This window comes from Populus alba, chromosome 3 (assembly GCF_005239225.2).
Source record: "Populus alba chromosome 3, ASM523922v2, whole genome shotgun sequence".
NCBI classification, from domain to species: Eukaryota; Viridiplantae; Streptophyta; class Magnoliopsida; order Malpighiales; family Salicaceae; genus Populus; species Populus alba.
This window is the reverse complement of record NC_133286.1, coordinates 10401228-10462175: the sequence shown is the minus strand read 5'-3', so window position 1 is coordinate 10462175 and position 60948 is coordinate 10401228. Positions and strand designations below refer to the sequence as shown.

General features: G+C 31.5%; 6 protein-coding genes across 12 annotated transcripts; 2 read left to right on the top strand and 4 right to left on the bottom strand.

Moving 5' to 3' along the window:
• Positions 1-651: 651 nt before the first annotated feature.
• On the bottom strand, positions 652-2022 carry LOC118038029 (uncharacterized). The gene has a single exon (XM_035044286.2). It carries the CDS (start codon positions 1567-1569, stop codon positions 1057-1059), a length of 513 nt encoding a protein of 170 aa, XP_034900177.1. The 5' UTR covers positions 1570-2022; the 3' UTR covers positions 652-1056.
• Positions 2023-13929: 11907 nt separating this feature from the next.
• Positions 13930-17447, bottom strand: LOC118038028 (AP2-like ethylene-responsive transcription factor AIL1). The gene is given in 10 exon segments (XM_035044285.2): positions 13930-14569; positions 14572-14865; positions 14977-15053; positions 15279-15329; positions 15419-15492; positions 15613-15701; positions 15873-15881; positions 16028-16110; positions 16226-16886; positions 17017-17447. Coding segments are annotated over 10 exon segments (1575 nt in total). The 5' UTR covers positions 17177-17447; the 3' UTR covers positions 13930-14492.
• A 17580-nt stretch (positions 17448-35027) lies between these two features.
• Positions 35028-36874, top strand: LOC118037896 (transcription factor MYB114). The gene is made up of 4 exons (XM_073408359.1): positions 35028-35088; positions 35813-35935; positions 36066-36195; positions 36419-36874. Exons 1-4 carry the CDS (start codon positions 35028-35030, stop codon positions 36726-36728), a joined length of 624 nt encoding a protein of 207 aa, XP_073264460.1. The 3' UTR covers positions 36729-36874.
• A 2909-nt stretch (positions 36875-39783) lies between these two features.
• On the bottom strand, positions 39784-43970 carry LOC118038027 (ubiquitin-like protein ATG12). 6 transcript variants are annotated; one of them, XM_035044280.2, is made up of 6 exons: positions 43701-43970; positions 42559-42629; positions 42392-42450; positions 41252-41320; positions 41089-41151; positions 39784-40168 (listed from the first exon to the last, which is right to left on the bottom strand). In XM_035044280.2, the coding sequence occupies exons 2-6, from the start codon at positions 42590-42592 to the stop codon at positions 40109-40111; spliced, it is 285 nt and encodes a 94-aa protein (XP_034900171.1). In that variant the 5' UTR covers positions 42593-42629; positions 43701-43970; the 3' UTR covers positions 39784-40108. The 6 variants fall into 6 exon arrangements, with proteins under 6 accessions (XP_034900171.1, XP_034900169.1, XP_034900168.1 ...); XM_035044278.2 differs by having other exon boundaries at positions 42559-42932; positions 43701-43968; XM_035044277.2 differs by having other exon boundaries at positions 42559-42643; positions 43701-43968.
• Positions 43971-47456: 3486 nt separating this feature from the next.
• On the top strand, positions 47457-49448 carry LOC118038025 (uncharacterized). The gene has a single exon (XM_035044275.2). It carries the CDS (start codon positions 47457-47459, stop codon positions 49446-49448), a length of 1992 nt encoding a protein of 663 aa, XP_034900166.2.
• Positions 49449-50399: 951 nt separating this feature from the next.
• LOC118038026 (transcription initiation factor TFIID subunit 12b) lies at positions 50400-57766 on the bottom strand. 2 transcript variants are annotated; one of them, XR_004685704.2, is made up of 9 exons: positions 57017-57765; positions 55928-56140; positions 54690-55280; positions 54493-54567; positions 52951-53029; positions 52140-52204; positions 51703-51738; positions 51361-51609; positions 50400-50877 (listed from the first exon to the last, which is right to left on the bottom strand). XR_004685704.2 is itself a non-coding variant. In XM_035044276.2 (9 exons), the coding sequence occupies exons 1-9, from the start codon at positions 57638-57640 to the stop codon at positions 51199-51201; spliced, it is 1956 nt and encodes a 651-aa protein (XP_034900167.1). In that variant the 5' UTR covers positions 57641-57766; the 3' UTR covers positions 50400-51198. The 2 variants fall into 2 exon arrangements, 1 of the variants encoding a protein (XP_034900167.1); XM_035044276.2 differs by having other exon boundaries at positions 50400-51312; positions 51451-51609; positions 57017-57766.
• Positions 57767-60948: the final 3182 nt, after the last annotated feature.

The window sequence follows — 60948 nt, the reverse complement described above, 5'->3', positions numbered from 1 at the left end:
CACACAAATCAAAGGAGCCAAAGAAAAAGGCACCAGATTGATTGCAAGGGAACACCGGAGTACAGTCGACCTATGGAACAAACATGGGAGCTGACAAAGGTAGAAAAAACCCTCATGCTTAAAACGATATAATTAAGCAATTGATGAACAGAGCGAGCGGAAAAACAACCCATGTCATTAATTATGACAGGGCATTACACTGGAGGACTTAATTTGAATCTCCAAACATTCTAAAATATGATTAAAAGGATCTTATGCAACCAAGAAGATGGTGATAAACTCGTAATTTAGCAACCTTTCACTTGTTAAAGAAGGAAATAAAACAAGAGAGCAGACAAAACAATGCAATTGAAAAGGTACAGATACACCTCATTTTCCACTGACAAAGGAGAAAGAGAAATGTTTTAAGCAAAAGGGACCAACTACAATAGCACGTCAACTCTCCCCTTCAAGCTTCTGTTTAACAATTAAAATGGTCTACTTGAACAGTTCTTTTCAACCTCTTGTCTGTCCTCAATACAAATGATCAAAGAACCTCTTGCAGTGAAAAAGGATGAAAGGAACAGGTAAAGTTCACAGAAACAAGTGAATAATAATTTCACAGAGCTGAGAATTGGTAGATGCAACAAGAACTAAAACCAAACCATATCATGAACCAAAAAACCAAATTAGACATCATTCACAGATATAAAAGAATGTGCACTTCATAGATATTGTCACCGCAGTTCTCCCAGTTTCCGTACTTCCTAGCATTGTTTACAGTCATGCATGTTAGCTGAAAACCCGTGGCGAGAGGATTCACTCTAATTTGAATTATAAACCGTGTAGATAAAGTTACCACATGAGGGGGGGAAAAAAGTGAAGAAAATGCCAAATCATGAATTTACCCATTTACAGAGAAACCTCTAGGACCCGACCCAAATTGAGAAAACATTCCTCTAATCAACCTTGGATGCTGCTATCCATCAACCAATCTTTTGCATACACCAAAGAATCAATCCAATAAACCCCCTTCCAAAGAATCCATTGCGTAAACTTGAAACTGTTAGAAAGAAATTAAGAAGAGCAAGCTTCATATCTATCATTAATCTTCAAAAGCTGCTTTCTTTTGTAAGCCAAGAACCCAACAACACCAATCTGCAAGATTGCGGCAATGCCCACAAACAGTAACCCAATCTTTTTCCCACTATTCATCTGGTGATTCTTCGGTGGTGGTGGACGCATTCTCCTTCTCGTTACGTTTCCAGTAGACCTATCCCTTGGTGGCAGGGGTGGTGGCTGCGGTTTCTTTCTCAGCGGAGGTGGAGGTAATTTTGATGGAGGTGGAGGAGATGGTGGTGGAGGTAGAGGCGGAGGCGGAGGCGGAGGTGGAGGTGGTGATGCAGGTGGAGGTGTAGGAGGTGGTGATGGAGGAGGTGGTGATGGAGGCGGTGGAGAGGGCGGCGGAGGCGGCGGCGGCGAGGGTGATGAAGGACTCTTCTGTGGTTGTGATTCAGCAAGAAGCGCACAGAAGGTGAATATAAGCCCTAAAATCAGAGAGATGGAGGTGATTGATGATTTCGTGTCCATGAATCAAGAAACTCAAAAAGAAATTAAGGGAGGGTAGGAATAGACGATTGAAAGGGTTTCAGCATCTGGGTTTGGACCCAAATTCTCGAATCTCGTTAAAACTCAAGAATTTGGGCTGGTTCAAAATTTGGAATCAGAGGTTTAGGTTTCGATCATTTTGAATCTGAAGGGATTTGTTTCAAAGTAAATGCTTTGACGATAAAATCAAAGAAAAGGGCTGTCCTTGATTCCTTCTAGGGTAAATGCATTGGAGGGAATCATGGGTAAAATGTAAAAGAAGAGATAATTTGGGTGATTGATTGCTTAGAAAAAAGAATCCTAAAATAGAGGCTTTAGCTGTTACGTTAAAAAAACCAAGACAGGGGAGGAAGGGAGAGGGAGGAGTTTCCCATTCTGTGGGTGGGTGAGTGCATGACCTGTAAGGTCAAAGAGAAACCAACGAGTTTTTTTTCCACAGCGGGTAAAAAAAAAAAAAAAAAAAAACTAAAATAGCAAAGTTCAAAATTTAATTTCTAAAATAGCATTGTATGATGCGTTGGCAAGTCACATGTGCGACCCACACAGATGCGCAGGTCTAACTCCCGTGATCCCAAAATTGTAGTAACATGAATATGTTTTTTTTAAGAAAAAACACTTTCAGACTTCTCTGCCTCAATGACTGATGGACACCTCCCCAATCTTGTTAAGATAATGTTTAAAATTGTGTTTTTTTAAAAATTAAAAAATTATTTAAAATTATTTTTTATATATATTTTTTAGATTGTTTTGATATATTAATATTAAAAATATTTTTTAATATATTATTAAATAAAAAATATTTTTATTGTAATCATTACCTCACTCTCAAATATTTTTCAAATTCAAAACAATAAAATAAAAATAAGGTGAAAAAAAGTGGTGCACGACATCATAGGTTGCACGGGGTAAAATATTAAGCTAATAAATAACCAAAAAAAAAATTTCATCATGTAAAACATATAAATAAGATATTTATTAAATACTATAAAAATATAATTTATACCATTTTATTTTAAAATTAAACATATAATGTAAAATAACACAACAAAACTCAATGTGACTAATTTATAAATATCCAAGATTCATCAAATTATATAAGTTCAACAAAACTTTAATAAATGAAAACTAAACCAAAATATAATCAACAAAATTATATTTCCTACAAATTTATCCCTAAATAATGTTATTTATAATCTTAATTGGTGTAATTTTTAGCCAACTACAATTTATAATTAATTTAACCAAAATCAACATATCCCTAAACTTAAAAAAAAAAACCCTTAACCTCAACCCTAGCTTTAACCTAACATTATCCCAAGCTAGCACAAAAAAAAAACATTAAATTTATAGAAAACTAACGAGTTTTCTCCCAAACATGGGTAAAAGGAGTATTTTTTGTTTATTTGGAAGTGTAGTTGCAATTATTTTTCATGCTTAAATACATCAAAATGATATTTTATTTTATTTTATTTTATTTTATTAAAATTATTTTTGAGATTAGCGCATCAAAACAATTCAAAACATATAAAAAAATTATTTTTTAACAATTTTTTTAAAAAATTTTTAAAAACACGAGTTAACCCGCATTTCCAAACATGGTCATGTAACAAAGTTGAAAACTGTTTTTGTCATAAACTAGTATAGTTGGTTAAATTTTTTTCAAAATAACAAATTGAAAACTTAATTTCTAAAATAGCTTTAGTCTTTTTTTTTAATGTTTCAAATGTAGTTTTGAAAAAAAAATTAATTTATTTTTTTTATTTTTTAATTAATATGTTGATATAAAAAAATTAAAAATATATTATTTTAACATATTTTTAAATAAAAATATTTTTAAAAATATTTATAGGATGTCATGTGCAACCGCATATTAAATGACAAGATATTCAAGTCTAACACCCACCAGACCTTGTCAACTCATATCTAGTCAAGCCTAGATGGTCAAGTCATAGATGTTAATAGCTGCCGTTGGATTGTGCAGTTGATTCTGAGATGATATCTTGTGTCTTATATCCCGCTATAAGAACGGACCGATATATTTATTAACTTGTAATTACCTTACTTGAATACATGTTTTTAGTTTGATTTCATTTAAATTATTTTTTTATGATTTTTAATATATGAATGTTAAAAATATGTTAAAAAATACTTTAAAAAAATAACAATCACCACAATCTCATAATTTTCATATACAATATTGCCTGAAAAATTATTGCTTTATTTATCTCATAAGTGAAAGTTCAGAGTCTTATTATTGGAGGAAAGTTGCCCCTAAAGTCATCATAATTGGAATTTGCCTTTATTGGGTGCTTAAGAATATAGTAATGTTATTTTTAAAAGTATTTTTTATTTGAAAAATATTAAAATAATATTTTTTTTATTTTTAAAATTTTATTTTTATATTAATATATTAAAACAATTTAAAAACACATAAAAAAATTAATTTTTTAAAAACAGTTCCAAGTCGTTCGGTGCCAAACCTTTTGTTTTGATCATCAATGGAACAGGGTGTACTCTCTGGTTTTCTAAACAAGATATTGTTCTGAAAAGATTACATTCCGGAGAACCCAGAAATTTTCCAACTTTAGTTCGGGGTTGGCACAAGCTATTGTTTTTGAGGTAGAAGATAGAGAGTCAATTGGGGGTTCTGCCTATGGTGTTCAAAGAGCTGCCTGTCTGCTGCACAGCTGATCTTGCAAAGCTGGGTGTGTGTTCAGAAGGAGAAATCATTCATCGGCCGTCAACTAAAAATCCTGGCTGGCCTCAGGTCTTTGGTGTTGCATTCTATGCACACGAGCTAGTTGCAACATTGCCGTCAAAATCAATACAGATTTCCAGAACTGGGATGTATAATTTTACGGGTTCATGTCCCCTGCTTTTGTTATGCTTGGATTATTCTGGTTCTACTGAGATTCTGGAAAGAAGTTTTTCCATTGCAAAACTGCATAAAATTGGTGATAACTGAAGTGCTTGAATTAGTAGAAAATGTTGGTATTTTTGTGGCATCTGAAGTGCTTGAATTAGTAGAAAATGTTGGTGCTGTCAGTGACCTTTCTGGCAATGCCAAACTTTTTTTGGTTCTTCCCGTCGCATTCTTGGATGCTTTCATCTTTATTTGAATGTTTAAGTCACTTTCTGCCATTTAAGTAAGCTTCAGGTACCTGGTTTCTTTTTTTTTTCTTTTTAAAAAAAAATGCAGCCTGCTTGAAGTGTCTTGTCTTGTAGATGTTTCTGTGTGTCTATGTGACGATGTGCGAAGCTAGATCTGAGAGGGTCTGGCCAGGCCAGCCTCTCTCTCTCTCTCTCTCTCTCTCTCTCTCGCTCTCTCTCTCCTTCTTTCGTTCTTCTTTTCTGCTAGATTTTATGTGGATTCCTCTTCTGCGTCGAATCTGGCACTGCTCTGGTTTGTAGCAGGGGAGAATCGAATCTCAATGATTAATTAAAAGCAAATTGCTCACGTCATTATGTAATGAAATTAGGCACCGTCCAGGAAGACATAACCTTTATATCTTTTAAATTTATTTAATTAAATATTGTTCTCTAAATTTTCCCAATTAATCTAATAGCTAATTTCTTTTAAAGTAATAATAATCTAATAGCTGGGGAGAATCGAATCTCAATGATTAATTTCTTTTAAATAATTGGTCAAATTAAATTCACATATGTAGAAATGAATAATTAGGACAAATACAAGGATAAATTTAAGGTATTTGCCTAGATTTAAACTCCTTTTGTTTGTTAGGTTTGATATGTTTTAACTGTTCATATAATAATGATAATAATAATACATTATCAAAAAATTATCAAGTAGAAACATAATTATCAATGAAATATTTTCTATCGCTAATGTTTGATTATAGTAGTGATAGAATATTTTAATAAAAAATTTACAATATAATTATCGACGAAATATGTTTTATCAGTAATTATAGATGAAATCACTGACTTAATAAAAATAATTCAAAATGAAAAAATATTTCATTGTTAAAATGAAACATCATTATTGACCGATGATATTTTTTATTGTAAATTCCATCAACAAATTTAAAAGTGTTATAACCAATATTAGCTTCATTCTCCCCCTTTTCTTCCTCTTTTTTTTTTTGAATTGCAAATCAAAACAACAACCTCTCCAACCCATTTTGACACAATTCCAGGCCTCATTATCACAAATTCAACCACACAACATTATGTAGTGTTAACATTATTGTCTTGATACTATTTTCTCTAAATATTCCCCACATCACATAAGTAGATTTACTAATTTATGTTTTAAGCTAATGTATTGATATTTTTTTTAGTATTTGTAGTGTAGTTTGCTTGTATATTTAAATATTTCACAACCTTTTCATATATAATTAAAGCTTGATTTGTATGTTAGGGTTTCTTTGTAATTTGGAAAAAATTTGAATTGTTTGTAATTTAATGAAATTAATTTTGATTTTGTAACTTCGGTGTGTTATACTAAAAGAAACAATGGGTTATTTAATGGGTAACAACAATATTTTGTCAATTTTATTGTTATGTTGGAGATTTTGGGGAAATTGATTTTTCATGGAATTGATAACAATTAAATGATATTAATTTAGATTGAATAAGTTTGAATTGAACAAATGATAGACAATTAGTTGGGTACCGATTAATTTTTGCTAATTAGATTTATTTAGTTAATATTTTGACACATCATTATATTTTTGTACAAGCAATAATAATTGGTTATTAGATTGTAAATTCATTTTTAATTACCAAAGTTAAATTTTGAATGAATTGTTACATTATTAAAAAATGTTATCATTATTCTATATAGGTTTCCTAAGTTATGGATGATTGTTCTTAGATGTATTGATACTCACCAAAAGGATTATATAGGGAAGATTGTTGTAAAGGGGCTGAGGGTTTTATTTATTTTGCACTTTTAAATTCAAAGAATATTAGTGGAGACAAAATTAAATGTTCACATGATAAAATAAAAAAGTTATACCAATCATATACTATGATAATGTATCTTTTAAAAAAATAGGTTCGCTAAGAAATATTTGTATTAGTTTGTACATTGAGAAACTTATGCTTTTTACAAGACCATGTTAAAAAGGATTATTGGCTCAACATCTAGTTCTAGCGACATACACGAAGTTGTGATGATAAATCACAGTAAATTATCGGTCATTACATGACTGTTTACCATTAAGTATGATTATTATATGAGCGAGGTTGATTATAATGGCATAATTGAATGAGAAAAAAACATTTTACTTATAGGAAATAAGTTGAAAAGGAATTTCTATGCTGCAAAATCCATGATAAAAGCCTTTGACCCGAGATACCAAAAAATTAATATATGCCTAAATTTTTGCATGTTGTACTATTGTGAAGATGTAGATTTAACCGAGTGTAAAACCTCAGGGCATGCTTGATATAAACCCAATACATATCGAGGAAGGACACTTGCTATATAAAAAAAACTAAGATACTTCACAATCACTCTTAAGTTGCAAATGTTATTTATGTCTTCAAAGACATCTAAGCATATAACATGGCATCATTTACATGATCTAGAGGATGGATTCATGGTGCACCCTTTCGATAATGAAGCTTTGAAATAGTTTAATAGAGTACATCCTTAGTTTTTAATCGAACCACGAAACATGTGTTTTGTTGGCCTATTCATCAATGTTTAAATCAATGATAAAATTACTGGCTGATATGAAATCACCACAAGACACTAGTCAATTACATGGTTCTCTTGGTAAATCCATCAATGATATTTTTACTAATGAAAACACTGTTTTAACACCGACATATGCAGATAAATGGATCTCATTTGTTCTTTTTTTGTTCTCTATCTAGTTAGACATCTATATATCATTGGTCTCATATATTTTGGCCATAATAATGTGTTATATAAGGGTAAAAAAGGAAGTATATGTATTTTTATATATTTTATTAGGAAAGAAAGGGTTATCAAATTGGATGTGGTCAACATTTAATAAAGTGCAATGAGGTGTGAACATGGTTAATGGTATAATTTTTATTTACCACAACTACAACTTCCTTTATAAATATCAATCATTTTGTGTACCTCTCCTTAAATACCAGTTATTAGTGAACTTACAACCTAAAATAAACCCCTTACAAGATTAAATACAATTGCCATATGTGTTGTTGATCTTATCACATCAGCAAGTAACTAAATAAGTATAATTAGAGGTCATAATACCTAACACCTTAATAATATTTATTTGACCTATAAGAGGTCATTTACACTATAGTTGTTATAGGTAAGTTGTTATAGGTAAGCCACATACACCTTTTATATATATTTTTTTTTTCAATTTCAGTCCTTATTCTTTTGATTTTTTCTTTTGTTCTTATTCCTTTTATAAAAGTTTTTTTTTTCAATTTAGTCCTTCAATTACAATTTCTCATATGTTTTTTTTTTAATTTATTTCTCTGACTTTTTTGTTAAAGTTTTATTGGCTTTTAATTTCATTCTTCAATAAAAGTTTTTTTTTTTTTGCTTTTTCAATTTTCAATCCTTATCCTTTTGATTTCTTATTTCGTTCTTATTCTTTTTAAAAAAGTTTTGTTTGATTTCAATTTAGTCATTCAATTAAAATTTTTCATATGTTTTTTTTTTCATTTCAATCCTTATTCTTATTCTTTTTTTTTTTTAATTTATTTCCTTGGCCCTTTCTTTAAAGTTTTATTGGCTTTAAATTTTCATCATTCAATCAAAATTTATGTTGTTTTATTTCTTCAATTTGACCCTCATTCATTGGATTTGTTTTTTTTTTTTGAGGTTATTTTTCAATTCAATTTAACCTTTCAATTAAAAAAAAAATTTTTTCCCTCTATTTTTTATTTATTTTCACCCTTATTCTTTTAATTAAATTTTTTCTTAGATCCTTATGGGAAATTGATTTTTTTTTTCTTCTAATTTTATATTTTAATATTTGATTTGTTGGAGATTTAGCTTTTTTTTTTTTTTTTTCTATTTGTATCGCTTATGATCTAATGATCCGAGTCACGAGTTTGGAAAGGTAATGTCATTCAACATCTTTTTTTTTCTTCTCATTTTCTTTTATGATCTTATCATTTTATATTAAGTTATTTTTAATATTGGTTTTGTGATTATCTTTGATTTTTTTTCTATAGATTTATCCTAGTCTCATGATTTAAATCTCGGATTTTGCATGTCTTTTATGGATATATTTTTTTTTATTTATGTTTGATTTTTTAAGATATTTATAATTCTCCTATAATTGTTTTTTGTTTTATACAAATGAACTTTATTTTCAAAATAAAAAATACTCATTTTATAATAATATTTTTTTATATGTCCGGCCTTGCAAAACATTCAATTAATGTTATTTGTGTTTCTATTTTTATTATCTTTTATTGATATAAATAAATATATTTAGTAAAAACAATCATGCAAATATCTCAATTTGCGTGATTGAATATATTGATTTACATTCTCTTTTGGTTATTATTAATGATTTTTTTTATTTACTTTGATAGTTTTATCAATTTATTAATTAAATGTTTGCATAAACTTTTTAATTTATATTTTGTTTTTTTTATATAAAAAAACACATCAAGATAGCTTGCATACCTAATATTTTTTGGAAAAACAAATTATAATCCGCAACAGAACCCAAATTATATAACTAGCACTATAGAATAGATGTTGTAGATTTGCTGTGTTTATAGGATATTGTTGTCGTTATTTTTTTTTCTTTTCTCTTATCTCATTCTCTTTATCGTAAGAGTTTATGTCACTTCTCAATTGCTACATTTTAAGAAGTTTAGAAGTGGAAAGTGTGGGTTTTATCAAATTGTTGTTTTTTTTTTAAAAAAAATATGGTTTTTCAATATTAATTTTCCTAATTTTTTTAAAAATAATTTTCTAATTAAAAAAACTCAATATAATGTAGGGATACTTTTAAGTTTTAATCTTGTTTTATTATATAACTTGATTATTATTCATTAAAAAAGAGCATGTCGCAACCATATCGCCGTCTCTAATAACCAGCTATGATTATGTTTTTTACAATATTATTAACAACAAAATTGTCAAAATTTGTCTCATCTTTTATATAAAATACTTTGTGTAAAGTATTTACATAAAAAAAACTCGTATAGGAAAATATTAATTGGGATGCTACGCGCCATGAAGAGGAGTGGTCCTGGCACTGCATGAGAAGATCCAAGAATAACAGCAATAAGGCTAAGGGCACGCAATTTAAGGCACCTTTTCAACGGGTAGGCTTAGATTTTCTGTATCTCTCCCTCACGTTTTTTTTTTTTTTTTTTTTTATTATTATTAATGTAAATATTCAAATCAGTTAATGTATATATTTTAATAAATTCTATAAACTTTAAAATTAATAAATATATAAGTATTCTCTCAAAGTGTCAAACAAATGTTTATGCAAGCATGAATGATATATCATTTATTTTAAAAAAAATTATTTTTAATATTAACATATTAAAATATTTAAACATAAAAAAATAAATTTAAAATAAAAAAATAAATAAAATTTTAATTTTTTAAAAAATTCTTTTAAAATATAAAAAATAAATAAGGTATTAAATTTATTGAATGAAAGATCCAAAAGATTTTTTGCAACATATATTTTTCATCCAATAACATTAATTTCTAACTAGTTTCATGGTGGTAGGGGGATTGGATCGAAAAACCCAAAGAGTTGCATGTTTTTTTCTACCTTGTTGGGCTAACACAAATATTTACATTACAACAGTGCAAGTTAACGAAAATTAAACATAATCAATTTAAATTAAAAAAATAATCATTAGCGTTACAAATTTAAATATTCAAAAAATGCTTGAAAGATATTGTAATACCTATAATAATTTATAATTCTTTAAGTCCTGTTTATTTTTGTATTTTAAAAATACTTTAAAAATAATTTTATTTTATTTTTTTTATTCATTTCAAATTAATATATTTTAATATTTTTAGATTATTTTGATGTATTGATATTAAAAAATAATTCTAAAAAAAATAAAAAATATATATTATTTTAATATATTTTTAAATTCAAAACACTTTAAAATACAATTATAACTATAATCTTAAAACAAGCTTCCAATTATCTGATTGAGATCCAGGTCTTCAATTGAGAGTTTGCCCGAGTCTAACATTTTCATTTCAAATAAACTTAAAATAACATTATTTAGGTAAAAAGAAATAGTTTTTTTACTAACTTGACCTCCAGAAAATGGACTCACAAAGCCTCGCTCTCGCTAGGTCAGATTTGATATTGCTATGATCTAATTGACTCCAAACAAACCTGCCAGTGGAGGAAGATTACTGCTTCTCTGCATCCCCCAAAGTTCTTTGACTTTTTGCCTTATGGTGCCCATAATGCATACATATACTTAAAAAGAAGTAATTTAATTGATCAGATTTTGATGTTCCTCCCCACATATTACTAGTTAGAGTTCCATTAATCTTGAGGTTACTAGAAACTTACATAGTTGTTAACTTCAGAACCTCCCCACATATTACTAGTTCGAGCCCCATTAATCTTGAAATCACTAGAAATTTACATAGTTGTTAATTTCAGAACCTATATGATTAATCAAATACACATAAGCTGATCTCAATACTTATATTAATCTAAAAACAAAAAAAGCTAATGGTCTATAGCAAAATTAGTCGGCATTTTAACCATAGCCAAAAATTCCACATCATATAATAATAACTAGCTTTGATACCCGCGTGATGCCGCTGATCATTTTTTTTTTATAAAAAATATTAAAAAAATAAAAATTTAAAAATTTTGGGTTTTTCTGCAAAGTTATACCCAAGAATCTTGGGTTTGGACTGCAACGTCTGACCTAAGAGTAATATTTATAATATTAATAATAAAATTAAAACTTGCATGATCCAAGTTTAAGTAACCTGACTGTAACATCGGACCCAAGAATATTGGATGTGGGTCAGGCTATAAGGTCGTGTCATAAAAGTATGATAATTAAATAGATTAATTAAAAAAAACAAAGAAAAAAATCAACAAAAAAAAAACTAATGAAGAAAAAGAAAAAGAAATTGAATTAATTGGGTTAACCCTTTAAATCAGGTTATCCCGTAAGAACCTAGGATTTGCGTCATGAAAGTTTGATAACTAAATAGAAAAAAAAAAACGGATTTACCTAGAATTAACCAGGTTAACCCATCAAACCAAGTTAACCCATCAAGCCCAGGATACGTGTCATGAAAGTCTGGTAATTAAATAGAAAGAAAATTAACTTTAACAAACTAAACTAAATGAAAAAAATAAATTCATCAAATCAGGGTTAACCCATCAAACCCGAGATTCGTATCATGAAAATATGATAACTAAATAAAAAAAATTAACATTAACAAACTAAATCAAACAAAAAAAAATCATTAAAAAATCATTAAAAAGAAAAAACAAAAGAAAAAAACAGTCATATAATATAATACAATATAATAATAATTATAATGAAAAAAATATGGGGAAAGCTAAAGCTAAAGCTAAATTCTCAACCAACTCAATATTAAAAAAATAAATTTAACAAAGATAATTTAAAAAATAAACATGTGGGGGAAACACTGAAGCCAAACAAAAATCATGTAAAGGAAATACTGTAGTAATCCATAGTGTTTTTTTTTTTTTAAAAAAAAAAACCTACAAAGCTAAGTTCTCAACCAGCTTAATATATAAAAAAAAACCAAGATCCGTGTAATGAAAGTATGATAACTAAATTAATTTTTTTTTTTCACATTAACAAACTAAATTAAACAAAAAAATTCATTAAAAGAAAAAAAACACAAAAAAAAACCCATGGGGAAAACGAAAAAAAAAGGAAAAAAAAAAGTCAAGTGTTTCACTGTGTGCACAGTAATACATTATATGTAAAAAAAAGAAGAAACAAAAGCGAGGAAAAAAAAAAAAAAAGCTGCTACAGTAAAAAAATCCACGCGTTAAAAAAAAAAAAAGTAAAAAAAAACAAAAACAAAAAAAAAGAAGGAAAAACTGCTACAGAAAAAAAAAACCAAAAACAAAAAAAAATACGATAGAAGAAAAAACTGCAAAAAAAAAACTGCAAAAAAAAAAAAACAGACTATGGACTGCATTGTGCAGTCCACAGTAAAAAGCTTAAAAAGAAAAAGGAAAAATAAGAAAACAAAACAAAGGCATACGCCACCGGTTATTTTTTTTTTCCTTACATAAAAAATATCAAAAAATGCTAAGATCTAAGAGTGTTATGTCTTTCTGCAAAGATATACTTAAAAGCCTTTGGTTTAGCTGCAACGCTTGACCCACGAGTAATATTTATAATAATATTAAACTTATATGACTTAAGTTTAAGTGAGTTTGGTTGTAACACCAGACCCAAGAGCCTTGAATGTGGGTCTGGTTACAAGATCGTGTCATAAAAGTGTGATAATTAAAAAGAAAAAAAAACCACATGAAGAAAAAAACTAATGAAGAAAAAGAAAAAAAAATTGAATTAACTGGGTTAACCTTTCAAACCAGGATAACCCGTCAAATCTTAGATTCGCGTCATGAAAGTTTAATAACTAAATAGAAAAAAAAATTAACTGGTCAATCCATAATTAACGGGGTTAACCTGTCAAGCTTGGAATACGTGTCATGAAAGTCTGATAATTAAATAGAAAAAAATTTAACATTAACAAACTAAACTAAATTAAAAAAATTAATTAAAAAAAAAGAAAATATCTAGTTAACTCGTCAAACCAGAGATCAATTAACAAACTAAATTAAACAAAAAAAATTAAAAGGAAAAAAAACCCATAAAGGCATAAAAAACCAAAACAAATACAGAAAAAAAAACAAAAAATAATATTATATATATAATAATATAATTATAATTATAATAATTATTATTATATATAATAATAATAATATTTACAATTATAAATATACAAGGAGGAGCATTTCCTTGCAGGCCCCCCTCCATCTGCCACTGCAAGGAAATGCTCCTCCCTTGTATATTTATAATTGTAAATATTATTATTATTATATATAATAATAATTATTATAATTATAATTATAATAATTATTATTATATATAATAATAATAATCAGTGGCAGATGGAGGGGGGCTGGCCGGGGCCCCGACCCTGCAAGGAAATGCTCCTCCCTTGTATATTTATAATTATAAATATTTATAATATTTCTTGGCCTCTTTAATTTATAATTTAGCCCTCCAAAATTTTTTTTCTTGCTCTATCCTGATAATTATTATCATTATATATAAGTATAATTAAAAGGCATGGGAAAGCTACAGTGCTTTCCCTCGTCTTTTAGAGTTCTTTAATATTAATAATATATGTCTTGTGTATTGGTCTGTTGCAATAAGACCAAACAAGGTGGTCGTTTTGTTCTGTGTGTTTGTGGCCCCTAATGGCCTAGGTAGCTAGAGCCATTGCAAACAGGGCCTACTTCTTGCGCCATGTCTCCGGCGGTGCAAGTAAATACATGCAAAGCAATTGTTGCGGCCTTCAGTTTTACAGGAAGGGGGCAGAAACCAAGTTTACTGTGTGGTTTGAAACCTTGGATTGGATAGTTGAAAGAGTAACAAGTGCTTCAAAGTTGTTCTTGTGTCTTTTCTGTACTTCAAGAGAAACTGACGTGCCTTTCACCAGATTTGTTTTTCCTGTCTCTTGTCATAAAGGAAATGATCGAGCCCTCTTGAGTTCTTAATCTTTTTATAATGATAATTACTATATATTTGATATAGAGTTCTCAAATCTTGCTCATCTTCATCTACTATTTTTCAATCATTCCACAATGCAAACATAGGGAGTTCTTGGTGCTTTCCACCCTGCATTAATGGAAAGCAGCCCTGAGAAAAGCTTTCGCTGCCAAGGCCAAAATCACTAGCTAAGACAAAGTTACACCATTGGAGGGATTCCTGCTACTTGAAGCCACCAAAGTTACACCATTGTTGTTGTTGTTTGATGTTCCCCTGTATTTTCACTCCACATCATGTCAGCCACTTCATTGGAGGCTTCACTGCTTGCTATGGCAAGGTGGGGCTGAGAAGAAGTTGATGAAGCACAAGAATTGTAATCCTCGACGGCCGCCGGAGCCGAATCTTTTGATGAACGCTTAGCTAGGTCACTACCAATGAGTTTGGAGCTTGAGAAAATTCTCTTCACATCATACCTTCTTATACCGAAATTTGTAACAGCACTGGTACCCCTAAATTTAATTGCAGCAATGTCATAGGCCTCGGCAGCTTCTTCTTGTGTACCTATATCGTAAAGAGCGATTAGACTATTTGAGTTAAGTTTCTCAAGCTATAAATGAGAAAAAGAGAGGGAAAGATACGGTGGAAGAAAGAAAGTGACGAAGGCTTGCTTACTAAATGTTCCAAGGTACAAATCCTTGTTTCCTGCAACCCTTCCTATTCTAGCTTGCCATCTTCCATGTTGATGATGCCTGCCAGGATACAGGAAAGCAACTTAGCGAAAACGAGGGAGAGATACGGTGGAAGAATCATGTTTAGTATTATATACTAAAAATGCGCACTTGATATTATAGGCAAATGGGTAACAATGTTTGCCTATTATGGCCTACGATGATTGAAAAAAGCCTGCAATTGCAGTAAATAATGGGGAAAAAAAAGAAAAAAACTTCATCATTGAAGTCGCTTTCTGCCATTACCTTGTCACTCCTCTGTACACAGAAGCTCCTCTTGAAAACCCACTACTTCTCCTGTCATAATTTGAACAAAGCGATCATTTTTTCTCCCTTCTCTTCTACTTCTCTTTTTCTTTAATTAAGGACTGTAGAATGGTAATTACCTTCTCAAACTGGCTACAAATTCTTGCCTGGTCATGTGCTTCATCTCTTCAAGCTCTTTCTCATAAGTGTTCACCTAACATTTTTGTTTGTTTGTTTGAAAAAATAGTTAAGATATTACAGATACAGACACTACAGAACAAATGGTTGGTCTTTTTTGTACACACCAACTTAGGATGACTAACAACAGACTTACAGGGAAATTAATATGCGTTGTTGGACCCCAATACTTCAAGGCTGCTAAATCATATGCCCTTGCTGCTTTTTCTTCCTTATCATACCCACCTGATACACGATTTTAAAACAAAAGGAATGAAGGAGAAGAACAAGCACAATATCCAACGTATTTAAGACCAACAAAAATATGTTAATCAGCATTTAATAAATCCTATTCTTATGTATAATTAAGAATATAACATACAAATAATATTTTATATAATAAAGAAGTACACCTACCAAGGTAAACTGCATAAGATTTGAGTGACATTGAAAGGTGAATATACCCAAAAAGCATATGAAAAAGAAAAGCAACCGTTAGTATATTCTTTTGAAGAAAAAGAAAGAACTAGAGAGAAATACAGAAATTATTTAAAGCTTATTTTCTCTCACACCTTGCCTTCCTTTCCTCGTTTGTCCTTCTTTCCTGCAACTATTGTCCCATAAATGGGCCTCATATCTCCCAGTCCATCTATGCCTAACAATCATAGAACATATATAACAGATAATTGCAGACACATGTATATGTTGAAGCGAAGTTGAAAGGAAGGTATCGCCACGACTTGAAGAAGAGAAGAAAAGGAAGATAGTACCTTGTTACACCTCTATATTGTGAAGTTCTTTGTCCAAATGTGTCTATAGATTTATGAGAAACTGGTTCTTCAGCAAGTGATTTTACAACTGGCCTTTTACGGTTATCAAACACTTGCAATGGAGATATAGTAGCCAATCCATTCTGAGAACTGGGACTCATTGTGAGCAATAATGATTGAAAATTGCTATTGTTTGCTTCAATTGGAGACTTCCCACTAGAAGAAAATGTCGCCGTCTGCCTAAGCCAAGACTTGAACCCAGAAACTGAACTAGCACTCTCAAAAGGCACATGGTTTATGCCACTCTCATGGCTATGGCTATGGCTATGGCTATGGCTATGGCTATGGTTTAAATCATAGTGCTGAAGACAGTGACTAGGGATTGAGGTTTGTGGATTGTCATTGAAATGGTAACTTTGGATTGAAGAACGGCTTGTGAGACTATTCTCCCCAGTTCTTACATCTCCGTTGGTGTTGAAGCTTGGTGCTAGATCAACATTGATTCTATTAGCATGGTTTTGATGACTCTGGTGATCCTCTTGCTGACAATAAACTCTGGTCTCATTAGAAGGTGAGTTTGAGTAACACCCCAAGAAATCCTCAAGCTTTGGACCATCCTCACCTGTACTACCTCCATCCATAGTGTTTTCATATCTCCAATCTACCAATTACAATAAAATAGGATGAAATATTACAGCAAAATCATCACAAATCATGTTCAAGTTTTCATTTAAGAAAATAACACATGCACTGAGAAAGAAAGAAAGAAAGAAAAGGGGAGCATGCAGTACCTGGAGCGCCATTAGATGGACGTCTAAAGGGATCAAAAACACCAGGAGATCCATCAGAACGCAAAGGCCTGACAGAGAAACCAGGAGCTTGGTCTTCTCTACCAAACCCTTCATCAAATCTCAAGTGTGGAGTCAGAGAAAAGCCCAACCATTTACTCATGTTATCTTCGCACACAAAATCTACAAGCGATTTTCTCTCTCACTCCACTCAAACAATCTCAAAAACTGTGTTTTTTAATGCGTCTCCCTCCCTTGCATTTGTTTCTTTGATTCACTGTGACTTCAGGTTTTGGTTTTAAAGCTCAAACTTCAAAATTTTTTGGTGAACAGTGCTCTCTCTATCTCACTCTCTCGTCTTATATTCGCAGCCTTTACACCTCTGTATCTGCGGTTTTCGGGTTTCGTGCCCTCTCTTTCATTTCCTCTCAGTCCTTTTGCAGAGGTGTACATAAGTCCCATGACACGATATTTATTTATAATATTTATTTATAGGATGCAAGTGTGGACAGATTTAATGCTCATTTACAAAGTTAATTGTAATTTAGTTTTTATAGTTTATTAAAATAAACTAATTAATCTTTATATTATAAAAATAATTAAATAATTTTTTTTTATCAGCATTGATTATGCTTTGTTACTAGTATTTTGTTTTTTAAAAATGATTTTTTCTCCTTATTTTTTCATATTATCTACTCTTTTTTATATTTTTTTTTATAATAGGGAATCAAGATGAATTAAAAAAGAACATGACATGGGAAAAAATTAAGTTACACATGAATTTAAGAATATAGGAATTAAATATATAGTTTTTAAGACTACAAGGAATAATAAATTATTTTTACTAAACTAAAAGGATTAAGTTATAATTAACTCAACATTATTTAGAACAATTTAGCTCTTTTTCTTAGATTTTACTCTTATTTGAAGAATGGTTGATGTAAAAGTTGGAACATTGCACGTGTATTCTTGTTTTATGGTAAAAATAAATGGAAGAAAAATAGGCTCTTCACGTAAACAAAATAATTTTTCACATCTACATTTAAGGAGTTTTTTTCATCATTACCATCATCAATAAAGAGCTAAAAATCAAAGTAGGATATTAAGAGTTTAATATAAAAATACATTAAGAATTATAAGAATACATCAATAAAGAGCTAAATCAAAGTAGGATAATAAGAGTTTAATATAAAAATACATTAAGAATTATAAGAATTAAAGATGATTGAAAGTTCTAGAAAATGGGGACTGAATTGAACTTTCACAACTTCTTATAGGGGTGATCATTTTAGGTTCGGTTTGGTTTTTATAAAAAAAAAATAACAAAATCAATTTTTTTTTTAAAACCGAAACCGGTTCAAATCGACCGGTTTTGGTTTGGTTCGGTTTTTACGGTTTCAGGCTTATAAAACCGAAACCGAACCAAACCGATCGGTTTTTTCAAAATTTTAATTGATTTTATCATTTTTTTTTATGGTTTGATTTTTTCAGTTATTTTTTTCCGGTTTAGTCGGTTATTCAATTTCTTTGCTCAGCACAAACTTCTCCAACCCGATCTAGCCACTGATCTTCCACTTTCGCCACTCTCCAAAACCATCTTTTAGCCACAAATAGCCATATGAACACCACAAATTGTCTCTTATTTCTCTATCATTCTTTTACATTTTATTTTTATATTTTTTTTTATATATCAAAATTAAGTAAAACCTACGGTTTAAGTCAAGTGTACAAAATTGATGGTCTAATTAAAATAATGTGAAGTAATGCAATTTTTTCAAGTAAAAATCCTTTATTTTTGGATGAAAAAGTTAAAGTTAAAACAAATGTCTTTGATATTAAATGAGTTAAAATTCAAGCCTAAACAAAAAAGTAGTGGCTAAGTAGCCCCGTCATAACTGTTGATCTCGTTTGAACACTCCCTAGGCTGAACTTTTTATAGAAAACCGGGCTTGAAAGTTTTATAACTCAATCTTAACCATTGATTTTCGCCTCCTCTACTTATTTCTATTTCTAATTACTGTTAAAAAAAGGTTTGGGTTATAGTTTTGAAACCCGGCCCGACGGTTCGACCCGGGACCTAGTTGATCCAAGGTTGGAACCATGTCAAGTTGAAAAAAAAAAATAGGGGAAGAAAAAACCCGGTGTGACCCGGCAAGTTGACCCGGTCAAAAACTCGGTTGCAACACGTTAACTTTTGTTGTTTTTTTCTACTAAAATAAAATCATTTTTATTTAAAAAAAATTGACCCGGATATTCTAGTCAAAACCCGGAACTTGGACCTTAGACTAGACCAACCATCAAGCCGAGTTTGAAAAGTATAGTTTGGGTTATTTTATTGCTCATTGTAATGTTCACATAAACATTGCTTCTTCTTTTTTGTGTTTTTTTTTTTTTTTTTCATTCAACTCAACTTAATTTCTTTGTAATTATGTTCTTCCAAGTTATATTAGCATTGTGTTTTTTTTTCCATGCTTTTACATATATAAAGTGAAAAATCTAACAGGTCAATTTTATAAAATAAAATTTTAAACTATACTTAAAAAAAAAATTAGCATAAGAAGGATCAAAATAAATAAATAAACAATAGAGCTTACTATTCAGAAGGTTTAGGAAACTTCAATTTTGTCCTTAAAGTCTTAGTTGATGTGTTTATTTGGTCCTTAAAGCTTTAATATTTTATTTTTTGGTCCTAAAATTCATTTTGTTTTTCATTTCTTAATCCCTAAAAGTTGAGAGAGAATAGAGAAAACTATTGAAAAGTAGAAGGACAAAGAGAAAGGCCATTCACGCACATTTTAAATCTTTATTTTCAAGGACTTGTATGAAAGAAAGGAGTTCTATGGAGGTGGTTTGGATTTTTCATCTTGCTATAAAAACTAAATTAGGGCTTGGAAAAGTCATCCTGAAAAAATTATGCCAACCCATATAATCAAATATTGAACCATCTAGGTGGTGGCTCAGTGGTAAACGCTTGAGATCAAGAGGTTTGTTCTCTTTGTGGTCTCAGGTTCAAACCATAGGTTGCTCATATGATGGCCACTGGAGGCTTACATGGTCGTTAACTTCAGGGCCCGTTGGATTAGTCGAGGTGCGCGCAAGCTGGCCCGGACACCCACGTTAATAAAAAAAAAAAAATATTGTATCCATCTTGAAATTACTTAACATACTTATTAAACCTCTTTCAACTACAATAGATCGATTTGAAAATAAATTCATAAACTTCTCTACATTATCACTTTGATGAAAATTAGGATAATTTACCCGTTTTTTCATTGATTCCACATCTGTAATATGTTTCTTAAGTGTCATCTAGCTTGAATCTTCAAGAAATTAACTTCAATTGAGCTTGATTTAGTGGAATTTAAGTGATTTGAGGGTGGGGTTTTAGTTTAGGGTTAGGGTTCTTTATTTTAAGGATTCTGTCTCTACTGGAAAATAACAACGATATTTATAGCATTGATTTAGTTAAATGGACTAGCCAGTTTAACCTCAACCTTAAAATATTATAATTTTCTCTTTTGGTCTTTCTTATACACCTAAAAAATGCCTTTTCCATGTAAAAGTTAAGTCCAAAACTTAAGGAAATCGAGGGGTCAAAATCTAAAATCTTAGGTAGTAGACAAGCTACACGTGCTCTATCTCAATCGGTCGGCCAATTGTTTCGAAGGTATGAACCGGTCAACTGGCTCATATAAAGAACATAAATTTCTGGTTTTGACCATTTCAGATGTTTTATGAGAACAAAAAACACATTTATCCAACTTGTTGTCTAAAAAACTGAACCTAACTGAAATCTCAAAATGTTAATGTTAACGTAGTATCAAATACTTTGTTTCACTATTTCAACTGGTTGAATTAGTATAACGAACTGGTCAGCCAGTTTATTCAAGATCTACATTGTCGGAGAATTTTGTAGCAGGATAATTTTTTCATGCTAAAAAGGATATACATTTCATCACTAAAACATGTCCAACTTATTTTCAATAATACATACACATAAAGATAAAATCTCAAATGTCATTAGCATGAATAATGCCTAAATTCCTCTTTATCTCACAAAAGTGATCCTTACCTAAATGCTTTTTAAAATTATTTGTTAGTAAATGTTATGTTCTTACAAACTCAAGTATAATATCAGTCTTCATCATATGATCTTTTAAGAAGCGATGTCTCATTTCAATATGTTTTGTACATGAGTGTTGTATAGCATTCTTAGATAGACTTGTTGCAATAGTGTTATCACACTTAATAGGTATATGATTAAAATTAAGTCCAAAATCTTATAAGGTTTGTTTCATCCATAAGTTTTGTGCACAACAACTACCAACTGCTATATATTCTACTTCAGTTGTAGATAGGGCTACCAAGTTTCGTTTCTTACAAGCCCTAGTGATGATATTAAAAAGTGACATGTTCCACTAGTACTTTTTTCTATCAACTTTACACCTAGCAAAATCAATATATATAAATAGCTAATCAAACTCAACTCACTTCCTTTCAGATATCACAACCCTAAATTAATTGTACCATACAAACATCAAAAAATTAATTTTACAACACTAACATGGGATTGTTTAGAACATGCTTGAAAACATGCACATATGCAAACACTAAACATAATATCAAGTCTATTTACAGTTAAATATAACAAAACCAATCATAACTTAATATTATATGATGTCTACATTCTTACCATTTCCATCCATATTAAGCTTGGTTGATGTTCCCATGGGAGTTTTGGGTTTTTTGACAAGTTCCATCCCAAATCTCTTTAATAGATCCTTGTTGTATTTGCTTTGATTGATGAAGACGTCACCTCTTGTTTGATTGATTTGCTCATTTCAAACTATCTTACATGCATTTTGCAAATTCCTCACAAAGAGATTCATTATTATGAATATAATATCATCAACATATATTTGCACAATTAAGATACCATTACCTTTTCTTTTTGTGAATTTTTGTCATATGAAAATACGATATGATTTTTTAAGACTTGACCGTATGCATGAAAACAAGATATTTTTTTGTTTATCATTTTTGCAATGTTTTGACGAAAACCAGATTCATATCTTTACAGTATAAAAATATAAATCGATATTAATTACAATGGACAAAAAAATAGGCAAAAAAATCACAAATATTTTTGAAAATATTTGTTTTGAATTTTTTGCAATGGATCAGACCTGGCCCAAAAGAAATTGAGCTGCGATTGGCCCAAAACAAAAACCTTCTTTCTATAAGTCTAGACTTAGCCCAGCCTTATGGACTGGACTACTAAAGTCTAGCCTGAGAAGATAGTTGGTTATTGTGCTGATCATAAGAACCAATTAATTATAATTAGATGGTTAGTGTGCGTAGCACAGTAACCGTCTAATTATATTTCATTTGCTACAAAACGTGAATTGCTCATGTTCTGTGTGTAAATGAAATAAACTAGGAATACCGATAAGAGATGGATATAAGATTATAATAAGTGAAAGAGCATGTTTGATGTTGTTGGGGGTGGGTTGAGGTGGCAAAAAATCGATGGTGGCTGCTGTGGCGATGACTGTTCTTCTTCTTCCCCATGCAGAGGCTTAAGCCTATGTTTTTCCTTATCTTTTTCTGTTTTGATTGCTCTTCCCCATGTCATTGTCTTTGTTTTGTCCCCCTTGTCATCGTGTCTTCTCGTTCTAGTTTGTTTTGCATTTGTTTCTCTCCTCTTTCTCCTCTGTTCTCCCCTGTTTTCCTTTGCTTTTCTCTCTTTTTTTTTTTTTTCTTCAGTTTCTCTCTTCTAACCCTTTTATTCTCCCTCATTTCCTTCTTTTTTTCTTATATTTTCTATTTCTTTGTTCTGGTTGTTCCTTTTTTTGTTGTTCAATCTCCTTCGTTCTCTCTCTCTTTTTCTTTTTTTTCTCTCCTCTACATCTCAATCAATTCTTCCTTCAACCTATCATCCATCCCGCTCATTTTTATTCTCCTTTTACTCCCTTTGTTAGGCCTTTCCCCCCTCTTCTTTCTCTTTATTTCCGCCCCCTTTTTTCTTCTCTACCTCTTAGTATTTATAAGCAGAAGGAGAGAGACTCACCTTGTCTTCTCCAATCATGGGACAGGGTAGGGTGGCTGGGGTGGCCTCTGTGCAACCGCCCAAAGCTGCTCGCAGAGCATGACTCGCTTGTCCAATCTTCATAATGGTTGTATGTGAGGGGCGTGGGTTGTATCAGTTTTGTTGAAAGTAGGAGAGTAAGAGTGGTGTTGCAAGGGAGAGAAACTTCTTCTTCCCCTGCCTTTGTGTATCTAAGGGAAGAAGAAGACTCATGGTGCCATTCGAAACGACATCATATTGGCTTTTGTCCTTTTTAAAAAAAATGAATAATACATGAAACAATGTTGTTTTGACCAAAATGTGTTGTTTCATTTTAAAAAAAAAGGCGTCAAAACGTTAATTTTTCAAATCAGTCCAATTTGCGTGCTTTTTCTGTTTTGGTTATTAGTTTCAGATTTCTTCAAAAAAGTCTCTAATTGGCCATAAAACTTCAATATTTATACAATTAAGCCCCTGATTTGATCAAATTAACTCTCAAAGATTATAACTTGACCTCAAAACTTTAATTTCTTCCCATTAAAATCCAAATTGACTTAAAAATTATTTTTTCTTGCAAACAAACCCACTATAAACTCAATTAAACCTTTAATAAAATTTAATTGAGTCCATAAACATTTGAATTTGGGCTTTTCTTCCTCAAATTGATTTTTTTTTTTGTCAACAAGGCTCTCATCAATAAAAAATATACTGTTAAATTTCAATCTTTGTATTTTTGAATCTCCTTAACCAATTTCTGATTATTTTCTAGGTGCTCCGATATCCTCTTCTCACCGCTATCAATTTTTATTTCTTCCACACACACACACACACACACACACACACACACACACACATATATATATATATATATATATATATATATATTATTTTTTTATTTTCTCTTTCTTTGTGCAGGGACCTAAAAATAGGTTACAACAGGGAAAATGAAACTTTTCAAAGCCTTGAACTTGCTCAATGTACACCTCTTCCATGATAAAACCATTTAATCAATATCTAAAAGCATTCTTATTGATTATAGTTTAGCCACGGATGCAAAGATGTCTTCATAATCAATATCTTCTTCTTGATTATAACCTTTGGCAACTAGTTTGACTTGATTTCTAACTATGATCCCATACTCATCAACTTTGTTCTTGAAAACCCCATTTTGTTCCTACAATGGATTGATTGTTAGGTCTAAGGACTAGTTCCCACATATCATTCCTTTCAAATTGAATTGGCTCATCTTGTATGGTTAAAATCCAATTTGCATCATTTTTGGCTTCTAGAAATGATTTGGGTTTTATATGAGAAACAAAAACACAATGCTCACTAATATCTCTAAAAGATGTTATAGTTTTAGTATCTTTAAATACATTAACAATAATTACTCGGAAGGATGAGATCTTAGATACCTTAGCTTATTTGGTGGCACAAAGGAGTTATGATATGATCCAAGAAATGGTTGAACAAGAAAATTTAGATTTTAGCATAATTGTGCCTACTGTTCAGTTTTACAGCAGTAATTATAATTCTCAATCCGATGGTTAGATCAAACTAAATATTTACCTAGAGTTTCCTAGAATATTATTCTATGTTGGGGTACAATTTCAGGGCAATCAGAGTTTAGAAAGGCCTTACGATATAGGTTAGAACATGCTATGTGAATTTTATTGTTTACTTCCTTTTGGCTTGTGGTCTTTATATTTAGCAAGGATCTTTTTCCTACAAGGATATGACAACTTATTTTAGGCGTTTCCTAATCCTACAACAAAGGTTAAAGGAAGGCAAAAAGGGTGCTTGGAGAGAATTCTTTATAGCTAAAATTAATTATCCTATATAAACAAAGAAACTAAAAGGGAGGCAACTTCAACAATCAATTTCCTATTGAGAATTATAATTGTTGTCGTAAAACTGGATAGTAGACACAATTACGCTAGACTCAAATAATAGTATCAAAGTTCGATGCTCAATTTGAAGCAATTGCAGCTTTTAAGGGCTAAAGTGAAAATTCTAGAATTTTCTCTTTATTAACCAACAACTTTGATTGGCCTGTGGGATTTCTTTTTCTTTTTTTCATGAAAAAGAGTTATTGTGAGATAATGTTTTGAAAGTCTCATTGTTTTGAATTCAATAGCCCGATCCGTTAACAATTTCAACTAGTAATTGATAAGTCATGGCCAATGAAAGATTTTGATTTTTTTTTCCTCATACCTTGTCTGAATGCCTCCATTTGTTAATTCCCTTTCTTTTAAAAAAATCATAATGATTTAAAGCAAGGGCACTTCTATTCATTAGAAAGTGTTCCATGTTTACATATTAAAAGGTTTTCAAGTAGCCACACTTGTTTTTCTTTCTTCACTTATAGCTTGTTGGTTTTAGTTTCAAGTTAAAATCGGAAAATCTCAATGCATTAAAAACAATTTTGCACTTCCTTTCTTCCATTTCTTTCTTTAACGCATGGTTTTCTTTAAGTGAGAGAGTGAAAAAAAAAAATTAGTATTGGCTGCTGACTTTACTTCATATATTAGGAAAAACAAATTTTCTCAAACACATAAAAACCCATCAGGCTTCAGGGTGAAGTGTTATAATTATAAGATTTTTATTACATCAAAACATTAATACTAAATATTCATGGTCAATGTTCTATTAAGATTAAGTATTAATTAGAGCTGTTGAGATTAGTGCATATTATGTTATTTTATTTATGAAACAAGTAGTTACTCTCATAAACTGAGGTATGAGAGATACATGTAACTAATATGCAAGTGCTTGTTATATAACATGTACATTGAATTGACCCGCAAGAGAATTTCATATAGAGAAATCACTTAAGTCTATGTAAAGGCTTTCGTGATAGTTGTGTAAGTGATTCTTAAACTTGAGATCACTAAGTTATCATAGTAAATCATTTTGTTTTAATAGAATTTAAAAAATTTAAGAGATCTCTTCTTAAAAAACAATTTCGATGTAATTAAATAAAAATAATTTAAGGGCTCCTCGCTGTACGAGATCAAATATTTTAATATGCATTATCTCTCAACTTCTCGACTTGATCTTTAGCTATCATTAATAACAATTTTTAATCTTTACCAGTGGCTTTAATATTGGCTCATAAAAGTTTTAGTTCATAAAAAAATCTCTTGCTACTATAAAACACATTGGGAATGATTACCCTTTTTAAGTTGATTTTTTTTTATGCGATGGCAAAACATAGGGCGATTGACTAGTTATATTACTAAAAGAGTTACCTTCGATTGATGTTGGTGCAGGCCAAATTGCCATCCTTTAAAATTCTAATTATGCCTTTGAGTATGTTAGAAAACAGAAAGCAAGCAGCAGATTGTAGTATTTAGGAGTTTGGTAACTTTTGTTTTTGGGTGTGTTTCCCTTAAAAAAGTATAAAATTAAGGTTTTTTTATTTTTTTTTATGTGTTGATGTCAACAATAAAAAAATATATAAAAAAAATAATTTAAAGTATTTTCAAGTAAAAAGCATCCTGCACTACAATATCAAACACATAAAAGTCAGGCACCAATAAAAATATAATACATCATCTCGTTACATTACATCATTTTTTCATTATCTTACATCATATCAAAGATACAGTGACAGAAACATTATAACTTATACATGTACTCATTTCATGTATTAACATAACCTATTTCATGTGGCGAAAGTGTTGTTGCAAATGATTGATTCACTATGGATTGAAACAGTGAATTTATTTTTTTTCCCTTGTTAAAAAAAGAAGAAGAAGGAAGAGCTAGCCTTGAGTGGCAATATGGTATTTATGTAGCATATTTTTATCATTCTAGAATTTTTTTAACGGCAACTTGGTCTTTTCTCATTTTTTGCATAGTCAAATTACTTGAATACCCTTAAAAGCAAACAAACACTTAACTACATGGGCTTTTCTATAATTTCAAAAATAATTTTTCATAATTATTATTTAGGACTAGGGGTAATGTGTAATTTGATAAATAAAATAAAAAAACCAAACAATTGATGACTCATATGGTGCACGTGTCAGCCGCTTCACTGGCTTCAGGCAATACATGTAACTAACTACGATGGTAGAAACTGTTACTTTGCCATGTCATTCAATTCATCTCGGCTTCCTCTTACTCCTTAGGTGGCGCATTCATGGTGACTCTATTTGGTTTGGTGCGATTAAATCTTCTTATTTTCCTTTTCATTTCTGTCTCCTTCGGCTCAATTTGCGAACTACCTCTTAAAAAAAATTACACTAGCCTTTTAATTTCTTTTCCCTTCATATTTGGTCTATGTATTTTTATTGCAATTTGTTTTATAAAATTGTTTATTGAAATTATTTTCAATTTCATCATCCTTCAATTTTTTTTTCATATCTTAATTTTGATCTCTATTCTTTTGATTGTTATTTTCTTTATTTGAGACAATTTATAACATTGATTTTTTTTTTTCAATTTCATTCTCCTTCACTTTTTTTTTTTCTATCGGGTTTAATCCTCTTCAACATAAAATTGATTACGAATTGGTCATCTTGATTGAGCTCGTGTTTGAGATTTCATGAGTTATAATTTTAAAAGATTAACATGAGTTTAAGAGATTTACTCGAGTTTTTTTTTTTCATGTTATTAGATTAACCAAACTTATTAAAATCTAGTCGATTTAATGACCCAAGTCTTGAATTTCTTTTCCTTCTTTATAAATAATAGCATAGCCTTAACTTTATTCTTATTTATGTGTGGAGAAATTTATCTTGGCCCCTAACATCGCACCAGCCACTGATTTAGATTTACTTGGGTTATTTTTTCTAAAATTTAAATATTTTTTTCTTTTTTAGCGTTTGATATTTGGTACATTATAACTGGGCATTTTAATTTATTTTGATATGGGTTCCATGGTTTTGTCAAGGTCTACCCTAGATTATGAGTTTCATGGGTTAACAATTGTTGGCACAGGTCGATGTAATATGACGCCGTTTTAATATATTTTTTTTAAAAAATATGTCATCCAATATGTCATAATTTAAGTATTTTAAAAGTATTTCAGTCATTATGCATCAATATTTTGACTTATCAACGCCATTATATTTTTTTAAGGTAAATATTTTGGGGGGGGGTGGTGTTTGTTTTATGAAAAACAATTTATAGAAAAAAAATTTTCTACAATGTTTGACAAGTAATAATATAAACAATAGGATAGTACAATGATGATGATGTCTTATAATTATAAATGTGTGTTTGTGGAGATTATAAATTAGAGGGAATCTCTTCATCCTCTCCTAAACAAGAATGCTCTCTTTATAAATTTTACAAGCACTGGTTGTTTTACAGTACATAACAAAGAAAAATAACCACTAAAGATCGTTGGAATCAGTTCCAGCCATAGTCATTTTATAGCACACAACAAAGCAAAATATTCACAAAGAATCATTGGGCTCTTTTCTAGCCATGATTGTTTTGCAGCATACAACAAATAAAAATAACCACCAATTTTCTTTGGTCTTTAATACAAATTGATATGGACGAAAGTGAATGATATAAGAATATGTTACATATCAAAACCCTCAAAGACCAAAAACACCATAAATATAGGAAGACTCTGAAAATAATTAATTTTATTCATTCATATCTCAACTTACCAAAAAGCTATTACAACCCTTTGTATAGAAAAAAAAAACTAGAAAATATTAACAATATTGAATAGAAAAGAAATAAACTAGGAAGAACATTCCCTTCAAATAGGAAAAAAAAAACTAGAAAACAAATCACAATAAAAAAATATCTATTTTTCTAAAAAGCTCTTGCATCAATGGTGGTGGCGGAGTGATGAAGTGGCGGTGGCGGAGTGATAGTAGTTAAGATGGTGCTAGTTACACGATGGTGGTGGTTGAATTTGTTGAATAAAATTGCGAGTGAACTATCTGTAAAATATTTTATATATTTCTATTAGTTGAAAATGTTTATCAACAAATAAATCAAATTTAAAATTTAATTATAAAATATTTTATATTGATAATTTTTTTTATAAAATATTTTATGAAAAACAAATACATATAATCAGGAAAATATTTTCAAATAAAATATTTTGTACAAAAAAAACATTCTCTTAGTTTTGAAATATTTATCAAGATATATGTTTGGAGCAGATAAAGATATAGACATACTACTTATTCCAAAATTTTGTCGAGATTAAGCAAAAGGCTCATAACTACATGCAAGGAGCAATAGAGAAATCTAGCATAGTGTCAATGCACTATCGTTAGACACATTTTAAAATCTACTTTATTTAATTATATAAAAATTAAAATAAATATTCATAAGAAAGATAGTGATTAAAATTTCAGAATTGTATTTTTTCATTCATGTTTTTTATTTTTTTTTACAATAACATTTCTTTTTATTAAAAACATGGTTTATTGAATAAAACCTAATTGTAATTTAAAAGATATTCATAAAAATTCTAATGACTTAAATTAAAGAGAAAAAATGTATTGTCTTAAGAAAAAAAAACTCCATTTCCTTATTCATATATATTTTTTGTATGAAAATACATTTTTTTTTTTATTATGATCATTATTTTTAAATGTAAACTTATTATGATAATGAAAGAAAATTTAAAACAAATCATGAATGGATCATTTTCATGCATGAATAATAAGTCTGGAAAAATGATATAAATCATTTACAATAAAGATAACAAAATAGATATTATATTTTAATATTAGTTAGAAAGATTTTCAAAAATTACTGCGTGATAAGGTAATAAATAATTATTCATATAGTAATTGTTAAAATTACCATTAAAGTTCTAATCTTATTCAAAACCGAATAATTATGTAAATGTTATTTTATTAAATTTATTTTAAAAAAAATATTCTAAAATTTTAAAAATAAAAAAGGGTTAAGAGTTATTTGAAAAAAAGCTCGACACCCTTGAGCTCGGAAGAACATGCCCACACACTTGGCCCAAAAAATACTAAAGTACGCTTTGATTTGAGAGGTTAGGCTCAGGCACCTGGTTTCATTTTCTTTTTAATAGATAGATTATACATTGTCCAACATAATTTTTTTTAATATAACAAATGACACGTTGTTTGCTTGGACATATAATATGTTGTTTTCTAATTCAAGTTTTGAGCACCTCTAGTAGTTCAAAAGTTGAGATATGAGTTTGTGGACCCTATAGGCTCAAATTTTAACTTGTTTTAACTTAAAAACATATATATAATCATTTCCAAGCTTGAAATACCATTTAATTTGATTAAAAATCATAAATTAAATCGAGTTAAAATAAGATTCATGTGTCCCAATCTAATTTTTATTTTACATTTTTGTATGGAAAAATCATTTTCATTGAATTGTCCTCTTAAAAACAAAGTCATTGACACAAAAACAATTTTTTTTTTTTTGTGGCCGAAATATCATTGGTCAAAAACATCCTCTCTTCTTGATCTTTTTCAATGGCTTTCTCTTAATATCCATGACTGAAAGGAGAATAAAAATGAAGTTTTTAATTAAAACAACAAAGTGAAATAAATATAATTTGAAGCTCAATGGGGACAAATGATTTTTTCTATGCTTTTTGAATAGTAAAAAAAAGGATTCTTTTTTTATATATTAAATGAATCATTTTTATTTCAATTTATTTATTTTAATTATAACCTAACATTTTATATATTAAAATGAAAGTGCGATGCTACATTAAAAGACCTTAATAATTTAGTAACTTGAATGTCAAGAGGACATTGCGGTGTTGGATCAGCCTGCAAATTTCATGTGGGTTTGGTAATTTCAGCCCAACTCTCTTGAAAACTGGCCTGCCTACACACCTGCAAAGAAAGAGGAGGCCAGCTGGCAAATGTTGGCTAAAACAAGACACAAAAGATGTTCCGAGTTCCGACAAAACAAAACTTCTCCCAACTCTATGCTTGCTAGCTAGCACCAAAGCAAGTCTTCTTTTGAAAAGTCATTCTAACACGTGACCATAGCCCATAGGTTAGATACCGTTTAAGAACAAGATGCAAACCACGTTTTAAATTTTTTTTTTTAAAAAAAGTTAATATAATTTATATGGGTTAAATTATTTTGATGTGGTAATATTAAAAATAATTTTTAAAAATAAAAAAATATTATTAATATTCATTACAACACGAAAAGTTATTTAAAAAGTAATCAGCGATAATTTAAAACATACTAAACTTAAAAGCAATCGTGGATCGAAGGGTGCCCTGCCTAGTTCACATGGTAAGGATGAAGGTGGATGCGCAGCGCAATAATATTACCTGCCTAGTCCTGTCGCTACCCTGTCTTCATCTGATAAAGGGAAGGGGGGAGAGTTTACCTGTAATGGCATGGAGTCTGAATAATAATAATAATTATTCGTGCACAAATGGAAATCTGAAAAGGCCATAGGTGTGGGACCAAGGTCATTTCAAAGCAAAGCAAAATAATAATGTATTGCTTTACGTAATTATTTTTTGTCAACTATAACATCTCCTACGTACGTGTAACTAGATTATTCTCAAGCTATATATTTAGCTTATAGTTTTAATACGTTCCTACGTACGTATTGCTTTACCAAATTCCTTTCCAAGCTGGGTTGATAAAGCGTCGTTCGCCCGAATCTTTTCTCCAAAAAAATAAATGTAGACAACACTTCGTCTCTAGTTTAAACGCCAGCCAACTTCAGTGGTTGGAAAGTCAGGTTTTCTAATTCTTGAATAAAAAAAATTATTTTCAACATTTATTTTTACATGAAAATAATTAAGAAACGTCCAAAGGACCGTAATACCCCAATTTTGGCTTTAGAATAGACAAACAAATGGTCTAAAAATAAAAATCCTGCCTGAATTTAAAAAAAAATTATAAGACCAAATCTATTTCTTTGAGTAAGATAAATACCAAAATACTTTTCAATAGAAACTATTTTCGCATGAAAAAACTCATTTACACTAGTATTGATTGTTTTAGTCACCACACCACAATCGAGCCAACTAAAAACTCTCTCTTTTTTATCATGTAATTCTGTAATTTTTCATCTCTTCTCTCAAATATAAAGACTAAAATGTAATGAAAATGAAATTTGAAACCAAAATATTAACTTATCAAATTAAAGGGACTAAAAATGATTTTGTCCAAAATATTTAAGTAGATAGGTGTGTTTTGAACATTTTTTTTAAAAAAAACTTTTGCATTCTTAAATTATTAAGTTCAATCTTGATTAAATGCAATATTGAATGATAATTTTTTTTTTTTAAAATCAGTTCTATATTTAAACAATAACAAAAAAAAAAGACCTTGTATTCTTTCCTTTTGTTAAATTAATCCCTTTTCTTTGGCAAACAATAAAACAATTGGTTTCTGCAAAATCAAGATCCATTGAAAAGATTTTTTGATATTATAGTAATTACATAGAAAACAAATTAAAATAAATAATACAACTAATTAAATTCTAAGTAACACAATGTTAAAGAATGAATTCAAAAAAAAAAAAATGATCAAATTAGAAAAACTATTAAAAAAAAAAAAAAGGTGCACGGTAGATTGCACAGTAAAATCAGTACATCTCTTTGATTCCTTTTTATTTTAATTATTAGAGTGACTTAATTAATATTGTGGATTGCTTTCTTTTTTCAGAACTTTTTTTTTTCTTGTATTGCAGGAATAGCCAGCTTTCTCATCACAGGAATTGATTCCAAGCTATAGGTACCACTTTTCATTCGTCGGAGTCTTTTTGAAAGGAGGAGCTACATGATCACCATCACCAATAAGTTCCTCCCTTCCTTCTAGGGTTTAAATTAAATATTCTAGTTTATTTTAAAATTGCCTAGCTAGCCACACGAAACTATGTAGTTATTATAAATAATTCTTTAATATTTTCCCCATAAACTTGATAATCCTACGGAATCTTTTTATTCTCCTATACTATTATTACCTATGAGATACTTTAGTTGACAAGAAGCGATTTTCTATGTAACCGGAAATTATTCTCCGATACACTGATTAATTATCTGTCCCCGTTGAATGGTCTTTTACTTGTAAGTATTATATTAAACAATTAGATTTCCTTCATAATTCTGGGAACCAACCCTATCATTGCTTAATATAAAAATTTATAATGTCCTATCATTACTTAGTATAATGTTTTTTTTTTTTTTTTTTTTTTAATATTGCGTTCATTATTTTTCTAACATTAAGCAAGAAACAAGTCTTTGATTGAGCAATTACTTGGTATGGAAGAAAAGACTTTAAGCTCTCGGAGAAATTATTTACAAATTAAACAAAGAACTAGAAAAATAAACTCGTAAAACCCTTTACTCGTAAAAATTTATATGTGAATTTAGCTCTCATGTGTGGACATCCAGGGCCTGAAATCTAATAAAATAATGTCAAGGGTTGAAATATAAGAACTTAAAAAATAAGGATCAAACATGCAAATTAGAAACTTAAGGGACCAAAATAAGTTTTCTAAGCCATTGAAGATTGAAAACGAAAAAAAAAACACACCTTTTGTTTTCTATGTTAGTTTTGATCATTGCTTCTTCTTCTTTTTTTTTTCTTTTTTTTTTCACTTTTTAATTTTTATTATAATTCAAGATTTTATTTTTTAATAGCAATATTTAATATAACACTGGAATAATTGTTGACACATCGAATATGTCAAAGCATGTAAAGAATAATAAATCCTAGCACATAAAACCATGCAAACAAAATTTACAAGGATGATAAAACAAAGAAATAAAGTTTAATAATCACATTGCAAACAAAAAGAAATTGTCTATGAGTGAATAGTCCAATGTACCTTGAAGAACAGCACCCAGAACTGTTCAAAAATCCATGTTCTGTTCAACAGTACACTGGATCTTGTTAACTGTTTTGAAAGAGTTTTTTTTTTTAAAATTAAAATATTTTTATTTTTTATTAACTTTAAATTAATATATTTTTAGTGTTTTTAAATTATTTTGATGTTTTGATGTCAAAAATAATTTTTAAAAATAAAAAAATATCATTATCATGTATTTTAATATGAAAAATTATTTAAAAAATAATCATAACTATACTACCAAACAAATAATAATTCATTGTATATGATATTTATATTTTCAGTAATCAAATTTAGGATTCTGGGGTTCATAAATTAATCCAAGGGCATGAACAAGATTCTTTGGATGAATTTTTGTGTCGGTTTCGACCAAACTCGGTTAATTTCTATCAGACTGTGTGAAGTTGACCAGAAGAACACAGCTCGACCCCTTCTCTCTATTTTTTTTTCTCTTAAGAGATAGAATGATCAATAATGGACACAAATCAATCTCTTATTACGTGATGGATATAATCTTTAAAAAATACGTCTCAATCAGCAGGGTAAAGCAGAGATAATCTTGAATATTACCGATGCATAATTACTTATAATATAATCAAAAGTTTCTGCACTTGACCTTTAGCAGACTAATCTGTCACAAGATTTTGTCTACTTCTGCTTTAATAACATTATACGCAGTTCTTTTCTACTGTCACCCGCATGCGTTAGTCATGTGTTCATTATCTCAATTATCACCTTCCGAAGAGGAGATCAGCTTCACCATGTTCATGATTCCAAGCTACGTAAGCGATGTAAACCGTAAAATCTGTCAATGTTACACTTGAGTTCAACAAATGGCACCTCCTCTCTTCCCACCTAACCCTTAAACAGAACAAACTACCGTGCGTCAACCTCTATCGTCCCCTTTTGCAAGCTTTTTTCTTATTTGGGTATATATTATTAGTGTTATTTGCACTTGCAATTGCTTTCTCTATGCAATGCAGAGGTACTCTCTTCAATGTAAACAGTATGTGCTTAGTACTGGAAAGATTGTTGTTCATCAACCGTGGGAAAATATTAATTTCCAACTTCTTTAAGTTTTTTCAAGTATTTAGTTTTTAGTTTATCTGGTTGCGAAGTGAAAATGAAAACAAAATGAAGGAGCCCAAAACTGGGAAAACATTGTTCATCAAAGTTGATGGACAGAAACTTGCCCGTCTGTCGGTTCCTTCACTGTGAAAAAGAAAAAAGAAAAAAGAAGAAGGAGCCCAAAGCTGGGCAAGCTCTTCGTTTTATTATTATTATTATTATTTTGTATTTAGATTTTAGTTTATTTGGTAATATGATAACGGTAAGATGTTTAATTTTCGAATACATACGCAACTGTCCTGTCATTAAATTAACCTTTTCGTAAGCTGATAGCAGGCCTTCCTTATCAAAACAAGAAGAAAACTGTGTTCCGTCAAGATTTTCCATCCACGGCCACATGATCAACCTCTCCGTACGTACGCAGCTGATGACTTTTATTACAATCGTCAGATCAGATCGGTTGTAGCCCTCGATGTCTTGAGATGAACAAGGGAGGTATGGACGCACTAAGGATTATAAAATATTTTCTCTGCAGCAGCCTTTTGTAGTATAGCATGTAACTTGACAAAAACTTTACAGCAATCATGAAGGGCATGATCACTATATTTCCGGGTCTAATATAGTTCCTTTATTTTAATCAGTGACGACCGACCCTTCACTGCCTGACACGAACAAATTAATATAAATAAATGCAAGTGGAAATCCTTCTCCCCCACTTGGAGTGTTAGCCAAAACAGCTCCCTAGAGAAGCAACGGCTCTCTCTCTCTCTCTCCCTCTCTCTCTCAGACACACTCACTCGCAGAAAAAGACAAGCTCGTTGATGGCTTCCATGAAGAAAGAGGGGGTTAAGCCCATGGAAAACATGGCAAACATGCCCAACAAGGGGCATGGACAGCTGAGGAAGATAGGAAATTGGCTGAGGTTATTGCAATCCATGGCGCAAGAAAATGGAAGACAATTGCAGCCAAAGCAGGTAAGTGCACGCACATACTTTGTTGTTCATATATAATCTTTACCAAGGAAAGAAACAACTTGTTTGAGTTGAATTATGCACTATGTATTGCGATCTGATTTAAGCTTGACGTGTCCTTGTGTTCTTGCAGCTCTCAATAGGTGTGGTAAGAGTTGCAGGCTAAGATGGCTGAATTATTTAAGACCAAACATCAAGAGAGGCAACATTTCTGACCAGGAAGAGGACCTCATACTTAGGCTTCATAAACTACTAGGAAACAGGTAATTAATGTTATCTAGCATTGAGAAACACCAACTCCTAATAGTTATACTCTCCCAATTTCCGTAATTACTCTTGCTGTTTGTATCTTGCACAGTAGTAGTACCCTTTCCTGGAGAGGTAATGTCTAATATATTCAGCGTTCTTGAGCATATTTTAGATGCTCCTTGGTTAGTTTTAGCTCAAGAAAAACACTTACTAGGTTTGAGTTTTTTTTTTGTCCAGGTGGTCACTGATCGCTGGAAGACTGCCGGGTCGAACAGATAATGAGATTAAGAACTATTGGAATTCTCATTTGAGCAAGAAGATAAACCAGAAAGGGAAACAAACTGGAGTTTCAACTAAAGAAGACCACAGAGTTGAGAAAAATATAATAAAAAACAATTTGGATTTGAAAGAAGAGAATAAACCCAGCCAAAGGGGTGAAGAAGAGTCAAAACTGAATTTCAACGTGGATGACTTCTTTGATTTCTCGAATGAAGATCCCTTGAACCTGGAATGGATGAGCCGATTCCTTGAAATAGATAAGGCTTAGATGCTGGTATGTCAGAACAGTCTGTAAATCTTGTCCTCTCTCTTGAATTATTAGTGTAACTACTAATTAGCCATGGGCTATATATTTGACATTCCTGCTGCATGATGATGATTCATGAATCTGCTAGAGTTTATGTGTTCTGTGTATTCTGCCCTCTCCTTCCGTATTGGCTGCCAATCATGCTCTCCACTGATTTTCTTTGATTTTTACCCTCCCACAAACCTTTAGATGCCAACGGCGTGTGCGTGTGTCTCTCTCTCTCTCTCTCTCTCTCTCTCTCTTTCTCTGTGTGTGTGTGTGTATATAGAAGGTAATTTCAAGTATAGTTAATTTAAAAAAACATGATAAAACAATATTAATGTTGCGATTTTATTTATTGAAAAAAGCATATTTTTTTTATTTTTTTTTATTTATGTAAATATCATCATTAATAATTTATCAATTACCGGTCAGAGAAGAAAAGGATTCCATGTAAACAGCACTTGTATATGAGTTTGCCAATCTCTAATATTCGCGGGTAAGCTTTGAAAGAGATTCGGGTTAAGATTTATCAATCGGGACGTGGCGGTTGATGGCAATATTAGAGAGATTTGAGAAGACGGTGGGAGCCTCGTGAAGATTTAGAATTTATACTGCGGGTTTTGGGGGTTTAGGGATATATATATATATATAGGATTTTTTAAATATTTTTACGAAATTTATTTTAAATTAAAAAATAAATTATATTATCATTATCACTGCAGTATAGAAAAGATTTTTTTATATATATAAGAGAAAATATCTTTAAAATTAATAAATGATAGTTTTAATCTCGAGCTGTGACAAATCTTTTATGGTAAGCATAAAAACTGTATCTACACTGACAGGGATTAAGCTTTCAAGAACATTTTATAGTCCTTCAACGTCTTGTTTTTTTCTGTAATGACAATATATGCAAATCCTTATTTTAATTAAAACATATTTTATTATTATTAAGTTGTACTTGCTGATTATTATTTTATTATTATGGAGCCTCTCTATGATATATATTTTTTATTTAATACGGTTAAATTTGATGATTTTTTAATTATGTAAAATAAAGTTTTAATACTGATAAATATTTAATGAAGATGGACAATAATTAATATTAATTAATTAGAAATGATTTAATATTATCTTTATCATAATTATAAAAAAAAAAAAAAATTTAAAAATAATATGAATATGATTGCAATTATTTTTTAAAGTGTTTTTTATTTGAAAAATATATCAAAATAATATATATATATATTAAAAATTTATTTTTGATATTAGCACATCAAAATAATTTTAAAAAATTAATTTTAAAAAATTAAAAATTAAAATTAAGAAATAAACAGGAAATAATACAGATTTTTTGTCAATGGACCGTGGAAGGGTGGTGATCTAACAGACAAAAAATAATTATGCTAAAGTGAGAAAGGACCTGTCTGCAGAATTATGAACGGAACACAATCATGCTACTCCGACCGACAAAAGGTGACTGTGAGTCGCACAACTCACAATAATAGTCCTTTCTGCTCTTGGGCCACTCTATTTTTTATTATTATTATTATTTTCAAGTGTGGCAAACCCCTTTTTTTTTTTTTTTTTTTTTCCTTTTTGATAATCAAACTCCCAGCAAGGGCAGCAAAGCTGAGATCCACCATGCTTTGCAGGGTGTAGGCGTAATTAAGGTAGCGACTAGCAGTAAACAAATAGAATCAGATTTCAGACTCTTGTCTCATTCGAGCTTGATTAGGCCGTTTTATAGGGCAAATCCACGACTGTGAAGTGTGAACTGCTTTTGCACCAAGAGTTTCTGCGAATATTGACTAGGAAACTCAAAAACCTGTTCATCATACAGAGGATGGCTATTTACGACGGCGATCCATCTGTGTAAAACGTGGCAGCATGGCCTCCCTTTAGAGAAAAAGGTCACCAAATTTTTCAGTACTACTAAAATATGAGCACGTGAAAGAAAAATCACTTTTTAAGCCAATCGTGTCAAATCATTTCACCAGTCTCAGTTTCAAACTAGTTGGTTAGTCCAGCATATGCCATGCCAGGACATACAGGCAAGGTCTACTTTTGGAGAAGTTGAAAGGGAAGAATCACAAGAAAACATTACAGCCACCTGCTTGATCAAGCTTTCAACTGACCTAAACCAGTTTCTGAGGATTCCCTTCAGGCACTTTTTCTCGATAAAACCTGTCTCTAAAACCTTTCCAGATACCGTCCAAGTGATGGATGATGAGCCACAGGGCGTCAACTCGATAAACAAGAACCGGTTATGAGCTCAGGGAGTTCGGCTCGTGGACCAGAGTGGTCCTGCCTGACAGGTTACAAACATGAGCTATTTATCATGCAATTCGGTCGGAGAATCGATTAAGTAGGGCAACTGCTTTCCTGTGCATCTTAAAATTGAAAGTCGAGATTCAATTACAAGGATTGTGGTTCTCGTACATCAAAACAATCAAAAAAACATAAAAAAAATTATTTTTTTTAAAAACACGTGTTGCCTGCGTTTCCGGAGTTAAAGCTGTGTGGGGTAAAATATTGTAGACCTGCTTCCTCTTTTAATTCGCTCCCCAAACATCCTGTATACTGCCAGACATCATCACCAAATCTAAGATACAGTATACTGCCAGACATCATCACCATTAAATCATATCAAGTTAAAAGGTTTTAATCAATATACAGTTGCACGGGCATCTCCAGCAACCCCGCAATCTTTGATGAATCCAGGCTTCAAGTTACAGTCCATAGGAGTGAGAATACGCAGAAGAACCCAAAAACTCTGGTAATAATTGACCTTTACAGACATTAAGTTGGAATTTATTCAGGTCACAATTTCTTGATCTCGTGTGAAAATATATATAGTCTCGAATGCAGTTTGGAACAATCTCTGAATGGTTTCGTCATTTTACAGACTGGTACAATGAGAACAAAATTCTAATGGACATCTTTCTTGCTGTAAAGATTCCGAAAGGTATCAAAGTCATAGTGTGTGCTACAGTTTCATGTCATTATCACATCACTGAAGCAGGGGTATAAATGGATGAAGTGGGAAATTAACCATAAGCAAAAAGATAAAAAGAAAAAAGAAATCTTACAAATGCATGTGAATTCTATGTTTGAAATCTCCATCTCTTCAATCACACTTCTAGTCTATCAACTAGTTATGTACAGGGCTTGCTTGCATGAGATCTACAGAACGGTATTATAGAAGTAAGTACACGGAGCAAAGGATATTGCAGGGTTTGCATCAATGAGGTTTCCTTATTACTCGTTGGGTCCAAGAAAACACCACAAATATTCATAATATGTAACAAAAGATCTCAAGTATGAACAGCGTAAATCAGCACGACCATTGCTGAAAGTTAGCCCCAGGCCACCGAACAAGCATAGTTGACCAGCAGTTTACCATCAACGCCAAAATTCTGAATTGATAAAGTGGAAAGTTTGAACTTACAATAGGTAGAGTCAAGGACAGAGAGCAAATATGCATCTGATAAAAAATGACAGACGTGCAAACCTAAATTAACTAAGGTTAGGGGCAACTCAGTGAGAGGAAACCGACACAATCCAAACAAATCTTCAACGGACCCAGTACAAAAAAGAAGGGGGTCCTAGTCATGTTATGCTCATCAGGTAAAAAGAAGAGCCTTGCAAAATTCACGAGAACTTCATGGAAGCTTTTCTCCTCAACTAAACCATCTTTTTCCATTGCCACATATCAATCTTGAAACTGACATTGTCACGTGTATATATATGTTAATGAAATACACAATGATACATCACACCTTATGTTCATCGAGAGTTGACTACAGACTACCAAATTTCACTAAAGGGCAAGGACAGATACCACATGACAAAATCTACATTTACGTCATTTGCATGGAACATCTGTGCTCAATGACAGCTCAGAACATGGATGGTTGGGCACAATATTTGGAGAAGGAACAATTTATTTCATATGAATCATTTGCCTTTAGCCCATTTGTTTTCTGCCTGAGTGTCGTATTAACCAAATGCTTCATTCTTAAAACCGGTAGTGTTGTTAAATAAATGTTTGTTGTTCCAAAATTAAGCACAATGAACATAACTGTGTTGCAATTACTTGGTCTTTGATAATTTTGTCACAAAAAAAAAAAAAAAAAAAAAAACCCAATCAATGCCCTTCTAATGCATATGGGGTGCATTCATCTAGTACATGTTGTAACTTGAAATTTAACATGAATGGATATGAACCGATAAAAAACCAAATTGTATTTTTCAAATCAGAACTATCTATAACAGCCACAACCAAAGAGATGACATTAAATAGATAAAACAAAAATTAACTGCTACAAAAACTTACATTAAACAGATCAATCACCAATTCATCTGGATTTGGTGAGAATGCACTGTTGATGTATACAAACTAAAGAACAAGGGAGAAACAGACAACATTACTATTCCAGAAACCCACTTATTAATTCTTTTGCTAAATTGGAGAGAAATCAATATCATTGATAAGCTACCATGCTCTCCCTGTGAAGTTGCCGGGACAAAAAATCAATCACCTTAGCAAACTTATCAGTTCCAAGTATCTGCCACATCCAAATACTCAAAGTATATAATTATCGTCATCATAACAATTAATAATGAAATGCAAGAAAGTTTTAATAAATAAAAAAATCAATCTCTGGAAGCATTAAACCACATGTTGTATGCGAAACCTGAAACACATCAACTTGCAGTTATTCTGATTTTAAGAAGTATTATGCAATTTCATGAAATGTTTTTTGGTTGAAACACCAAAAAAGCCCTGCCCCATTGATTAAGCTCTTTCTAGGAGTCCAAAGGTATAGCAGTAAAATTATTCTCTAGAAGAGCAAAAGAATGCTATGAATCAAGGGTTTGTTTCAGCATGCAGTTTGTCATGCAACTCGTTTCCAAGCTTTAGATTTGTTGCCCAATGCTCAATGGTTACAAGGCACACATGCACTCAGGGGTGGAATGGGAAATTCTTTTAGGGGGGCTTAAATTTTATTAGTTTTGGCCCTGAAATTTTAAATTGTTTTTTTTAGGGGGCCTTAAATTTTACTAGTTTTGGCCCTAAAATTTTAAACTGTTCCAAGGGGGAGCCAAGGTTTTTTTTTTTTTTTTTTGCTCCCCCTGGCTCCGCCCGTGCATGCACTCTATTTATAAGTTTGAAAAAGAAGATACCTATAAGGCTAGAATATCTCTAATTAGAGAGAATTCTATGGCAGCATACATGATCACATTCGCATGCAAAAAATGCCCATATATTGAACCAAAACATAGCTTCCTGACAAAAAATCAAAACTCCTAGACAAAACCCTATTCTTCCATAGTGCACTTTTACTTCAGTTCTACTAGATACAATTATTTATCTAAAAAATTTCTCCAATGAAATCCCAGCTTATATCAAGATAACAAAGCAGCAAGATCATCCCTTGATTCATTCTATCTCTATGAGTTTATAGTTCTTTATACTAGCCAACATTTCATAAGAAAATGAATACGTTGGCATCTAGATTTTATCCTTATTTGCCAAACCCACAAGAATAGACACAGAAATACAAAACCACCTAGAATTTATTACATAAAAAATACATATGTAAATCTATGTAAATATGAGTGAAAGAAAACTACACCTTGAACTTGTTTTGCTTGAGAATAGGCGCATCAGCAGTGGCTTTTAACAGAACAATCACTGCATCAAATCACAAACCCAAATTTTAATTAATTAGTTAGTTAAAAAAAAGGGCATAGCTGAAGAATATTTATATGTGGGTTTTAACTTGAGCAAGTTTTGGTTCACCTTTCCGAGAAGAACTCGGTGACTCAGTTGCCATTGTTGCTTTCAGCTTAGAATTTGAGAGCTAGATGAGCCTTAGAAGTTGAAACTTGGAAGTAAGGGATTTTGACACGTCCACAAAAGATTTAAGATCAATATCCCAAACATCCAAATTTTTAAAATTCAAGCACAAAGTACACAACTAACAGAATAATCTCCCGATATGATTCCTTGGGACTCCACTGTATGATAAATACTCCACTATGCTAAATACAATAATCACGCTGACCCTTCTTTCCATAGTCCATAATGATATCATGTTTTCTAGTTCACTACTTCTCCTATTGAAAATCGGAATTCCATATAACTTCCAGCCAATTATTTACTATCCAAAACCCCTATCACCAAAAATCATGAAAATATATATTACCAAAGATCAAGATGAACATAAACTGACACTAAGTTTCAATGTCATAAATACTCCCAAGTTTCTACTAACTCCACTGTATATTTGTGCATATAATATATAAATTGAGAACAAACAAATAATTAGTAAATTAATTAGTAATTGTAATTAGCCAGCTCATGAATGAAGAATAGATTAAAAAAAAGAAGCAAAAGCTACATTAGCAGTATTATCTCGGCTATGCAAAAGAATTTTCGTTAGTACCTCGGCTTGGCAAAGCGATTAGTATCATAAGCATTTCGTCAATTTAAAACTTTATCACCTTGAACTGAATAGCCTTTTGATTTCCCGAACTCATTATTTCACATTCCATAGCAACAACAATAACATTATTTCACATCATATCATAACCGTTTCGTCAATTAAAAGCAAATATATTCAAAATTAACGCAGATCATAAGGTAACAATGCGCGATTACAAAAGAATCCCACAACATTACCAATTAAAAGCATTTACAAAACAGGTCTGCAAAGAAAAAGCTTCTTAATTTAGGGTTATAAGGTCACAGCTTCCTTCCTCTTCCCCGCAGCAAAACATCACAATTCGTAAAGAATATTTCAGAGTTTTCCCAGCCTCACACACTAGATCCTAGAGTTTCACAAAACAATAACCTAAAAAGCTTCGAACTCATAATTTCACTCTACAAACATAGGGTTTCACAAACGCAAAAAAAAGAAAAAAGAAAAAAAAGAGGGGTACCTTAGCAGTGTAAGTGATGTTCTCGAGCTGGCAATTCCAGTTATATTTTACAATTGTGATTTCGATGAAGATGGAGGAAGAAGAAAGAGGGGAAGAAATTAGGATGCGCCCGGCGTCCGCAAGTTACGAACAAAATCCAAGAAGAAAGGAGAGATAAATTAGCTACTTTGATTCAGGTTGCAACTATCAACCCGACCTATCTACCCGACCCAGCTCTGCTCGAAAAACTAGCATTTTCAATTTAAAATCCGACATGATCATGTCCGAACTTAAAATAATTCAAAATTTTTGGATTCGGTTAACTATAAATCAAGTATATTAAAATTCTAATTTATTTAAAATTAAAAAAAGAAAAGTTAAAGGTGAAGGAGAAGTTATTATAACTTTCTAATAAGTCACAGTGTAGTTGTAATTGCTTTTCAAAATATTTTTTATACTGTAATATATTAAAATTATATTAAAAAAAATTATTTTTAAGATCAATTCATCAAAATAATCCAAAACAAATATAAAAAAATTTATTTTTAACAAAAAATAATTAATTTTTTGATGCGTTCCCAAACAATTATGTAGATTTGGGGTTATCCCAATAGCTTCAGAAGATCAGTTTAAAAAACCATATGGAGTTTTGAACAAATATAACATGTTATTGAATATTTCATTTGTTATATTTTTTTTATGATTTTTGATTAATTATTAATTTGTTGTGGATTGTTGTTAAAGTACATCTTTAACCTTGTAAAAGAAAACAAAATAAGCTTTTTATTTAGGGTTATTTTTTTACTTTCAAACAATTTTTGACTTTTTTTTAATGAGAAAAGCTATTGGCATGTAGTCAACATGCGTTAGTAAGGGGGTGGCGTCATTCCACCTAATGACTAAAATTGGCTTTCCATTGTCTCTCGAGATACGTCACCATATCTTCTTCCATGTGGAATGACGCGTGGAAGCTTATGGTGATCGAATTGTCACTGATGGTTGTTTGATTTATTTTTCTTATTTTCTCTTTCCTGACAAGTAATGTATAACCTTGTTCTCTTTATTTTTTACTTTTCAATTTCAGATCTCATTGTTTTAATTTCTTATTTTGTTCTTTTTTTATTTATATAAGTTTCCTTTCTTTTTAATTTAGTCATTCAATAACAATTTGTCATATATATTTTTTAATATCAGTTCTCATTCTTTTAATTTCTTATTTCATTCTAATTCCTTTTATATAAGTTTTTTTTTTTAATTTAGTCCTTCAATTGCAGTTTTTTATATGTTTTGTTTATAATTTTGGTTCTCATTTCATTCAATCAAACTATTTGTTGGTTTTTTTTTCTAGTGTGACCGTCATTCTTTTGATTTGTTTTTCCTTTTATTAAATCTATTTTTTCAATCCAATTTAACCCTCCAATTGAAATTTATATCCCTCTAATTAATTTTTTTTTCACCCTTATTTTTTTAGATTTTTTTGTGTAATTGATTTTTTTTTCTTGATTTTATCTTTCAACATTTAATTTTTTGAGGATTCGGCTTCATACGATCCTATCCTACTGCATTATTTTTTTTTAATATTGGTTTTGTGATTATCTTCAAGTTTTTTTTTTTTGGTTTATCCTAGTTTTATGACATAGGTCACGAGTTTTGCATGTTCTTTTTTAATATGATTTTTTTTAGTTAATTTGTTTTTGTTTGATTTTTCAAGATATTATTCTAATTCATCTATAATTTATTTTTTAAAATAAAAAATATTTGTTTTTAGATAATATTACTGATGTGTTCGGCATTACATAATATTTTTTCTGGTGTGAGTTTATTTAGTAAATTTCATTTGTATTTATCTTTTAAGTAATGAGTTTTTTAGGTTGTTGATTTATCTTTTATTGATTAAATAAATAAGTTCAGTAAACACAATCGAGTGAATATCTTATCTTATGTGAATGAATATCTTAATCTGCATTTATTTTTCAATTTTTTTTTGTTTTTTTCTTGGTTATTGTTAATGATTTTTTTTATTTATATAAATGATTATCGATTTATTTAATTAGTACTTGCATGGGTTTTTTAATTTATATTTCAAATTTTTTTATATAAAAAAATATATTGAATAGCATGCACACTCAATTATTATTTTTTAATAATAATTCTTAATTTTATGTTATGCAAAAACACTTGTTATGTATAGATTATTTTTTTTGGTGGAATTTTGAGAATATAAATTGTTAGTGTTATTGAGCAAGTATAAAAATTATGGGCACTACAGCTTCTCACTACTTGTTTCTGTTTCTCACTCTTTTTGCTGCCTTGCAGAGTCCATTTCTAGCTGCATTATTTTATTATTCTTAAGCTGACACGTGTCTGTATACAGAGTCTCGTGTGGTTTCCTTGGGGAGGTACTCTCATGTTCACAGTTTATTTTTATGTTTTAAAAATATTAAAAAAAAAATTAAAATTTAAAATTTTTTCTTTAAATTAATATTTTTTTGATATTTATATAGCATTTTAATGCACTAATATTAAAATAGTTTTTTAAAATAAAAACATATTATTTCAATCATTTCTAAGTGAAAAAACACTTTGAAAAACAATCAAAACCATACTCCCAAACTCGGCCTTAAACTTTTTTCTTTGATGGTTTCCGTATAAGCAATTGAGATTTTTTGTAATATTAGATTAATTGATAATTGAGTTTCATAATTTTTTTATTTATTTTTTATGAAATTATCATGATTTTATAACCTGGATTACAGGTTAGGTTGATTAACTTAATTTTTATTATTTTATTTTTTTAGTTGATTTTTTTCTTCAATATTTGTTTTGGTTGTGTTCGATACGATTATCCTGTTCTTATTAGTCAGTTCACGAGTTTGGTTGATTAACTCAAGTGGTTTTTTGTATATTTATTAATTTTATCCTTCAATATTAGATTGATTGGGAATTGAGCTTTATAATTTATTAATTTTAATTTATTTTCTATCTGGTTATCTCAGTTTAATGATTTAGGTTTGATAGGTTAACCCAAGTGGGTTCGATTTATTTTTATAATTGAATTTTATTTTTTAATAGTAAATTAATTAAGAATTAGATTTAATAATAATAAAAAAAAAATTGCTTGAAACCGGATGGGAATGATATACTAGTACTGTCCTAATAAATCTAGCTTTATACTTTGCGTGCCGAAGCCTAGCTCAGTCAAAGGAGCTAGCTAGCATTTGGCTTTGGTATTTTGTACCTTTTGATACCTTACCAAAGCTCTTTTATAAATTATAAAATCAAATTAAACAATCACACACACACACACACGCATGAAATAACTACGTTCATACTTTGTGATGAATAATTGAATAAGAATCGCTTTCCTTGCACTTCAATTTCTTACACAGAATGCATGGTTTTCTGTCTTTTTAGTGAGCTCCATGCAGCGCGTGCTAATTAGCTTGTCTTTAGGTATATATGAAATCAATCTTCATCAATTCATCTGGCAGGGAGAAGAACAGATGCTGTGTTGAATGAGTGCTATCTAGTAAGTACTTCCACAGATCGATTTAATTGTTTCAAGGTGAGTAAAGTTTCATTCTGAATACAAGAGTACCCAACTGCATGTGTTTATATCACTGCGTAGCATAATAAATGATTTTAATTGTATATATATAAATGATGTGTCGTGATTATTATCTTAAGTTTTAGAAGCAATATTATAATTAATCATGAAACTGCATAATACAAATTTTCAGTTGCTGACCTGATTGTTTCACGTAGATGACTATAAAGATGGCACACTTTCCTGGACAGCTCAAGAAACTTTGGAGCAAATGGGAGATTGTAGGGATGGTTTTATTTAGTCTTTTTCTGCAAATCCTTCTCATCATGTTTGGTTCTCGGAGGAAGCGCATTACAAGAATCTGGATCAGAGTTCTTGTCTGGTCTTCTTACTTGCTGGCAGACATGGTAGCCGCTGTTGCTTTGGGTGTTCTTTCCAGGAGCCAGCTTGGAGAAATCGGTGACAATATTCAGTTTGCAAAAGAGAACAGTTCACTTCGTGCGTTTTGGGCACCTTTCCTTCTCGTGCACCTTGGTGGCCCAGACACAATCACAGCTTTCTCCATCGAAGACAATGACCTGTGGTTGAGGCATTTGCTTAACCTTCTAGTTCAAGGTTCTGTGGCTTTTTATGTTGTCTTAAAGTCTTGGGATCTCAGTGTCCTCTCATTTTTAACAACTTTTATGTTATTTGCCGGAATTGCCAAGTATGGGGAGAGGACTTGGGCGCTCAGATCTTCATGTACCGAGAACATCAGAAACTCTTTGCTCTCAACCCCGCCTCGCCTGCGATTAGATACAAAGAGTATAATGGTTGTTCCGCGAGGACACCATATTCCTGATCAGACCAACTATCTACATCAAGCTTATTATCTATCCAAGATGTCCTTATATCTCTTTGAAAATCTTATCCTCAGCCTTAGCGAACTGAAGGACAGCCACTCTATCATTTCTTGCCAATCATCAAAGGATGCTTTCAAGTTGGTAGACTTGGAGCTCGGATTCATCTTTGATAGACTTTATACCAAGGCTCCCGTAGTTTATTCCCGGAAAGGAGTTTTTCTTCGCTCCCTTACCTTCTCCTCCTCTTTCATTACACTAGTTTCCTTCTCATTCTTCGTTGGCAAGCATCGCTTCTCACCCATCAATGTTGTTACAACTTATCTGTTACTAGCTGGAGCTCTTGGTTTGGAGGTTTATGCAATGTTACAACTCGTTTTCTCTGATTGGACAATGATTTGGTTAACTAGGCTCACAAGCACACCAAGTAATCCCATTGGTAATGCCATTTACTCCCTTCGTGCATATTTCGCCAATGAAAAGAGGTGGTCAGGGTCCATGGCACAGTGCAACCTGATAAGTTCAAGCTTTGAAATAAAAACAATCAAGAGTTTGAGCAAGTTCATCGGAATCGATCGAGAAATATTGAAACACTTGCACGTAAGTTGGGAGCATATAAATGACAATTTGAAAGATCTGATCTTCGAAAATCTTCTTGAGAAGGGGAATGAGATTATAGAGCATCTCCAAGATAAGGAGAACCGACGTACTAGACTACTAGCTCAAAGGGGGGATGGTGTGCTTGAGAAGATGAAAAGGCTAGAAGAATTCCGCTGGTGCACACTGTCTGTGGAATTTAACCAAAGCCTCTTTATTTGGCACATTGCTACTGATCTTTGCTACTATGTTGATCAGCAGTTCCATTCGAAACAAAGGATGTCTAAATTTCTATCTGATTACATGTTCTATCTTCTGGTCGTGAAACCAAATATGCTTCCTAAGGGAATTAGTGATTCAGGGTCTAGATATCGAGATGCGAGTGACGAGGTGGAGAGATTTTTCCAAGCAAGAAAGAAAGAGCCATCAAATGGTACTGCAAGGGAAGCTCGCACCACATTGTTCCGAGCGAAGCAGGAGGAGTTGGAAGATGCCATAGCAATTCCTATTGATACGACGCCAACAATTCCTGGAGCATATGGAAGTAGCAAGTACCTGCTCGTCCATGGGTGTAAGCTAGCTCAACAATTGCAGAAGTTGGAAGCAGAGAAGTGGAAGGTGATAAGTGAGGTTTGGGTTGAAATGCTCACTTACGCTGCAGGTCATTGCGAATGGAGAGACCATGCCCAGCAACTTAAAAGTGGTGGAGAGCTACTCACTCATGTCCGACTTCTTATGGCACACCTAGGTTTAAGCCACCAATATCAGGAAATTCTTCTTAGTTGACTGCATTCGATAATTTTTCAACAAATTAGTCCAGTAATTAACAAGTTGAAATGTTGAGATGATTTCTTTTAAAAAGATTGGATGATCTTTTTCGAATTGTTTTTTATTCATTTGCAACCTGTGAAACATTCTGTATTATGTAATTTCAACTGCTAACTACGAACTATACAGTCAAGATTATGCATTTGTGTGCTGATTCTACCAGCAATGGGCTCCAGGTTCATTGGCACTCTTGCCAGGCAAAAGGAGAGAACTCTTGTTGGAGATTCCACCTTCCATATCGTATTTTCCTCTAACCAGCTGCTCTTCTTTTCCCTGTAATGAAACACATGCCATATGAATATGATAATTAGATTCAAGCAAATGTATCATGATTTTTCTTTTCTTCTAACCAAAATCAGCAGCATTAATTACAAGGAGAGATTACCATGAACATATAAATATATATATTCTCGATTCCACGTGCGGTATTGTGATGGAAAAATCGACTAGCTTTCTCTTTCAAAACTGAACCATTACAAGTTGCAGACATCCAATGAGTGATGATTAATGCTGTCAATATTAATGGAGTAAAAAAGAAATATAAATCGGCCCCTTCCAGCTGCTTCCAGTTTTGGGTTATTTCAGTTTACAAATTGATTATAAAGAAGAAACCGACCATCAGATATACTAAGAGAGAATGCCTGTGCTTGAAATTAGGGCTCACGGTATGAACAGAACTTTGCTTCCAAAAAAATGACGTGTCATTGCATTACATCTTTTACTTCAGAAAACGTTCAATTTTCTCCCAGGTGAAAAACAATAAGGCATTTAATCTACTTGGAGTCGGAACAGATCCACCTAACCCTATTTGCATGCGTGCAAACAAGATGCAATCTAGAGTAGTTTTCAGAGTCATCCACCAGCAAGCATTAATCTAATAATATGCTAAGATACGAGATCACCAAATCCTGAAAGTAAGAAAATGCTTTTCATAAGAAATATTTAGTCTCCTTTTACATGAAAGCAGGCAGAGGAACGAATATCACAAAAATCCTACACCGTCTCATTAGTGCCCCAACCCCTAGAGAAAAGAAAAGAAAAACCCAAAACCGTGAGACACACGTGGGGCCCAAAATCCAATGGTGTAGAATTTTTGGGAAATCCATTCTTGTACTTTGCTTTAATGTCAACTTACAGCATTGAATAAGCAAAATAAACACATGACAGGCAACTGGAACCTCCATTTGCACTCTTTAAGCCGCTAGATGAACTTGAACTAGGGCGAGCTATTCACCACCAAATCAAATGATCATACACAACAATGATAACTATAATAAATTAGATGGTCCGCTGATGCAATCTCCACGGCCATTTAGGGGATTACTCCATATAATTACAGATCTGCTGGACTCCAATCCAACTACAGCTTTGCTGCTACCAATCCAAACTGTGGAAGAAAGTGCTTAAAAGTTTTAGCAATGTAGGAACAGAGATACTAAAATGCTTGCAGTGATAGCAAATACCATTTAATCACCCTTAAACCATGAGAAGTTAGTACATATTGAATAAGTGCAGCAATAGTAATGCACCTTGCAATAAATGAAACTCATCTCTCTCTCATGCAAAATTCTATCAGTGAAAACATGCAGCTATTCTTACATGCAAATCCAACATGCTTTTAGGCATTGTACTAAATCAGAAAATCAAAAAAGGCAAATCCTTCCATGCATTAAATGATGAGTGATGAATTTATGCACTACTTTTCTTTCTAGACCCATGTTAGTTGCTTGTCATCAATGCAAAGAGACCAGGAACTACATTCTTGGCAAGCAGTTTTACCAGCATTGAAAGGACATGCAGAGCAATCTCTAATTTGTGCAGACTGTAAATTTCACACACACACAATTGAAAGATGAAATTAAATTCTCACCAGCAAAGTCTAGGCAGTTAAATCAAACTGCATTGAGTCCATATCAGAAACAAAAACCTAAATCAATTAAAACCGTGTAATCTGCTGCACCATTGGAGAACCAGTTGACTGTGAAACCAACTGCTCTGAACTTGGTGAAGGTCTTATCAGGTGATTAGTAACAGCTGGGTTGCCATGCCCTTGTCTTATCATCTCTTTAGGATTGACATTGTTTTCTTCAGACTGAGAAGACTCCATCAATGCACGAATCTGACTCAACATTACAAGTGAAAGAAAAAGCTTTAGAACCCCACAAGAGGGGGGGGGGTGTAAGAAAAAAACATATATGGAGAGTGTAGTTACCATATCAAGACGCTTCTTGTGGGGATCACTAGGCAACTGCATATTTTAAACCCAATGTCAACATGTATTTTGCATGAAATATTAATGAATTTTTGCAGTGGTTCAAGAATGACCAACATGATCACCTGTAGGCATGTGTGTGTGTGTGTAGGAAATGACATGACTGGTTACAGGATTATAATGGTTTATAATCAAATCAAATGATGTTCTAGAATAATAATTGATAAGCTTCATAATTTGCATGATAAAAAAAATATTATTATGATAATTTACCTTAAAAAATATCATAAGTTCATAAAAAGAACTGTAGATACAAAACTTTGGACTTCCATCAGATTCATCCAACGTACATTGTATTTCATCTTAATAAAGTTATTTGACATTGATAATGAGAAAGAAAAAAAATACTATAATTAACAGATATTCCAAATGCTTACAGGTTTACTTTGGTGCTTCCTCTCTTCCGATGAAAATCCAGGAATTGTCAAATGCCAGTTTTTCTCTGCACACAGTTTTCAAGTCTCAAACTCATAAAAAAACTCCTTATGCTTCACTTCAAAATAAGAAAGCAAAAGCAAATTTATCAATATCATTGTTAACTAACATGCAGTGCATGCTATTAATAGATCCATTTTTTTTTTTTTTTTTTTTTTGGGGTGGGGGGGGGGTGACTACTAGTTTTCAAATTCGAGTAATGTTGTTCAAACTTGGTTTGAGAAAATAAATAAATATTTCATCAATGGACTCATTACCCTTTATATATATGATCCATACAGGATACAATCCAAAATTAATCAGATTTTTTCACGACAAAGAATTTTGAAAAGACAGTTTTAACTATAACATTCTTGACAGAAACCTAAAGTTCAGCCAGCTGAACAAAAGCTATTCACTACACATCTAAGCAAAAATTATTCCTTTCTCTATTTTCATATTAACTAATCATGACATCACGGGTGTAGATAAGAAACCAAAAGAAAGTATTTATGATAACAATGAAGTCAAATGGATTACATGAAACCATTGTTAAGCCTTACAGCAACTGGAGTTCACTCATTGCTCACCATGCATGTTCCACAACCACTTGCGCAGCTCCTACTTTTTTTAATCAGATACTCTACCCTCATTCTCTTTCTAATCAATAAGAGCATTCTATAAAACCAAAGAATAAATCTGTGCACCACATATCAATGTTCCAATATATGACATAAAATTGCTGATGCAAATACTATATGTTGAAGCACAAACCTAAGTGCAGCAATATATCTTTGGACTCTAAAGTTGAAGATTTCCGATGCTTAGCCAAACTGCAAGCAAATGCGGTCACCTGCATTTTGATAGCAGAAATGAGTTTCTCTAACAAACATTTGAAAGTAAAGGATTTAATTCATCCTCCACGAATGTTATTGCATAATATTTGGTAGACAAGTTAAACAGTAATAACATGATCATGTATGCAATAACTACTCATAAAAATACCATGAATTATAGGCAAACATTTCTCAGGATAGAGCAGATCCAACCAAAAACCCCAAGCAATATTTAATTGCTTATCCTACATGATTTATAATTTATCCATGTTTATTTTTTTTTACCTGAATGAACCAGTTCTATCGCTAATCCATGAACAAAAGAAGACTTCTTCCACTAATTTAGGGAGTGTGTAGGACCATTAGAACCAAAAGGAGTAAAAACAATCCAGCATATTGCATTTCAGAAAACTACAAAGTAGGATTTGAGTAGTCTACATATTGAAATGAATGCATGTACCATTGACCACTGTTTTCACGCTTCGCCACAAAACCTGAGTAGTTGACCATATCAAAATTCATCCTAAATGAGTGGGCTATCCACAAGAACAGTTGAGCAATGCAATAAAGAAGGTTAAACAGCACAAGAATTACTACAGAAGTTTTTCATGCAAGAAAATTAAGGAAATTGCTCATACATTAATGAAGGTTCTCATAGAAGGTGATACTTGATGACATCAAGAACAAGCTTTTATGTTTGATACTGCTATTCAAACTATCAAGTTTTACATCAAATAAAGCTTCTTAAGGGGCCTTTGAAACACTAGGAGAAGGTTTCTTCTCTGATCATATATTCTCTCACTAAGGTTAATTTGGAGATAATATACCCTTTTGCTTTTTTGTAATAAGTAGCTCCTCTCAACTTTTAACATCCAACCTCTTTGTTGCAAGGCATAAAATTTTACCATTGCACCAGTCAATGGCCCTTAATATCTAACTATAAGTAAATTCTTTGAAAATTCCTTGTTAATTGGGATGAAGTTAAGGAAAAGAAAACCAAAAGGAAAGGTCTTCTGAAACCTAAAATGGTTAAACTTCAACAGTCTATAACAGTAATATATTTCTAAGTAAATCTACAACCAAGAAATATTTCTATAAAGCAAGATTCAGTGATTTACAACAATTAAAAATCAGGCAAAATATCTGGAGGAAAACTTCCTGTTTTTCACTCACATTGTGCTCTGATTCCCACTTGCATTGAAGCCTTAATGAACAGTAAAAACCCCACACGCAATCATCAACTCATCAGTAATATTCATATAAATGTAGAGTAAAAATATTGTGAAGTGTCTAAACTTAAAATCTAAATGCAGTAAAACTTTGAAAAAATAGCACAGAAAACTACGCATACATGCCATGTCATGTGTGTGTGTGTGTGAGAGAGAGAGAGAGAGACTAAATCTTTATATCTGAAGGAATTCACATACAGCCACACACACACACACATGGAGAAAAAGTTGTGAATGTTAGCAAGCCTCACTGAATCAATAAAGTCATCGGCAATTTCCAGAAAAAGTTCTTCAACTTCAGGATCTAGCTTTCCACGTGAATCCACCTGAGTACCCGAAAGATGAAAAACATGGCACATTTATCATGAAGAATTGGAAGACAAGAAAAAACATGGCATAAAGCTAACAGAATAGGAATAGAGAAGAGAAAGTGAAATGCTGAAAAGACCTGTGAAACCAAGTCCTGTATCTTTCTCTTCCCGAGAAGTTGATTAGTTGCTTCTGTTCCTTGGCTTGAACTCCCCCCTGGTGTAGTTGTTCCAGATGCTGTTGCATCTGGCTGTGATCCTGTCAAACTAAGAGTTTTCTGGCCTGGGGGTCCTGGCATCCTTGGAGATTGTTGTTGATGTTGCTGCTGCTGATGCAAAGACACTTGTTGCAACTGTTGCTGTGATTGTTGTTGTTGCTGTTGCTGTTGCTGCAGTAGTTGCTGTTGCTGTTGCTGTAGTAGTTGCTGTTGCTGCTGCTGCTGCTGTAGTTGTTGGTGTCCGATTTGGGGCTGCTGCTGTACCAGCTGGGATAACTGTTGTGAGTTCAGTGCCATTGAATTCTGGTGCAGTTGACCAGATGAAGCCAATTGCTGCTGCAAGAGAGCCTGTGAGTGCCTCTGTTGAAGACGGAGTGAAGATGAGGCGGGACCAGACATAGTTGGCATTTGCTTCAACCACTGTTGCTGCGACAGAGAGCTCTGCATCATAGTTGGCTGTGCATTCTGATGGTTCATATATGCCAGTGATGGTGTTCTTTGTAGGCTTTGAACCTACAGTTTCAGAGAGATGATCGTGCACACAAATCAAAAGTAAAGCACATGATTGCAAAAGTTACACGTTACAACAGCAAAACTAAACGGAGAATGATCAGTAAACATTTTTCTGTTCTTACAGAAGGAAGGATCAAATACTCGATCATAGAAAAGAGGATTACTTGATTCTTGGAAAGCCCAATGTCTAAAGTGAGTAGTAATATGCTGTTGTATTCACTCGGTGCTTTAATGAAAGAAAAAACAATCAACCAATTCATCAAAAGAAGCACATGTATATCCCATACAACATGTAAGTGCAAGAACCAAACAACATGAGAATACACATTACTTCTCACATTCAAATCCATTTATGCTTATTAAGTATAATTAAAGAACCACGCATCATGAAAAACACTAAAACAAATTGCAGAAGCATAAGAGAGACAAGGTTGAAAAACCACCCTTTACAAGAAAACAACTGCCTTATACAGTATGACTCTTCAGAGAAATAGGACTTGCTAGCAAAAATTATACAAGTAAAAAATGATTAAGAACATCATTTTGAAATTAAAAAAATTTGAACCGAGCTTTACAGAAACTGGAGTCGTCATCAAATCCAGTTACTGGAAAGAGAAGAAGGTGATGTGATCAGAGAAAACTCAAACCTGAGAGGTGAGCGAATTTTGTTGCACCAGTTGCTGCCTCATTGACCCTGCACCCATTCGCTGTTGAGCATATGCAAGTGCCCCATTAGGTCTTAGTTGTGACAAATTTAGCGATCCCATCACTCCCATTGCTTGTATCCCTTGCAAGGACTGCCCCGGAGAATCACCAGAATGGAATTGGGACCCTTGGGCTAACCCAGCTTTCTGCCTCGGCTACATCCAAAAGTGCAATTGTTTTAGAAAAAATCGTTATTCTGATCATTTATATCATTTTGCTGGCTCAATCACAAATGTATTAAATAATCAGCTTGAGACGGAAGCAACAGATTCTATTGATGCAATCAACTACTCAATCATACAATGATTAAAAAGAAGCACACTGTTTTCAAAGCTTATCATCTGCTGAATTCAATTGGTTGAGCTCAGAAATATTATGTAATTGGATATCCTTCTAAAATTTAAGTATTTAAACAGTAATATACTATCAATTGATCATCACGTAGAAATGATTTTCTTATAACACTGATATCCAGCAAAAATTTTCAAGTAATTTGTCACCTGTAAGTACCAAGCACTAAAATAAGTAGATTTCATATCCCAAATAGCAATAAACAAAAATTTGATCGATACTACTATAATTTTTCAACTTGAAAAAAAAAAAAAACCTAGCCTTTACCTAGCCAAACAACTGCGCCACAAATTCAATGAATAGATCACTGTCGTTACTGCATATTGTTGAGTACCCTATAATTAGTAACTCTGAAACACCCTCATCAAAACTAATTTGACTCATGAACTGCCTAAAAAAAAAACTCCTAAAACAAAACAATCTCAATTGCTGCCTTTGAAAACCAAAGCAGATCACTAACATAATCCATTGAAATTTTCTGACAAACTCACACCAATACATAAAACATCATCATCATCAAAAACAACAACAAACATCCAGAATTCTTACCAACGCTAACAACTGTATCGAGAGCACAAATTACACTAACAACTATGTTCAACAAACGCATTAACCAAAAACAGCGACTTTGTAAGCAAAACACTATAAAAGTGGTAACTTTAAACCAATCAAACACATACTGAAGCCAACAATTGTGAGGGCAAGTTCAACTGAGCGGCGGCGGCAGCAGCAGCTGCGCCGGTGAACATAGGAAGGTGGCCAGTCTGGCCGAGAAGTGCTGAGCGAGACAAATTGGCACCACCCAATTGTTGATTCTGCTGCGAATTCTGTTGAATTGAAGCAGACCCACCAAAATTCATTTGCCCGTATAATCCCTGTTGCTGCTGCCTCAAAACGCCACCGTATTGGTTCTGCTGTTGTTGGTTAATTTGGCTCAAGCGTGACATGGAAGGAGATCTTTGAAGAGTTTGTTGGATTTGATAGCCCGACATTGCGGTGACATTCTGCTGCTGCGGTTGTTGCTGCAAAACCGGTTGCTGTTGCTGTTGCTGAGGTTGGAGAGAAGGCGAAGAGGAGATTTGGGAGTGGTCCAGTGAAGGAGAGGAAGAGATATGTGTGTTTTGAGGTAAATTGGATAGGTTTTGTGTCTGTGTCTGTGTTAAGTTTGTCGTGTTAGTGTTCGTCAAGGTCGCTGCTTGTTGTGGCTGTGGTTGTGGTTGTGACGATGGGTCTATAATTGTATTCGCAGAAGGGAGAGGTTTAGGAGAAGAGGCTGCAGCAGCAGCAGCTGCATTTTCTGCCATGGATTGGATTGGGTTGGAACCGAAGATTTATGGGTTTTCTTAATTTTACTTAAAAATTCATTCTTTCGATGAATTGAGTGACTGTAGCCTGGGTTCTTGCAGAGTTAAAGAGGCAGAGGGGAAGACAAGAGGAGGATGACTCAGTGTAGCCTGATAAGCAGAGGGAATGATGCATGTGGGTGATCTTGGCCATACACGTAGCTGTCGAATTTGAGGCTGGAGGAATATGGACTGTAGGCCGTACACGTGTGGAGATGGGTCAATAGACTTTGGTGGTCAAAGCATGTGGCTTGATTAGATTGAAGAGTGACTTTAACTATTGAAAAGTCAATCATAAAATAAGAAGCCAATAATCAAAGGGCGTACTCTAGTAGTTAGTGCTAATCTAATTTCTCTTTTCTCTCCTTTTCTTTTTTGAACCAAAAACAATTAAAAAATAAAGAAAAAGCGAGCGACTCACTTTTAAGTTCTCCCTCTAATGTACTTCAACAAAAATTAAATAAATAAAGTATTTAAAAAAATTAAAATAGTATTTTTATTTTATTTTTAATAAAAAAAACTCTGGTTGAGCCGTGCCACACCCCCCAAAAAAAAAAAAAAAGTCTTCTCCCATAAATGCAAAGCTTTTGTACGTATCTTTCAGCTCTTAAAACAGTTTCACTTCCAATTATTAATAGGACTTTTAATTACACTATGCATGGCCTTGACCTTGAGAATCATTAGCCATGCAACTGTTCCTCGTTGCATTATAATTACAATTATGAAATATACTAAAATAATTTTTATAGTAATTTATAGTATTATAGTTTTTTTATAAATTTTATCCTCAAACATTTTTTTTTAATTGCAGCCATCTATGAATAAATTAATAATTAAATTTTCAAAATGTTTAAAGAAAGAAAAATTCCACAAAAAAGACCAAATGTAAAACAAGAAGAAAAACCATGGCCAATCTTAAATTTAAGTAAAAAAAATACTTTTAAGTTCACCTATTTTTCTTTATTTATTTTCCAATCCCTATAGTTTTAGAAATTTTAATTTTATTCTAATAGTTCATTTTGTTTATTTTTCAGTCCCTAAATATAAGTGTGAAAAGAAAAAATCATTAAATTATGCTAAAAGAAAGAGAAAGTCGTTAATTTACCACTTCTCAACTATATATATAAAAAATAAATCTTTGTATCATTGAGTTTCTTTCGACAATGGGGTCTCACAAAGGTGTTTTTGAACATTTATCTTACTTGAAAAGATAATTGAGGTAAAAAGAGAAAAATTTACCAATTTAATTTTGTGTTTTTAGACTGTTTTTAAGTGTTTTTTTATAAATTGATTTTTTGATGTTCCAAGAATGTTTATTGGTTGTTTTTTAGGTAAAAATTGGCTAAAGATGGATTTTTAGACCAAAAAATAGCCCTTTGAGTTTTCTAGCCACTATTATGTGGTTGGATTCTAGGTAAGCTGATAATACATCATTTGCTTTTATTTCTTTTAAAAATATATATATAAGGGCTAGTGACATATTGTCCACCCTTTTATAAATAAAAAAAGGCCAAGCACGCGGGGCTTGTCCTTATAGGTCCATGCATGTGCCATTTTCTATAAATGTGTTAGGCGCGATGGGCCACCAAGATTCAAGTGTTTATCTTTTTTTAACTTTGATCTTTTTTTATTTTGTTATTTAATTATAAATTAGTTAAAATAAATTGATTAAGTGTATCTAGGGGATGCCTGATCTAATGGGTATTCGATTTTAATCAAGATTATTTCAAATAAATTAATTAAACAAATTTTTATGATGTTTTTAATAGAATATTGTTTAAATTTTACTTAGTTTGTGGATAAGATTACATCATTTTTAAAAAAAAAATCTTTCATTTTATCCTATCCCTTTTTTATGGATCTCTTTTTTATATTATCATTTTATTAAATAAAAAGTTGATTCCAAGAAACAAAATTATTAAATACAACCGAGTTAATTGTCCATGTTTTGAAACCAAATATCTAAATTCACATCTATTTCTCAACTTTCTAATTATGTTTATTTTTAATATTATTTGATTAAATATAAAATTGATTATAAGAGACAAAATTATTAAACACAATTTGATTCATAACACATGTTGCAAGATCAAAAATCCTAATCTACATTTATCTCTCAGTTTTTTTTTTTTTTTTAGTATTTGGTTGTCGTTAATGGTTTTTTTTTTTTTCATTTATTGATACAAATGATTCTTGATTTACTTAATTAAATGCATGCATACATCACATCTCATCTTTCATGCAAAAAGTTATCAACTTACACTTAGCCTATTTCATAGGCTTCTTCTTCCATCTCTCTTGATACAAGTTCTCAATTTTTTTATTGAGTTTTATCATCTTGCACCTTCAATTTTTATTTTTTTTATGGCACTTGTTCATTCATTCTCTAATCTACACATTTATTTTAATTTCTCAAACGTTCAACTATATTGAACTAGCTTCACTACCATGTTAGAAATAATTAGGGAATAAATAGATATGATTTAGCTAAGAGTAGTCATGTTTAGAGAAAGACAATAATTAAAGAAAAGAAAATTGAAGAAAATTATAGCAACAATGTAACAATTAAAAAAAATAAAAAAAAGATGTTAAAAGTTATCATAACTAAGAGAATCATAGAAGAAGCTATTACTTAGTCATGATAAGAGGAGTGGCCAAGACAAATGCAAGAAAGATCTTCTATAGATAAAGATTCAAGATTCAAGAAATATTGGTAGCAATGTAGTTGTCTAATTAGACTAATGGAGGAAAAAAAAGAAAAATATTATACTGGTATAAATAGAAAACTTTAAAGATGAAAAGAAAAAAAAAACAAAAATAATTTATAAAGCATGAAACAAAGATAATAGCTTATGAAATATGTGAAAGCTAAGGGAAATAGTAGCAAGATAATATTTTAAAGTGCTTAGAAGGTAGCCAAGACCTGGAACAAGCATCACCAACACAATCCAAGTTTCAAGATATATAAGACTTCATTTCCTACCATTTCCCCCTCGTTATTTATAACATGGTATTATAGTTAATTTGATCTAATAGACAATTTGAAAAATTAAATCATGTGTAGATGAAAGGGAAAAATCCCAAGAGAGAGTGGATACACAAGTTATATCTAAATAAGAAAAATTAGAGGTGCAACATAATAATGTGTAATAAGAGAATTGATATCTTACATTCGTAAAGGTAGAACAAGCCAAAAAGAGATGTTTAATGCAAGCTAACAAATCCTGGCACAGGAGATAGTGTTATATAAAGAAGATAACATATGAAAA

What these genes read in the sequence shown, in the direction of transcription:
- LOC118038025 (XM_035044275.2), top strand. Translation starts at nt 47,457, where the DNA reads ATGGCACACTTTCCTGGACAGCTCAAGAAACTTTGGAGCAAATGGGAG.
- LOC118038027 (XM_035044280.2), bottom strand. Translation starts at nt 42,592, where the DNA reads ATGGCAACTGAGTCACCGAGTTCTTCTCGGAAAG. An exon ending in AACTTCACAGGGAGAGCATG is followed by an intron (nt 41,152 to 41,251) that starts GTAGCTTATCAA and finishes CTTGTTCTTTAG; the next exon opens with TTTGTATACATCAACAGTGC. An exon ending in TGGTGATTGATCTGTTTAAT is followed by an intron (nt 40,169 to 41,088) that starts GTAAGTTTTTGT and finishes TTATCAATTCAG; the next exon opens with AATTTTGGCGTTGATGGTAA.
- LOC118037896 (XM_073408359.1), top strand. Translation starts at nt 35,028, where the DNA reads ATGAAGGAGCCCAAAACTGGGAAAACATTGTTCATCAAAGTTGATGGA. An exon ending in TGATGGACAGAAACTTGCCC is followed by an intron (nt 35,089 to 35,812) that starts GTCTGTCGGTTC and finishes GAGGGGGTTAAG; the next exon opens with CCCATGGAAAACATGGCAAA. An exon ending in CATAAACTACTAGGAAACAG is followed by an intron (nt 36,196 to 36,418) that starts GTAATTAATGTT and finishes TTTTTTGTCCAG; the next exon opens with GTGGTCACTGATCGCTGGAA.
- LOC118038026 (XM_035044276.2), bottom strand. Translation starts at nt 57,640, where the DNA reads ATGGCAGAAAATGCAGCTGCTGCTGCTGCAGCCTCTTCTCCTAAACCT. An exon ending in AAAATTCGCTCACCTCTCAG is followed by an intron (nt 55,281 to 55,927) that starts GTTTGAGTTTTC and finishes CTGAAACTGTAG; the next exon opens with GTTCAAAGCCTACAAAGAAC. An exon ending in ACAAGAAGCGTCTTGATATG is followed by an intron (nt 51,610 to 51,702) that starts GTAACTACACTC and finishes ATGTTGAGTCAG; the next exon opens with ATTCGTGCATTGATGGAGTC.
- LOC118038029 (XM_035044286.2), bottom strand. Translation starts at nt 1,569, where the DNA reads ATGGACACGAAATCATCAATCACCTCCATCTCTCTGATTTTAGGGCTT.